We start from the raw sequence: 62,324 nt of genomic DNA, 5'->3' as shown, positions 1-62,324 counted from the left end.
TGCCAAGGTCACAGTGACCGGTGTTTTCTGTTACTCAAACTTCGAGGAGCATTGCAGCTGAGATAGCACATTATTTGCAAGTCCTTCATGGCGTCAGAGTATACGTGATGAAAATAGTTTCACAACAAACAAATAATTCTGATTGAAAATTAGTACAATGTCAACCTAAAGCCAACTCTAATGAAACCTTCTGGTGCAATATCCAGTGAAATGTCCCCCAAGAAACCTGTTGCATTAATGCATGTTTTCACAAAGTCACTTTGACAGTATGGCTTTAAGTAGTTTGCTATCGCTCATGGCAGCAGCATTGATATCTTAGCTCCGGTCTTGGTGTTGTGTTGTGTTTGCTACTCTCTAGAATTTAGTTTTCTTTGAATTTGTTTGCAATTTTCTTGGTGACTTGGCTGGATTGGAACCCCTTGACACACAAGGCCACACAAACACAAGGCCAGTTCTGGCCTTGTGTTTGACACCTCTGATCCACATCAAGCCCTGTTGCCTTGACAGCAGCAACATGATAACCTTTGGTCGGTGAACGTTTGTCCAAAAAAAAAATCCGAAAATTGTTCATCTGTAATAAAACTGACTATAATAATGAATCATTTAGTATAAGAAATGTATGTTGATCCAAGAAGCAGCAGTTTGTGCACAGTTTTATCCAGAATACCTCATGAATGTAACTGTTGTACAAATATCAAACTCAAGGTTGTGTGTTTGTACTGAATAGCAATCTTCACCCTGTTTCAATAATCTTGACCTTGTTTAAATCAAAACACACTTTAATGGTGGGGCAGCGTGTTTCGGTTGGGAGAGTGGTCGTCTCCCAATTGGAAGGTTGCAGGATCAATTCCCCTTTCTGAAGTGTCCTTGTGTAAGACACTGAACTCCAAACTGCCTGGGTGAATGCAGAGTGAGAGTGAGAGAGAGTGGTTGGTGGGAGTCGGAGGGCCCGAGGACTCAGATTGCCAGCCTTGCTTCATACGCTCAGTATGGAATGAATAATGCAACATACACCATCTATGAGTGTCCAGAAAAGCACCATATAAAACCTATGCATTATTGTGATTAATAATAATAGACTCTCATGTCTCATGCATCAATAAATCCATCTTCATCAACTTCTGGGACGTGTTGGAGCCGACCCCGGCTAACCGAGGTCATCACAGGATAGACACACACAAATAATATGACTCTGTCTTAACATATTTGCTCGGTTTACTCCTCTTCACTCATTATTTTATTTCAATTTGGCTGTTGTTGCAGGTTATTTATTTTTTTTATAATTGCATTTCATTGTCCTTATCTTATTTCTTTTTTGTTTACTCTGTTAATTCACACTAGCTTTTCTTATTTTCATTCATGACACGTTTCCTTGTCTTTTCATTCTTTTTCTTTTATTGTCAAATAATTTTGTGTACTTTGGTTTTGAAGGCACAATAGAGATGAAGCCATTATTACTATCAGAATCAGAAAAAAAAACTTTATTCATCCCCGAGGGGCAATTAGGTGGGCAAAGAGCGATACACAAAAAGGCAGGAGAGAAAAAAAAACCCACAAACAAGACGGGTGGGCGAAAGCAGGAGATTATGTGCAGTAACAGAATGAGAAGTTGCTGTTGATGTAGTAAAGGCAAGTAATGACCATATAAATGTCAGAAATTGAACGTTCTGTGCAGCAATAAATATAGAATTCAAAATATATATAAAAAAAGATGATATGTATGAATGTAGTGAAAGAAAAATAAAGTTAGTTTTCTTTTTCATTTGAACTAATCGGAAAAAACAAAACATGATGTCAAACGTGATGAAATCATATTTACACATTTAGACAGTCTCTCTCTCTCTCTCTCTCTCTCTCACACACACACACACACACACACACACACACACACACACACACACACACACACACACACACCCACACACACACACTGATTGGCCGCAGGCTGGTGCTGAAAGGTGACAGTTGCCTTCTCAGACGGCTGAGTCAGCAGATGCTGACAGTAATAGCTGCCCCCACCAGCCTGTGTTCATTTCCTCCCTCACAGACTCTCCTGATTCGCTGCACAGTGCAAGAGATCGAGCTCAGAGCAAAGGCTCGGTGAGGTGTGAACTGCCTCCTCCTCCTTCCTGCTTCCCCCTCAGTCAGGCCTTTTATCTCCATTTTCAAGTGTTCTTAATCACACTCCTGGGAATCCCAGACACACAACTGCTGAGCACATCGATACTACCTTAAAACTGACACACTCACACACACACACACACACACACACACACACACACACACACACACACACACACACACACACACACACACACACACACACACACACACACACACACACACAAGCACACGCGTAATAGGAAGTTTCCACAGGGAACTACAATGATTACATGTTTCGAGAGAAGCGCTAAAACGACAGCTCATTTTTCATACAGTCAGAAAAAAAAAAACATTTCTCATTATCGTTGCGCCACGTTTATGATTCTTTTTTTTTTTTTTTTTTTTACAAGCAGGTTTCAAACAATCCATCCAGCCTATTCATCATCTATACTGCTTTGTTCATTTCAGGGTCAATAGAAACAATCACGACTGGGTGTTGGTTACAACCTCACACACACACACACAGACAAACACACACACACACACACACACACACACACACACACACACACACACACACACACACACACACACACACACACACACACACACACAGACGGTGAATTCTGAGGACAAATGTACCTCATACAGTCCAAAGGAAACCCGGACATCCTACTTTTACAGTGTATCGAAAACAAGACCCACAGAGGCCCCGTGCTTTGGATAAAATGCCAATTTCCCACCTATTATCGATGAAATGCCACTTTGATGTTTGTTTATCGTAAATCCTCACAGTTCCTCTTTGTTTATGGTAATCTCTTACTTGTTTCCATCGCCACAGGTTCTTCGTCAGCATATTTCCTGTCATGAGCTCTTCCCTATTCCTGCTCTACCCATATTAACAGTCAAATGTCTCATGCTGGCAAAAGACATTACCCTGACCCCCATATACTTCCTGATGCGGAAGAAAATGGAGAAAAAAAAAGTTAACCGGAGTGAAATTAACTCCTGTAGAACAAGAAGCAATGTCTTTTGCCAGCATGATTTAATTTATTGTGAGTACGATAGAGGAAAAGAAATCCACTAAAGTGTCCCAGCTGCTCATAAATGCTGAGTAGATACAGAAAGAGCTACGTTCAGTGTCCTGACATGACTGCTTGGAGCTGCTGCTCGATACACATAACTGAATTTAATTGCAAAAAACAGTGCAGTTTCCTATTTGATAAATACACAACACGAGCCAAGGTTTTCCTTTTCTTTTCATGACCTCATACATACAACCTTGTCCTCTTTGTGGGTGGCATCTTGAATCACCCAAACAGAAAACGATCTATGGATGGCGGCTTTGACCCATGTTGCATATCAAAGAGTCTCCTACACACTCTTCAGAAAGCTGTGGAGGAAAAACATGACGCTCAATCAGTCTTGTTTTCACCTTTAGTCAGTGAAGTTATCGCCTTGAAGGGGATATTTAAGCCACATTGCGTAATGACAGTGTGTGATGTGCAGATACAAGAGCCAAAGCAGTACAATCTTCAGTACTCATGCCTCTATACTGCTGTCACACTTATGCTGTTTTCTGACAATAGAAACTGTTCTTCTTCTTTAATGATTAGTAAAGCCTCCACCAACACACCAACAAGCAAGCACAAAGTTATTTTTCTAAATGGCCAAATGCATTAATGCATAAATACAATACTTTGGGGGCTATTAACCAAAGATCTGGTAGACTGTAGACTGGTAGACTGAAGACTCATACTTAATGAGAGTCCTGCTTTTAACAGCAAGGAACGTAATAACAGCCTCTAGGCTCAATCCACTTTTTCAAAAAGCCGTTCTCCCATAATGTTACATTCGTTATTACCGAGATGCGAAATGTACATGGTTCTAACAGTGTCTAGGTAAAAGACTGGGAAAACATCAAGATTGCGACCTGCTGGCACAGGTGTGACATGAGTGTCTGTTTGTTATATGTGAAATAAATAAAAAGTTAAAAATGAAATGATATGAAATGAAATAAAATGTCCACAGTGCATTTTTATACATTTCTACTCCACGTGCATCCAGATGGGGAATACATTTTCAAATTAAGCAGTTTGTTGGTGTCATTAACATCTGAAACAGCTGTGAAGTGTTACTGCATCGCTATGCTGAATATTCATCAAGACGTCTTTTGTCCAAAAGTAACTTTTGTAGTTTCTGAATGTGAAGCATAAATCTCCCTCTAAAGAGTGAAACTACTTGTGACATCTCCACATCTTTAGAAATGATGACCCCCTTGAAGACAGTGCTGGAGGGAACACGCCCCCCCCCCCCCCCCCCCCCCCTCTTATAAATTGGGAATAGTTGACAAACTCAGTCAGTCCAGGGGCCACACACAGCCCAGTTTGATCTCCTGTGTGAGCCGGACCAGTAAAAATAGAAGCCTAATAACTTATATATGCATGTATGAATACACATTTTCTGAAGTCGCCAAATGCTTTTCTTTGTTTTAGTGCAAAGTAGAATGAATGCAATCCCTTTGTAACCAAAGGGTTGCGTTATTTTTTTACATTACGTCTGTTTTCTTATTTATTTTTACGTTATTTTATTTAGTATCTTTGTACAAATTTAACCAGGTTGGCTGCACCCAAAAAATTTAATTGTGCAAATTACAAAAATCCTCTATTTGCAGCCTGCATGTTTTTAGATCACTGTCCTCGCGATGCGGCAGCACGTTAATCCCACAGCAGCTCCAGAAAGATCAGTCTTCTTTCTAACTTGTACATATTGGCATTTTAGAGAAAACCACTTTGGTGATTTATAACAGCTGGACAGACGTCAGGACTTTAGGGCGCCGTGATTGTTTACGTCTCCTCATGTGGGGGGGGGGGGGGGGGGGGGGGGCAGTTAAAATTCTCCAGTGGGTCACATGACCACCTGGGGCTAAAGTGGAGGGACGAGCCAGAGGAATGCAGTATGTTACATGGTTTCGATAAGATATTGTGTTTGTCTGATGATGGTATCTGAAATCTCTCAGCAGAGTGAAGAGGAGTGAAGGTAAACTTAAAAAAAAAAGCTCCAATCTGAAGCCAGCCGAGTGATTTAATAAAATGTTTAACACTGGAATTCGCTTGGTATTGAGATTGATGATGTGCACTTTGCTCCAAATGACCACACAGCCAATAGCTGGACCTGGAAATGCACTATATGTTACTGAAAGTGACAAAAACATGACAAAGATCCAGTTTGTGTTGAACAGACAGGGTTTACTTGACTGTAGGAAAGTTTAAAGTTGACACTGTGTGCACTCTGCAAATTATCTACTGATCATTACATGATTTACATTAAACATCTGATCATATCAGGTGAAACCAGCACAACATAAAGACTAAAAGTACAAATCTGAAAATCAAGTCCAGTTCACATGAGCATATGACAGTATAGAAGTGGGAGTGACTGAGAACTGCACCACGTAGATTTCTGACGACGCTACAAGGAGAAAGAATAGAAGCTTTGAGGGAAAAAAAAACCCCTTCTTGGATATTGTGAGGCTTCAAACAGCTCGTCGGAGGAGTCCGTCAAATGTTCCGCTCTGTGTGGAAACCGTAAAGAAAGAGAAACCGGGAGGAGGCGGAGTGGCCGTCCACGTGACGCTTGGCAGGAACGTGCTGACAAATACTGTTCAAGTGCATGAAAACCGGGACAGTCTCAAAGCAGAATAGCTTATACAACAAGTACTCTCATTACATTTTCTTATTCGAAGAAAAGAATTCGCGAGTCGATAAATGCTATCGTAACGCAAACATACCACGCTCTGAAAAATGCACTTCCCCGTGTTGAACCGTTTTAAGGTAAAACGTCAGTGACGAGCGGGGAAGTACGGTGTTGCTAAAAATACAACAGGTCAGTATCAATCAACTGTGAGTCACAGGCTAGAATCAGGATGAGACGTAAAGACACGACTCGTCTTTTTCTTTTTTCTTTTTTTTTAAAAAAAGGAACCATTTATCTTCCCTGTGAGGTGAACGTGAACCAACTGTACAGTCAGATTGTGTGCTCGGAGGCAAAACTAAAACACCGACTCCTCCGTCGCAACACAATTATTACATTTTCAACAAAAGGATTACACAAAACTACACCGGGGTTTTCAGATAGGAGACGCTACATCCATGTCCAAAGTGAGGGATTCTGTGGATAGAAGAACAAACATAACCGTTACACTTTGATTGTGAGGATCCGTTTTGAGTACATTTGGTACAAATACGGACAGATGCATCTCCAGACATTCCAGTATTCCAGCTTGTCGAGATGCATCAGACTCACCCAAATGTCCCTGGGTCGCTTCGGCCTCATTGTGCATCAGGGAGTCCAGGGTACGAGGAGACATTGGGAACAAGTCACTGGTGTTTCCAGAGTTTGTACTGTGAACGAAAAAAAGAGAGAAGACGTCATGAACACGCTGCTGTAGAATCTGCTGTTATATCTTTTTTTAGTGTGACTGTGTATGAAGAGGAGGAAGAGAAAGGAGAAACTGGATGTACTGCCAGTTGTATGCAGCACTGTGCAAAAGGTTTAAGCGTAACAAAATATAGCCTATATATAAAAAAACAACCAAAAAAAACCCAGCAGGAAAGTATCTGCCTCAACCTCCAAACGCACAGCCAGCGTTTACTGAGAAATTATCTACAAGGGCTTCTGGAAGAACCAAGATCTCAAAAATCATCAAATCTGTCAGGGTGAAACAACAAAAGATCTGCGCTTAGCTCTCCAATAATGATTTAAAGTAAAACACTAAATACCAGCGATGTCCCATTGAACCAAGGTAGTATTTCTGATATCACCTATGTGGTTTAATATCAGCAGGACACTAAAGATGATGAATGAAGGGATATAAAAAAATCTAATTCGCTTAATTAGTACGGCTGGTTTTCATCAGGAGCAAACTACTGTACTTCACTGGAATATTTATTATTTCAGTAGAAACAACAGAGTTCATAAAGCAAACTGATCCGGGATGACAAACACATTTCAGTTCAGCCCAATTTAATCTCGAGTGAGTAGTACCAGTAAAACACTGCCATAATAACATTTAAATATAAGTTTTCCTTTGTCCTGGTGAAGAGTATATTTGATGAAAATGACTATATTTTTACACAAACCAAAGAATTTGCACTGAAAATGACTCCAATCTCAACATAAATCCAATTTAAATGAAACCTTCTGGTCCAAACTACAGTGAAATGTCAAAGTAACCAGTATTGGTGACACCAGCTGTGATTATACAGTAAAGTACCATTGAACATTACTACCAAACACTGATGATTTATCTCTGACTGACTTTGCAATCAGCATTAGGAAACAAAACTGAAGCCCTCCTTCGCCAGTGTACAACTTTTGCAAGGCACAATGTGGTTAATCTGTCATTAGTGGCTAGTGTGAAGACCGAAACTGTTATCTATTGTTTCATCCTTTCATTTAAAACAGTCAAAGTAAAAGAGGCACACTGAATGGATGGAAATGACAGGCACTCAATACTGTGTTAACACAGTGGATTAAATGGATCAGACTCAAAGGTTCTTCTCTGACTCAACGGAGAACATTTCGTTGTTTTTTTTTATTCTCCCCCATTTTCTCATAAAATCATGAACCGATTTGATCCCTATGTGAAATGTGGACGGATTTGCAAAAAAACAAAAACAAAAGGTATGAGGGTAAAGTAAGGCGCAGTGGCTGGGAAACAATGGCGATGGGAGTTAAAACACCAGAAACCACACCGACAAAGTGACAAGATGCACACACACAGCCCTACATGCTAGCGCCTCCCCCCCAACCCCCCTCCCCCGAGCAGCCTACCCTGGGAAGCCGTTCCCAAGCAGCTCACTGTCCGGCAAGTCCATGAACACGGAGGGACACCTAGGGAGACAGGTCAGGATCTGGCTGAGCAAATCTCTCTCTCTCTCCCCCTCTCTCTCTCTCTCTCGCTCTATGACGAACTTCCCGTATTCGACAGTAAAAGTACAACTCCGCTTATAGTCGATTCTATCGCTTTCAACATCATTGCATTCAACATATTATGAGACATTATAGTATGGCTTTGGTTTTTCTTTGCATTAATTGGACACTAAAGAGCCTCTCGGTGTGACAATGAATGTGTGTCTCTGTGTTTGTCCTGTGATGGACTGGAGACGAAGATGGGTGGATAATAAACGGTCCACCCGTGATTTTCTTTAAACTTCCGATTCAAAACTTAGACAATACACACATTTATCTCAGTTACTCTGTCGTCCCTTTGGATCAAGTTTGGAAACTCAGTTTTAAAGACAAACGTTAATACAATACATTAATTGCCATCCCAAGTTCTGAGTGAAGCCCCGGCGTGACGTCGTGCAGAGACGGCAGGCTTTCGAAAATAAGCGCTCGGCACGTATCTGCGTTAGTGGCGCTTCCTCCCGAGAGCAAAAACACTTCTGTTCTCTTTTCTTCGAACGTTCAGTGACACAAGCCAGGACCACTTTGTCTTCACACAATGAGAGACATCAGCAGCGGCTAATGTTGGGTTTTGAAAGGCAAAGGTGACTGGGTGGTAAGTCACTCTGTCAATAGGAGAATGTGGAGATACTTACGGAGTCACGCAGATGAATTTAGTCTTCAGGTACGGCTGGATCGCTGTAATGGAGGTAAAGAGTTACGCGTTATTCTCAAGTAGCAGCAAACTGAATCCGCGAACAAGAGGTCAGTGACTCACTGCTGGTCGAGTCTCCGATCTCGGGCTCTGGAGCTGCTTCTGGCCTGCAGTATTTCCCAAAGGCTTCCTCTTTTGGGATGTCAGGATAGAGGTAAACAAGAGGCGACACCAAGATGTTGGTGGCATCCATGATTTTGTAGCCCATAATGATGTCGGCAAAGGACATGCTGTTGAGCTGCTGTTTGGTGTACGGCTCCACCGACTGGATCTGGGTCTTTCCTGAAGAGCCAGGTGAAAGATTAGTGTTTGAACAAAGGTACTGAACCTTAGTAACACTCAGGATTGTTGGGAAACATGAAATCCTCACCACTGATATCCTTTTCCACCCATGTGAATGTAATGCCCCCTTCCTTGCTGCTCTCACTGAAGCGGAGCAGGAAGGTACCGGGCGGTTTTGGATTCAGAATGGCTCTCTCCCTCTCCTTACTGATAAATCCCATGATGTACCTGCAAACAAACAGTGCGGCTATTTAGAGACTCCTGACTTCGGCATGTGAAAACACTTAAGAGCAAAATGACAGGAAGCCGAGAGGTAATTCTGCCCGCTGAGCCGTAAACAAAGGACGACCTCTCACCCTTCATTCCACAGAGCGAGGATATACTTCTTCACCAGGTCAATAATGTTGTCCAGCCACACCCAGAACGAGAAGCCCTTACCGGCCATGTTTTCCTGCGTAAATACAGGACAAAATTTTTTTTAAACTTAACTCGCACAAAGAAATAACATCAAGAGTTCATAGCGGGGTATTTCTCGCTGTGAAAAGTACCTTACAAAACTTGGCCCAGGTGATCTGACATCCAGAGTAGTTGACACACGGTCCTGCACGGTTGAGCACACAGAAGATGAGCATATCAGTACAAACAAACGCTTATGCGAGGCTGAACGGTCCTGGAGATGTTTCCGATTGTCTTCGTACCAAGTAACTTCTCAGCCAGCGTGGTGAGCTGCTCAATGGTCAGGCCTCTCTTGGTGGTGGAGGAGAACTGCCAGCTCAACACTTCAGCCACCTGGTCCCATGTCCCCACTGGAGGTTTTGTGAAGAAGTTCACATTCTGGGAACAATATGAAAATGGCAGCTTTAAAAAAAAAAAAAAATAAAAAAAATGGAGAACACACACTTTCTCGAGCAGATTTTAGAGCTGCCAGTTAACTTTAAGTGGGAAGAACACGCAAACGCCACACAGAAAGACTTCTGACCGGACTGGAGTTCGGTCCCTGTCCACCAGAGGGTGCTGTCTCACCTTTGGATGGTTGGTGAGCATGTTGTACCACAGTATGGAGGCCCAGGCGTTGGGCATCTGGCAGATGTTGGAAATTACGACCACGGGCAAAGAATGAGTCTGTACAGAAGAGAGAAAGGTCAGTTACTGTCCAGATTCAGAACATTTTTCCCATTTCTTAGTAAGAGTGACATCACCCACGGTCACAAGCTCTTTCTATTTGAAATACTCCTTTTTCTAAAACCTCTTCAGGGTGTCTTCTCATTAAAGTTGAGTAACAATACTTTGGTGAAGCAACATCACACCTTTTTCACATCTACGTGTGGTTTTGTCAAACAATATTAATTAATTCTATCCTGTTCTTCTGATTCAATCATGTCCTAAACAGAAACCAACAATCAGATAAAAATGAGGTTTCACATGGTGTGGGAAACTTCCTTGCACATCATGCACATTGCTGTTCGTTACAAACCACTATGATTCATCACCAGTTAAATAAATGTAAAGCCATGGCCAGTAACCCTGTTCTCTGCTATAGAACTGGTATGAAATCAGATCTGAAATCCAAGCAGATTCATACATAAATGCACAAATATATTTCCCACTGCAAATAAACGTCAATTAATCCAGATTTATAAATGGCACTTAAACGCTTTCTTGAAGTGATGATCATAAATGACTTGAAGCACATGATCCACACAGATGTGGAGATTTATAAATGAAAAAGCAGAGTAAACCGTTTAACTAGAAATGCTAATGCTGTATATTCAACAAGAGTATTTGGGTGTGCATGAGAAACACATAGTTTATGAACTATGCATTCATTTTTGAGACATCTATAAATATATTTATTTAAAAACAGCATTGAATCATTCCGGGTGCATTTAATATTAAAGAGCAAGAGCTGACTGCGTCCACAACGTTAGGTTAAAAAGGATTTATCTTAAAACAGAAGCTCATTCAGAGGCTGTGAACTAAACAGCCTGTGGAGGAGGGAGACTCTATGAATGACTGATCTGTGTGGTCAGTTCATCTGAACAGGGCGGAGGGGGAGCGTTTGGGACTGCTTCAACTGAGAAAGTCCCAGTTTGAGACGCAAGATCAGCAGCAGCAGCAGCAGCACGGACCTCCAGATCGATCTTCAGGCCTTGGTGATAGACTTCGGTCTCAAAAGTGATGAGATGGAGTTCCTCTGTGACAATCAGAGAAGCCTGGAAAGAGACACGACTTTCCGTGAAAATGTTTCTCGCAAAAAACCAAAATCATTTGTCCGTAAAGAGAAACTACAATCAGCACACCGTTTACTATCACCGCCAAACAACACTGCCATGAGTGACGGTTTCACAATAAATGTCACAAGAACCACTTACATCACTGTTGGTCCGACCCCCGTTACCACACCTCTGCTCTCGCAGGGTCTGCAACACACAGGAAATCAGTTTCACTTTGTCAGAAAACTCCCGTCATTTCACGCCAGTTTGGGTCTTTAACTCACCAAGTGCTTGAACTCTGCTGACAGGCTGCCATTGTTGGATTCCTCCATGTTCATAACCTTCGTGTTGGTTCCAAGGATGTTGAACTTTCGTGATCTAAAACAATAAAGCAGGAAGTGAGACTTCTCTCTGAAACAGCCTGGATTCAAATATCAAAGCTCAAAGTTTTTTTTAGCGTCTCTCACCCTCGAATTGCGGCCACATCACCAGATTCCCTGAAAATTAGGGAGAAGAAATCAGTCAAAAGGTCATATCCGAATGAGCCTTCATTAAAATCATGATTTTTCAATGAATAGCACTCACTTGTCAATGCAAACTTTAATTTTCAGCTGGTAATTCAGCTCAGGAAACTTCACCAGTAACCTGGGAAAATGTGGGGAAAAAACATACAAACGATGAGAAAAAATAATAAAAATCCACCAGAGCTTTTAAGTAAGTATGTGTGTGTGTGGGGGGCGGGGGGGGGGGGGGGGGGGGGGGGACTTGTCTAAAGCTTGTGCGATACTATTGGCAATGAATGTAGTTTCAATTTCAGTTCTTCTCAAAATCTCAAAGGACAAAATTTAAGCTGGGAAAACCGATTTTTCCTGTTGCTTTGAGCCTAAATCTTACCTGACTTTATTAGTGAATTGTACTCCAGTCTTGATGACCAGAGGCCTGTCTGGGTGCATGGGCATGCAGGGCTGTCTCTCCACCACAAAGGCGCTGCAACACAAAGTGCATAATCTTTTAGAAAAAAACAAGATTAAAGTCCATTTTCTTAGTTGCTATACGCTGAAAAGTTGATCTCTCAGGCTGATGAGTCAGACGTTACCACGGTGATTCTTTCAGACTGTGATAATGATCACGAACATGCAGCAATGGGGATGAATATCGTGTTAAAATGCTGCGCACCTCTTCATGAGGTTTCTGAACAAATCCACGATTTTCTCCTCCAGAGCGGGCCTGTGCTGAATGATGGGGTCGCCTTTGTAGGAGACCTTCTGCTGAAGCTCCTCCAGCTTCTTGATCTGCTGACGAATCTGGAGCTGTGACTCGGCCAAGGATGTAATCCTGCACAGGAAATTACAAGCAGTTGAAGGCCGACATGGATGACTGATGTAAAATCAATACTTGGCCAAGGCTATAATCCCGAGCGTGGCATTACACACAGTTCAAGGCTGACGCGGAAGATTGACGTGACATCAACACAGCAACTAATTCCAGAAAAGGCGTCCAATTCTCAGAGAAAAATGCCAAGGTTACCATGTCTCCAGGCGATCGAGGCAGATGTTCGGTGGACCTCCAATACAGGCGATCTGCTGTCGTCTCTTCCAGTCTGCCAGCTCTTCATCCGTCAGGTTCTTCTGCACGTAATCCATGGCGGTCAGCAAGCCGCCCATCTCTGTCACGATTTGCTGCGAGAGAACAATTAACGGCGGACGTTGAGTATTGGAATGAGCGGGAACGAAGCGAGGTCAGTGACGGAGACTCACCCTTCTGAGCTGGTCCAGGGCACTCAGCATCTGTTCCAGCTGAGCCATCTTCTGCCTGGTGGCAGCTGCTTGACTGTTTCCGTTCAGGTCCTGAGACAACTCTGATTCACATGAGGACAGCTTAGCCAACAAGGTAGGAGTATTAAATAGTGTCATTTAAAAAAAAAAAAAAAATTAAAAAGAAGCTGGAAGACTATACCTCCTTGGCTTTTCAGTGTTTTGTAATTGAAGTCAAAGTCATCCTGCAAGTTTTCAAGCATTTTCATCTTCTGTTCCATGTCCTGCAGGAATAGAAAACACATGACACGTAATCATCAAATCTGCTGGATACGTTTTAGAAATCCCCTGCTGTATATCACCGAATCTGAGTGAAACTCACCTGCACCCGCTTCCTGATGTCTTGGAGGTTGTGCTCCAGTATTTGCTGTTTCTCTGTCACGACTGTTCCTGTTGGATGAGCTGCCTGGCCATCCTGTACGAGGCGAATGGATGCAGTCAACTCATAGCCACTGACATTGCTTTCAGACACTGTTAAAGACTTGCAGCGAGGCTGATGCGGCCTCCTACCTGTGCGGCAGAGGTCGCAGTCTGCAGCAGCCTTTGCTCCTCCCACAAGCAGCGGGCGACAATGCGAGCGATATCCATCGGCTTCTCCAGGTACTTGCTCTGCAGATGCTGTTTGATCCTGCGCAGGTTATGCTGATAGAGGACATTGTTTTCCTGCAGAAAACGGCTGTACTGCTGGTCTATTTCTCCCAGGAGGTTGTGAAACACCAGTGTGGCGTGTGATTCCGTGTTGGCGGCGAAAGCCCTTTGGAAAGACAGGGAGAAATGATCGGCATCATGAATATCATATAGATTTTCTGACCTTGAAACGCAATCCAGTGCCCTGACCTCTCCCCTTATGAGAAATGGGTGAAAATTCTGTTTTCTGAGTTGAATGCTGGTTATTTCAGAACTTCACACTGATTTAATATGACCTGTGCTTAAAAGTTTACAACAATAACAAGTAATATAATTAGAGGTTACGGCACACCCATTCAGGAAGCTTCACAGATGCAATGATTTCCAATGAAAAAGTCTTAAAAGATGTTAGCTCATTAACAACCGCAAAGAAAAAGCTCCAACTATATATATGTGTCACAATAAAAGAATATGCAGTGAATAGTAACACATCATTGATTACTCTCATGTCATTTTCCTCAAGTTCCTCACCAGTCCTGACTCTCAATCCACGGGGCGAGGAACTGCCGCAGCTCCATGGGGAAGCTGTCACTGTACAGGTGGTAGAGCTGCTCCAGATATCTGGTTTCCAGCTGCTGTAACTGGTTCCACTGGGCCATCCTGACACACACTGCCTCAAACCTACACACAAGAGATCAAGTCAGAACTTACATCACATAGGAAACAAATACATATATATATACACACACACACACACACACACGTTTTAAGTATCCCATGTCTTATGATAAAGGAAATAGCTTAATCTTTGACAGAAAGGATGACAAGCCCATGGGAGGTTTCCTATGAGGCGCAGTCACTTCCTGTTCAGTGAAACACAACGCCTCCACCAAGAAATGTAGACCAACATGAACAGCTGTCAACTCTCTGAGCAGATAAGAGTGAATGATCCTCGGTTGAGACCTTTGACTCGCAACTGAATTTGCTGGAAACCCTCCTGACTTCCATCTGTGAGAACCGACAGGTTGTGACTCAGCACAACACCGCTTTTCCCTAAAGGTTGAAGCAACTCGAGCCATTTCGGTTCATTAATTGCAAACCGCCTGCTGGCAGAGACTTCTGGTACGACTCTGATGCACAACACAGGCTTGGCTCAGTGAGCTCCCCGCAGACGCGTAAAGGCTTCACTGACAATAACCAGGCACGAAAAGACTCCCCCCAAAAAATCTGACCTGAAGCTTTGTTCATTCCCTCTGAAAAAAGAATAGAAGCATCTGTACTACCTAAACCACGGTCCTATATGGGCGACCGACTCAACAAAAACTGGACATTACATGCCAAATTTAATTTGTCTGCAGTCTTCCATGTTGACATAATTTATAACCTCAGCAGATGCTCTGAAATGTGGAACATGTGTGTCACTCAGCCTTTATTGATGTGTAATCCAATCAAGTATCAAGCATCCATGTTTCACAATGGACAGTGTAGACCCACTTATTAGACTGAGAGCTCAGGACAATGCCCCGTCTGAAAACTACATTTCCATCCCTTGTGATCATCCAAGTTTCACTTTGATTATTTCTGTGTCCCAGAAAAAAACCACAGAAATTGTGTCGAGACCATTTTTGTCGCCATCGTCATTGAGGTGAAGATTTTTTTTTTTTTTTTTTGGTGTCACACAAATGTGACAATGTTGACTTGACACGTGTTCCTCTTTCGATGACTGGTGAAAAAGATGTGTGATGTGAATTTCTGGGCATGTGAAACTGCTGATGTATCATAAAGTGCTCAGCTAAGTTTATTTCAACAATAAGATATTCTTATTCAACAATGAAAGTGTTTACATTCAAAAGCACCTCACAGTGATTGTGTATGTAAAAATGTTTCAGACTTTTTCATAGAGAACAGACAGTAATAGTCTACAGTCTCTACAATCGGTATAATATACATCCATTCTTCCATGTTTCTGTAACTTCATCCCCCCTTCTTCTGCAGGGTCTGTATAACTCATCCCCTTAAATTGAGTGGCTGGACCATCGAGGCTCATAGTGAGAGCTGCAGCACGATCAATAATTCAATACATAGGCTCAGAAATAGCACAGTGCTGTTTTGTAATAAGTGTTAGTTGATGGATACCGGTATGATTAGAATATAACACATGTACGGGTTCCTAAAGCCTAATGAAAACTACTAAAAACTGACCAGTCTGCACACATTTTAAATGATAGATGATGGTGACTTTATGAATGATGCTCACATTTCACAAATATTGATCAAGAATCCAAAGGATGACTCTGCCTGGGCAACACATCCATCATATCTTTGTCTTTGAGACTTTGTACTGATGATGGACCAGCATACTCAAAATAGCTTCAATAACCAGGTGTGTCTGTGTGCTTTCCCCAGCTGGGCTAGATTTCAGGACAATGCGACTTCAAGTAAAGTAAACTGAAACAGTTCCTTTAACAAACAAAGAGAAAAGTACTTGCCTCCTTGAAACGTTTATTCTACAGGTGACAACAAAGCTGCCATTGTGTTTGTGATTCAGTATTGTAAAAGCAATGTGTCGTTTGTAATCACCACAGCTTAATCACTAATAACAACTGCAGCATCCTTCAATATTAAAATATAGAAGATCTGGGAGCTCCAAGAAAGGTATTTTAGAGTATTTTCAATTATACAAACCTTTGATTGTTTGAAAATATTGAAAGAAAATCCCCTTGCTAAGTGAGAAACATAGGCTGCAGAGAGGATGCAAGTGTGATGGAGATGGGCGTGTCAACACACAATAACTTATATTTCACTGCATCTAAATAAGCTTTAAGTGCATTTTAAAGGTCACCAGACGTAAAGCCATGAATCCATATCAGGAATACACATCTACAAGAGCAAAGCTGTGACAACTCGGGTAATCATGAGTTTATAAAAGAGCTGTGAAGCTACAGTAATATCTTAATGAAGCTTTAATTACTTATATAACATAGTGGCAACATGGCGTTTCCCCCTGCACCATTAACTTAGTCGTAGTAACACAGTGGAGCACAAAGCTGGCGCTGCGTTATCGTACTTTATTTGCAACTTAATAATGTCAATGAGCTGATGTTTAAAAATATGTTAATAAATAAACAAAAGCAGAAGTCTAATATTCGCTTACCTCGCTCGATGGTAAAATCTTTGGAAAAGTTTTCTCCCGAGAAAGATTAGCACTCCTTTCAAACTGAACCACACTGACACTGTCGGTCAGTAACAACTTTTCTATAATTTACAACCCGAAAATAAAATATGACTTTCGGAAAATGATCGCTTCTCTTTGAAATACTTTCCAGACTCTGGTAGCTAGGCACGACCCGTCCCCTACATTGCAGTCTTTCCAGCCACACAAACGCCATTAACCACTTTACAGACACGTCCGACCACCAATAGGAATTTGCGAATCCAATTCAACCAATCAGAATGCGTGTTTTGCAAAGAAGAGGTGGGACTTACAGCGAGGGTGGTTGAGAGTGGACTGTTTACTGCTGTCGCAACTGAGCCATTCCACACTTTACTCCCTCCCCGTTGATGTAGCTCAGTGTGTGCGTGATTCAGAGGGCGGGTGAGCGTAGACACAGAACAGCCAGGCTGGAAGTCATCTGAATTACTGGCAGTGTTGACGTCATCGTCAATGTAATAACAGCAGTGTCGTCCAGACTGACTGAGGCTGTAATAATTTAACCTAAACTCACACAACAATAGATCTTATCATCTCACACACACACACACACACACACACACACACACACACACACACACACACACACACACACACACACACACACACACACACACGCACGCACGCACGCACACACACACGCACACTCACACACCATTCAGAATTCAGGACAACACAATATTTTTCAGTCAGCCTTTATTTATTATCAATCAGATAGGCGGAAAAAAGCTTTAAACACAACACAATCTGGCAAGCTTCATCAATTTCCTGTAAATTTCTAACAGATTATATGTCATATCATGGTGCAGAGGTGTAAATGAATATGTGTAGAAACTGCAGCCTCTCGGTTATGTTCTCTTTTTTAAAGTTAAAGCAAGCAACATATACATGATGGCAAAACAAATATTTATTTTCAAAGAGCTCTGGATATCTGTAAAAAAAAAGAAGAAGAAGAATGAAATCCCATACAAGGTATAGACCGATGTGGTGTTACAGGCCTGCAAATGATTTATTTCAAAGCATCTCTACTTGAGTATAAGGTGTGCACATACTTTCTCCTTATTATTACAAACACGCATATTAGCACACATCCTTTGTCCTCTGTTTGTCTCCCTGTTGTCTACCCCGCTCAGTGCTCGAAAGGAGCACTCTCTTTAATTGCATTTCTCCACCCATTGATTATTTTAATGGTGTTCCCTGCTACACAGTGGGCCTTTATGCGCCTCCACCAACTCAAGGACACCAGGCAGGTCTCCAGGGGAGGAAAACAGAATCTGTCCATCCACCTTGTTCCTGTCTGGCGATGTGCTTTCCAGCTTTACACGCTCAAAGCTGACTATGATCGACCATCACCAGTTTACGTCAGAATAATTAAAAATGCTTCTGCTCACCCTCCATAACCTTTTGTTTAACTTATCGTACGATTTATGATCAGGTGTCTCTTCAGAGGAAGTGTGCAATGTTGTAACCGGTCTGCGAAAGAATTTGAGGGCTGAATCACACTGCTGCGGTGTTCTGACATTTATTAAAGTGCTATGCCATTCATGATACCTGGCAGTTTTTCACCCACCTGCATTTAGATTGGCATTTGCCTCGCAACATATTAAGTACTCACTCATTTATCTGTCACTCTGATCTTCAGGCCATTCTTTTTCTCACTGCAATTACTTTGGAAAAATTTAATAGGGATGTGCAAATGAACAGTGATGAGCTGTGACCATGGTGACGCAGTCATTTTCACTACTCTCTGAGAGGCAATGTGCAATGTGGTGAGAACACCTTGTCCACGTGCAATGAATCTGACATGTACAGTATGTGGAAAGTCCATCGCATTACATCATTTCAGTGAATCGTGAACAATGTTGAAACAAATATCAACACATGATGCAGCTTTCACACTCATCAAGAATGGCTTGAAAAATAATGTTAAACTAAAGCCTTTATTGACAGTAAAACTCCAAAACAGATAATAATACAGTAAAGCTTCAAAAGGTATGAGGTGAAAGGTATTTTAAGGACCTTGGTTACTGTTAGTTTGTTTTAGTACAGAAAATGTACAAACACAATACTGATCGGTGTCTAATCCTTTATATATTATTGTCTCAGATATACACCATGTTGTCAAAAATTATATATATAAAAAAAGATGTATTAAGGAGTTTTGCTGATCCCATAATCATGTTTTACACTGAAATAACTATTATACTGTGAAGTATGACACAAGTTTTGAGTAGTTGGCAGCCAATAAACTCCATCATATCATCAGGGGTAAACAATTTTATTCCTCTTAACTCCTCTCCCCTGCAACTTTACTTTTTTTTTTTTTTTTTTTAATTCAACCTTGAATAAATTTTTTCAGTTTCACACATGCACACTACACGACTCAAACCATCCGTCACTCAATCAGCCTTGCTAAAATTACCCTCCTTCCATATACCCTAAAGTGTATATAATATTTATATATAGCATCCCTAGGGCAAAGACAATTTATACCTTTGTTTCCTTCAAGCCCCACAGTTATTCAAACAAAGAGCGAAGATTTGACACATATAAGTCAAGCATAACCAGTCAGCCTGTATCATATCTCAAAAGTTAGCTTTGTTTTTATTCAGTTTTTTTCTTCTTCTTAGTTGTATGCTAAATGTGAGCAAATATGAAAGTCATCCCTGTTGGGTACATTAAAAAGAAAGAAAATGAAAAACAAATAAGGTGTCATCACATCTAGAAAAAGTCCCCACGACCATTACTGTGTCCTTGTGAGTATATATATTCGTCCGTCAAGACTGTGTTTCTTCTTCATCCTTGCATCTCTTCTGTGCCAGCGCCGTGCATCTTTATCTTTATTCGCTCTGGGCCTTCTTTAGATGGTCTGGCTCCACGCTGACCAGCTGAGAGTCCTCAGTCACCTGCAACAGGCCCGGCACCTCGGGGCCATCTACACTTACCAGCTCGCCTTCCTCCACGTCCACGTGCACCCCCAGCCCATTCTCCTCTCCCTCCGCCTGCAGCTCCGCCTCGCTCACCTCCACCATCTCCGTGTTCTCCATCACCTCCTCCTCCCCTTCTCGGATCTTCTTCACGTGGAAGGTGAAGGGGGGGACGCGGTACACGGACGTCTTGGAGCGAGCGTACACTGTGTGGTCAGGGGTGAGGGATTTCTTCATCTTCTCTCTGGAGGTCTTCATCTTTGCCCGGCGCTCTTGGTTGGGCGTCATGCGGGTCCCCAGCTTGCCGATCTTCTTCTCCAGGCTGTGTTTGGTTTTCTCCAAGTTGTCGCGAGTTTTCTGCCTCGTCTTCTCCAGGTTCTCGCGGGTTTTTTGCCTGGTCTTCTCCAAGTTCTCCCTGGTCTTTACTTTAGTCTTCTCCATTTGCTCTTTGGAGAAGGCTTTCTTGAGGCTGTCTACTTGTTGTTTGGTGGAACGCTGCAGACGTTTTGTACGAGATTCTTCTACAATCTCCTCAATCTCCACCTCTTCATCTGAATTGGCTGGAACGCCCTCTTCGGGTATCTGTTGAAGGCCCTCCACTGTTTTGCCCTCTGCCACAGCCTCCGGTTTAGATGTCTTTGGTGGCTTCACTTGGTCCTGAGGGCACAAAATAGAAATTATTAGAAAACCATGAGACCACGCCGAAGGAATTTCCATTACAAATGTGACAATTGGAATAACATTGTCAGTCTGACATTTGCTACCACATTAGCAGACACAGCTCTCCACTGATGGCATTGTGTGATTCATGCAAATTGTGGCCTTTCATTCAGTATGTCGTTAAAGTTATCAGCCTGACAAAGCGAAGATAGTGGAGGAAATGTAAAGCTGCTACAATGGCCATGACAATCTACACACAGCCAAGCGCCCAGAGCAGTTCACACTATGTAGCTGGTGCATAGTGCCATCTAGTGGTGTCAGATATGTGCCAACAGAAGCAGTTGTTTAACATTTTAACAGCCAGTATAGTCATGTGTTTATAAGAACTCTTGCTGGGCTTAGAAGAAAACTGATTGTAACTGCAGGGATGTCATATTGAAACTGAAGTTGAACTGTTGCATCTAACCACATGTGCATTTCCTGTCATTGCTGTATACAAGCGTTAGGTCTTTTTTGTCCAGATCGTCCATTAAATCAAAGTAGATACGGCAGATATAAAGGTTGGGGAAGTTTATTTATCATAATGGGATTGGAGATGTTGGACTTTCACTTTATCATGTTCTTTTAACATCGTATGAGTTTCACTCTTGCTCTGACCAGTTTGCAATCAAACTGTTTCCTCTTTTCACCACACTGTTCCACATATTGAGACTGTTCAGGAGGACACGTGTGGTAGCAGATATCCGCACAGGGAGAAACAGCACTATGCCAACAATGTGAGCCTCCTTATAACAGCGTGTCTCCTATTTCCACAGGGATCGATGGTCCCACCCTGCTGTAGTGCTCAGTGCCACACCTCACTGCTTCACTGTGGATTTAATCTACACACCACCTTCATCCTCATTGTCTTTGTATGTAGACATAATGTTGTCACGTTCATCTTCTTTATGTGGAGGCCATCTCAACATGTGTAAAGGCAGTGTGAGTGCAGCCTGTGCAGAGAAACACAAGAATCACACAAACTCACATTCACACATTAACCTCAAACACAAACTTTTGGATTGTAGGAGGAAACCAAGGTTCAGATAGAAAACATATGCAGACATGCAAACTCCACATAGAAATACACTAATGGAAATAATACCATTTATTTTTAACCTTTGATATACAATATGATTACAATTGCTTTAATTGTCTTACATTTATTTTTGTGATTATTAGTGTGGGGAAATGGATAATTTCTTTCATTTATCTATACAGTCACCCCTCAAAGGTTAGGAAAATTTTATTGTTATTTTAACAATCATAACTTAAATTCAAAAGAGTTTCAAGCTCTTTTTCTTGATTTTTTTTATAAACATAATATTGGAGTAATATAAAATATGAAAATCAAGTAATACTGTTTAAATGGAAGTAATGTGAAATAGATTTTCCCATGGTAATTTTTGAAAGGTTCAAATCAGACTAAAACACATTGGGCTTTACATAATAAGCATGCATTTATCGCTTTAGTAGTCTTAACATGCTTTATGCACTAAGTAAGATCAACTCATTCACTCTCTTTTAAAAAAAAATTACATTTAAGCACTGCAGAATGAGGTTGATTTCAGTGACAAAAACAACTTTCAGCTCAGTTTTGTGTCAGTCAGTGTGTTGCCAGATGGAGACCAATTATCCTGCGCTTACAGGATGAGGTAAAACCAATACTTCAGGCGGCAGTCATTTAGCTGAGCAAAAATAACCCCTCAAATGTATCAGTCACTGACTGTTTAACCAGTAAAATAACATTTTACAAGACAAAGATTGTTTTTGCTTTTTACTAATTAGTAGTTATAATAGTATTATGAATTCAGAATAATCATAAAAAGTTGTTGAACAAGCATATTTTTCTCTACACTGTCCAGCTTCTGATAGATAAACAGCTGCAGGACATCATAAGCAGCATATCTCCCTGGGCAGTTCAGATATTGCCATACGATCCAATCATAAAACAGACATTGCCTCCATATCTGGTGCTGTATATGGCAGGACCTGGCCGACCTGCTCTGTATGTGTTTATTTCGGGCTGGCCTTTCCGTCTCTCTGGATTCCATCTACCGTTCTCTGGCTACTAGCCAGAGAACGGTACACAACCCCCCCACCCTCCGTCCCTGCCGCACGGCCCCCCACCTCCGCCCTCACACAGCAACAGATAAACACAGCGGCTGTCACCATCGCAACCACCTCCTCATGTCGTCTCTGGTGGGCAGTGAGAGTTTATCCCGATAAACAGCTGACACCTCTGAGACAATATGCTGTGTGAGTGTGGCACAATTAAGCAGAAATAAATAGAGCGGCTGCTTTTGTAAACCTCCACGCTGAGCAACGTGTTAGGAGGATTATTTCAATTAGAGATATTTTGGAATATGCGAGTGCATAACTCTCCTGAAAAATGTTCCCTTGTACAAAAAAAAAAAAAGAACACATTATGAATGGCTGTTTAAAATGCAGTTTGAGTGACCTCATATGTCCCTGGCAAAGCTTGTTGCTCCTGGAAGGGTATAAACTGAAAGAGACTATTAGTAGAGTTCTGTTTCTGGACGTTAAGGCAATTACTGTGAAAATCACAAACATAAAAATGCCATAGCTATGGAAGACACACACACACACATGGTTTTCTTTTCCACAAAGCCAAACTAAGAACACCTGAAGAGAAAGCTTCTGCAGCCAATGGAAAACTGCATTGCATAGTGGGTACAGGTGAAGTCATACAGCAACAGTGAAAATACAACGTGGTGAAAGCTTCTCATTGTATAAAGAGAAAAGGGCTTTCCATCCTTGAATAGGGAATTACTTTTATTTCATGGCAGGAGAATTGACAGAATGGCAGTTGTTCAACATTCCTATGTGTTTCTTACAACACTGAAAAGCTCATGTTACCAAGGTGAATCTTTTCCAAGGTTAGTTATTCTGTGGGAATGCTTGGGCCATTGAAATGACTGGTATATGGGTACATGCATGCCACTATAGGAGAATAGGAGTGGACTTTTAAAAAGGCCTGTCTGGCTGGTTTAATGGCTGCACAAGCCGATCAAATTATGGTTTATCGAACCTGCTCTTTGCAAACATTTCCAACACTGTTTGGAATTATTATATATAATACTGACTAAAGGTTAAAAGAGAAACACACAAAAAAACACACTATGATATAGTATGACACTTCGCTAAATATGGACAAATTCGACACAAACACAAATGAGTGTTTTAACATATATTTGAAACAAGTTGGCTAAATTGAGTTAAACATGATTTGACGTTTTACTTTTTTGTTTTGTTTTTATCCTCAAGCACTTATTATGCTTTGTAGTTGGTATGTTGTGTTGTTTTGTATTCGTCATATAGTGTGGCTCAAGTCATTAGCTATATAATAATTTACGATTTCATTAGACTTCCAAGCGATTGGGGATATTGCTTGTTGGAATGTTTCATTCAGTGTTTACTTTCTGAAAACTCCACCAGAGTGTATTGAAACTGTGGCAACACCAGTTGAACCCTGTTTAGTTTCTGCAGACTGATTACAAACCAACAGGGAGAGAGCTTCAGGACGGTTATGTTAAGTCCATTAGCGTCCCTGTATTACCTTCCCATCTCCGCCTCCTTCCCAGCAATGGAAAAGTCAGCACTATGTGTGTGTACGTGTGTGTTTACTGACAGGTGCCAGGGTTTTGGTGGCTCGGGACGAGTGCTCTACTTTGAGAAAAATGTCTCAGGCTGATGTTTCTTTGTATGACTTACACCTCATGGAAAAGTTGGCTGGAAGGAGAGAGAAGGCACCATCTCTACTTGTGGGATGGGCACCCAGCACAGGAGAGGCAATCAAAAAGTTCCAGGGAAAATCCTGGTAAACAACAACAACCCCGAGGAGGGAAACACTGGGGGAAGCATGAAGATTACAAGCGGGAGATCCGATACTTTCTGCTTTGGAAAACCGGGTATTACATCAAATATTCATCGAGAATACCAATGCGCCCTCATTGTATAAATATTACCAGAGGCCAAATGTTCTCAGTGTGACTCATCCACAGGCTGGAAGATAATGTAACCGCTGACTGTTGCCATGGACAACAGAGGAAACAGTGCCCTCATTCAGCACTATACTGGGACCACAGCCGCTTTCATTAAACCCACTGGCATCTATCAGTCTCGTCCGCCTTCTCCAGTTCTTTATGGACTCTTATGAGGTCTCCACTAATCCAGCGGGTCCATCCTTCGATGTTAGATATTTAAATACATCGCAACCGACAACAATGGCAGAAATCTGCCACAAATGACAAATCTTTACCAGCATTACAGTTTATTAATAGCCAAAGGTTCCGGGATTTCAAAGCATCGAGGCTGATAATCTTGATGCAATAACAGAGGATTCTGATCCACCTACATAGATGCAAACGCTTCGCACTTGTTGCACATAAACAGACACACACCATTCCTTTTGAGGCAGTGTGATGAAAGGCTTCTCCGGTGAGTCACAGGAGCAGCTGTCTGATCCTGTCCAGTCCTTGCAGCTGTGCACTTAGCTTTCACAATGAGTGATATCACTGACCCATGTGCCCCTTTTGGCTGGGAGAAGGCCAAGCGACAGATTGACATGAGGCAGAGTGAGAGGCTTGCGTGCAGGAGCCTCGCACAGGGCCTGAGTGGCGGATGCTTTGATCTGCACAGAGCGCTAAAATAAGGACACTAATATGCTCGGGTCATTAATATTGACGCCTCCCACACACTCTCTCCTGAACAGGGCTCAAACAATTCACAGAGGAGCAGCCAGCTGTCGGCTACCTAAAGCATATCGGGGTGACATTTGTGACCCGCATAATGCAGAGTCTGTCTCATCGCACTTTCCTGCTCCTTTTAGAAACAACCTCCTCTGATGGCACTCTGTTTAAGAGTCCGTCCAGCACGTAATGGAAACGCTAACAAGCGATCCCACTCTGTCTACTGCCGGACTGACTCAATGAGAGGGCTTCTGTGCACCACACCGCCACGGGAAGGGAGTTCCTTGGTTTTTGCTGCCACAGTGATTTGTGATTTCACACACACGGGGAAACCCTTCTTCGCACAACGCAACCTTCTTACGTCTGCGACTCCCCGGGCTGCTGGAATTCCAGCGGCGTCAGCAAAGATGGAAAATCGACTTTGCCATTTACATGTTGGTGTGAAATGGTAGCTTCACTGCTGGAATATATTATATAACGAGTGGCGTCTCTCTAGAAGCACCTTCAGTATTGACAAAGAGGCTCAGTGAGGGAGAGACTTAATGTTTCCTTTCATGCTCTTTAATAACTAAAACTCATTTAGGTATAAAACAGTTGGCTTCCTTGTTGTGGCGTTCAGTTTGAACTGAAATTTTTACCATTTGCTTGGTGGTATGATGGGTCAGATTGGACTTTTTGCAGGCTGGTTTTGGCCTACAGACATTATGTTTGACAACCCTGATCTAAACCCCCGTCTTTGCTGTACTCCATGCAGTTTATTGTAGTTGTATTGGTTTTCCTGAATAGCTCTGTGCTTAAAAAAACAACAAAACTAAAAAAAATCTAGAATAACCAAGATTTACCTTAGTTTTATACTACTTCTCTTGTTGAAGCCCCCCACCTCCTCTGCTTTTATAATAAATTCCAACCTAGTAGAAACACTATTATATTAGAACAATGGGTGGATGAATAGATGGAATGGTAAAAAGAAGTAAATTCTCCCATCTCTCGGTAAATGCTCTTTTTCCTCTTTGTGGAAAGCAGAAATTTCCACCCCACAGGATTATATGGAGTGCAGATTGAGTGAAGTTGCCAGTATGAACTCACTCCTGAGCCCCGGTTTAGGAAACTTTACCTCCTCAATTACATCATGATAGTTTAATGAGTAATGGCCATTAATATCCAGCCAAGTAACACCTGGGGGTGCAGGAAGGAAGCCAATCACCACTCGTTTCTTCTTTGTCTTGGAATAAGATTATGTTTCTGTATTCGAGTCAACTGAGGTCTTCAAGGTGGAAAAAAAACGGAGGTGGACTCTTTGTGTGAGCAAATAAATAATCTGGTTTATTTATTGGATTTGATGGTAAAAGAAGGAAAACAAATCTCCTTCTCATCTCCCATACTGACTGATGATTCAGGCATGATTTATATTATTTATAGATTAATCATCCTAAACATCTATGTGCATGCAAACTCCAATGCCAGCGTTCTGGCACGCTGTCAGCGACACCATATAATTCAAGCAGCCGTGACACGAACAGCAAACGGTGACAGTGGCAGTGGGTAACCTGACTATTCCACTGCAGAGATTCACACGCAACGTGTAAAGTTACAGGAATAACAGTTATATTAATACTGAATGTATGGATGCAGCTTTCATGCCAACTTTGACATTTCAATAGATACATTATTTCCATCGGGCTGCACAGCTGCAGGTTGTACTTAAAGTAGTTTCGAGATATCTGCTTCTAATAGTGATGTTTATGAGTTAAATACTAAACAAGCTTGATGTTACCAATTACTAACGCATGACCAGACAAACACATTAATAAGGAAGTAATAGATTAATTAATTATGTAGTGCGGCCGATTGCTAAGTTCATGCCTGTACAATGAAACAGGATAGGACACCATACCGCCGCATTGCTACGAGTGTATTTATAATCATAGGCCGCATAACGGTTTCCTTTAATACACCAACCAAGATCATCAGGCCAACTTTGTATTTAGGCTATGGCCTTGTAGTTGAAAGGTGTGTCTACAAATCTTGGAATAAACAGCATGGTGAGTATCAGCAGCTTCCACGGAGTCGTGATCTGGCATGAGGACACATTTCTGTTCGGCAGCCAAGCGACAACTACAACTGTTTGATATGGGTGGGGTGTGGGGGTGCGGGTGGTGGTGGTGGGGGGGGGGGGGTGATCGCTTTCCCTGCCATTAAATCCTGTCTGCTGGGTGTGAAGGAGCATGTTCAGTGATGAGCAGGAGCACTGCTCAGCCTCAGATTAGGAATCCGGTTATTTCAACAGGTGGAAGGTAAGTCCAAGCTGTCATCTCCAGATGTTGGACATCTGTCGGAGCTGAAAAGCTCCTTCAGACATAAACTGCTTCTTCCAACGTCTGTGAAGGAGCTCTATCATAGATCCTGAGGAATCCTCCAGCAGACTCTATGAACAACTGACAATTTTACACTTTGCTCACTTTAATCCTTCACTGTACTTTATCTGGGCCTTTGCTGTCGACTTTGCTCCTGTAACAAATAAGATTTACCCATAATAAAGGGTCTTATTTTATGTTTAGTCATCTTAACTGCTCTCAGCTCAGCTCATCCTTGTCTAAACCAAGAAAAAACAGCTCAAAAGCACAAAATCAATGTGATGGACATTCGCATTGGCCTATGAGGTGAAACGTCTGGTGTTTGAAGTCGGCATACACTAATAAAACGAGTCTCTAAACAAATCCCAAAGCTTAGCTTATATTACTTTGTCAACATGTACCTTGTAAAAATCGCAAAAGTACACAATGTAATCTAAAACACACATGGTTTAATAAGGTCATAAAGTAATTTTAGATACTTTATCCAACAAGACCACACATAAGATGGGTTAATCATAATAACTATATGAAAACCAATTTTTTGAAACTGCAATAATTATTATACATCATAGCAAGAGAAGTATGAACTAGTGCATACTTGATCTGAATAGGAAAAACAGAAACGACATGTAATATACATGAAAATGCACAATTACACTTGCCCCGTTCTCCGCATGGTTGTTCCCTTCAACAGAAAAATGCATTTTCAGAGACACTCACAATTAACCTCAACACACACCCAGCAAAAACATGTAACCTCGGACCGAAAATGCCCCCAAGCCCAGACTCAAACTGGAAATATTTACACCATGAGGCAAGAGGGCGGATCACTACACCATGGTGCGCTTTAAAATATTTTTCTTTGCTTCATAACAGCTTAAAATAAATACAGATAGCTAAATCATAAAATGAAAGACATTTCCAAAGAATGCTTGAGAGCTAAAATATGGATTGATCTGGTTTGAGTTTTCTCTTTTCATGAACAAAAATGTGGGCTTGGCTCAGAATTGTTCAAAGAAGAGAAAGAATTCATCAATCTGTCCATATTTGATCAAAAGAAAACAGCCCTCTGGCTCCATGATGCTGAAACAAGGGGAAAACTTGAACGTAATTGTGTGATATTTTGGGAAACCAAAATATTTTGTGTTCTGTAGGAGAGCCGGGTGAGAGGATCAACGTTTATAGTGATATCGGCATGGAAAATGTTTGGCGTAGAAATAACAGTTGCTTCCAAGAAACGTCATGTAATTGTCCAGTATCCAGTGTTTTTGATTTCAATTGATTTTTAGACCTTGAATTAAAAAAAGTTTGATCAATGGTCTCCCTAATAAGTTTGACACCAAAACTTGTGTCTGTGTGTGTGTGTGTGTGTGTGTGTGTGTGTGTGTGTGTGTGTGTGTGTGTGTGTGTATTTATCAATCATTGACTAAAACAGAACTTTTTATTAACAGGTCTGATGGCTGAGGTCTGATGGATCCTGACATAGAAGCTGCCAGATATCTTTCACAGCATGACAGAAGGGCGCAGAGGAGGGACTGGAGGAGGAAGGCACGCTGTTATTCACTGATAGTGAATGAGCCGTGCTCTTCGCTGTGGATTACATGTCACAGGAGGAGTAAATTGATCTAAGTTGATCGTGGGAGCAATAAGGGAGAGAATCTGAGAAGAAGGCAGGAGAAGGAGAGGGCTCGCTGGCAGGAGGGGCCGTGACATGCCAGCACAGTGATTCACAGGACTAACTTGGTCCTACGGCTTGAAAGCTTGCTTTTTGGTGGAGTGGGTGGCAAATCTGTGCAAAGTGCTTCATCGCTCGTCTGTTTTATGATGAGGCTGACATCCAAGCTATGCATGGAAACAAAGCGCGCTGAAGAGGCCAAGAACTTTGGCTGGGCGTGTGGAGTAAGTGGAAATGGTTCATTGCCGAGTCTGGGCAGTCTTAAAGGCTAATAGAGAAACGTGGGCTGTGGCTGCCTGGTGGCTGAGATTTGAGCTCTCAAGGGTCGGTATGGCTGGTGTGGAACAAGAAGACTGTAACTGAGAAGGCTTACATCCTCCTGATAGGGTTGACCACATGGCTGCCGCTGCTGTCCTTGAGCTGCAGCCAAAACACACCCTGATTGCAGACACACAGCAGTGCTGTCTCACTCACTGGCGGACCCTGAAGTATCACGTTGCACAAACTCGATTAATCCAATATAATTAAACGGATAATGTGCATCACGAAACGCGTACATTTGACGCCCCATTTCTGAACAGCTGAGCCGCGACTGTTGAAAAGAAGATTATTAAATGTGGGAATTCACAAGATGATGGATTGGAACGACAAATCCTTCAGGCCACAAAAATGTCTGCATCACCTTTGGTTTCTGTCATTTTGGAGCTGAAGTGTGGTGAAGTAGTGAGTGGTAATGCCTAACAGGGCATGTCTGGGGTTTGGGGGCAGCAATTCTGTGCGGAGTTTGTATGTTCTCCCTGTTGTGGAGTTTCTTCAGCTATGTCGGGCAGGTTTTCTTCAAGAGACCAAAGTCATGGGTGAAATGTCATAACCCTAACCCTAAACCCATTGTAAAGAATGTAATGGAAGAGAAAATGAACGGAAGCCCCTGACTGGGTCCAAAGAAACACAAAGACTTCTGAGACTCTTTTAACGAAAATTCAGTAGGAGATGCTTCCTCAGACAGACTCCCTGCTGTTGCCTGTGTGAGTAGCAGCAGAATGCACATTAAACCTTTGTCAGGACAAACAGCTGGACTCAACCAAATAAACCAAAAACCTACTGGAAAAGTTCAGATCTTTATCAAATGCACCCATTAAATATTCACAGGACTGCCAGGAAAAATAAGTAAATGGTTTTAATTAGTGGTTGAATCTCCTTTGGCGGCAATAAACTCGACAAAAAGCTTCCAGATCATCAGACTTTCACAACAAATCTCTTCTGCCAAAGCCAAATGTTGTAGGAGCCAAATGTGCCAACGAGGTGGCGCTGGGTATTTAAAAGGGAAGGTTTCCTATCATGAAGGCTGACCAGGAGGGGCATACAGGGTTTGACCGCCATCAAACTCAGTCAGCGCTCTGACCGCTATCATACCGCTGCGATTGGAAGGGTTTTGTGGACGCACTTGGAAAGGACAGTCGTTGTACTTGTTTTATTGACAAAATAAAGAATTGCTTGTGGCACAAAGAACTGGTACATGAACACCATGCAGCGACTGGAGTGGCATGCACTCTTCACTTCTTATTACATACGCAGTACAGACCAATTCAGTCTTTTTTTTCCATCCATCCATCCATCCATCCATCCATCCATCCATCCATCCATCCACAGCTGGGCTTGATCCATTTGAGGATGAGCATTAGACTAAAATCTTTCTCTCCACTTTCTGATTGTACCAGTTTCTGAAAAACCAATTAGAGGCGAGATTTCTTATGGGCACACACAACTGTTTAATGACCTGAATGTCATATCAAACGACAAAACATGAAATCAGTCTGAATACAATTTCAAACAGTTTCGTGTGATTACTTCACAAGTAACAAAAGTTGATTCAGAAAGAGCAATGATGTGATGTGCAATAGAGTCAGAGAGGAAACATGCAGGGAGAGTGTGAATCACTGATCACTTATGGGCCACCAAGCTTCGATGACAGGCTAATTGCCCCCCCACCCCCTCAAAGCTGCTTTAAGGGTGCTTACAGTCATGGAAATGTTATTCTAAACTCCTCCAGGAGGCTCCAGATAATGACACAACAGTGGTTAAATGTGAACACATTGAGGCTGAGCTTCACTGCCGAGACGTGATTACAGTGAAGCTACGGTAGCAGCATTAACTTGAATCTAATTCCTTTCATATTGAGGTGTGTGAAATACTGACATGTGATATCAAGCAGTCTCATGGGCTTTCTACTGTACCTATATTAAGCTGTTACTTCAGCACAGGGGTTTTCAAAGTGTGGGAGGATCCCCCACTATGCTTCATCCATTTTACATCACCCCTCAAAATCTCACACTCTTTCATATCATGGAAGCATTTTGGCTGAATGCTGAACACCTTCATGATGGGAGCTAAAACTAATGAGCGCAGCTATTCTTGTGTCAGTTAGAAAATATTTGATAAGTACTTATAACGACTGTGCAACTGGCATCACCGTCACACTTACACTTTTGCACTAAAGTTGTTGTTGTTGTTTTTTTTTATAAGTCTCTATTGCATTACAGTAAATTAACTTCTTATAAATGTGTTTTCACAGAACAGTTATTTGTTTTTCCCTCCATTTAGTTGATGCAATTACAATTTTTTCGGACACTGTGCCCCCCCCCTCAAAGAAACTTACAAACTGTCACCAGTCGTGGCACATTAAAGACACATTCGACTGCAGTTGTCAGTTCATGCAAACACTTCCTGATAAGCAACGCACATTTGGTAAACATGTCCGGCCCCACCCTGCTGCTGCCAGTGGATCTTGCACGCTATCATCATGGCAGGTTTAATTATAAAGCATCCCTGTCAAAGTCTGTCTGGCCTACAAATCTGGGAAGCATGCGGTTATTCTCAGCGAGCGCAGACGGAACGACACCGGGGAGAAAACTGGGGCCGGTAACCGGCTGAAGCCGGTGTCGCCTCAAACAAAGCAGCGTACGAGGCCTTACAGTGTGTTGGCTTGTCTTACTCAGACTCAAGCTCCAGCGAAAGGCAATATCATGTGAGGAATTGCAACACATGCATACACAGACACACGCCATTTTTTTATTGACTCCACAGACCTCCACCTCTACACGCCGCGCCGTAACCCTCATCTTATTGGTCGTCATGCTCCACTCACTCTAACACATTAACACACACACGCACACACACACACACAGATAGTGGTGGAAAGGGTTGAAACCTGACTGGGAGCCAGTGTTGACTTCTGCCACCAATACCTGACCAGCCTGTCCATCTGTCAATTCAACTGAACACTGCGCTGCCATCCCATCCCCCAGCAATAAATAGACCTGTGGGAGCGCTAAAAAAAAAAAAAAGAAGCCTCCTGCAACATAGTGGCTGCACTCACACAACTGCTCTGAGATTAAACTGCTTTATACAGAGAAGAACAAAAAATACAGTATTACCATCAGGAAACAAAGCAGATTTAACTACATCGCAAAAAATAGAGATTGAAATAATAATAATAATAATTTAAAAAAAAAAATTAGAGTGACCTCTGTCAGCTGCAAGCACAGGTAAGAGGAGTATGTGAAACTATCAGCACAGACTAAACTCTGGAAGAAAAATCATGCAGGATCACGCACAGCAGGAGGCACCTGCTTTACAGAGTAATTTATTGAGGCCCAGCCTCTATGATTGGATTTCTGCTGAATGCCAATAGTGTAACCTGCGCCCACAGTGTGCATCCCAGAGGAGAGATGTGAAAGGTTTGTGTCTGCCAGTCCAGATTCTGAAGTAAGCTCGAGTCACGCGAGGCTTGCACACCCCCAGATTCACTCTCATTAATGCTTTTAAAACTCAAAGTCCCCCCCCCCCCTCGAGTGCATTACTGTAATTCAGCATTCAGTTTCTTTTTGGAGGATGAACTCATACAGGGTGGAAATGTTTTACGCACAAAAACAAAGTGAAGCCGAGCTTCTGCCGTAGCTGCAGGATATAGCAGCGCGTCCTGCTAAAAAAAGACTTGCTGAGGCAGTGGGACTGATCTCTGCTCCACTCCCACACTTTTGCATTCTAATTCATTTGTGTCTTTGCTCCCTCTTTGCTTCTTTTCATTCTACAGCAGCTGTACTTTTGCGGCTGGTGCTTAAAGAAATCCCAGCAATGCACCCGAAATGAAATAAAGCGAGCTTATTTCAGTACTCGCAGCAGTAGTAAAGTGTTGATTTGTGCATTATGAATGTGTGAATGTGAAGAGTCTCCCACTACTGGGAAGTTGTCATAATACAGACTGAGATATTCATCTTACGGGGCAGCAGCCATCTGCCCTCTGAGCACTCTGAGGCGGGGCGGTGCGTCTGCCTCGAGTAGCTCCTCATACCTGCGTTTATAGGCTTTATATTTTAATTTTTGCCACCCAAAGCCTGGATATAGTTTCACTGGGTAATCACGAGGTCATGTGTGTTGGGAGAGGTCATTTACCTGGTCTTGCTTTTATCCATGAAAGACACTTTTTTTTTTTTTTTTTAACCTCATTCCACCTCGAACCCAGCAGCCTTTTCTAAACAGAGGAGAGCAGTGTTTGATTCTCGGTAAACATCACAGCTTCGCTTCAGTTTAAGGAAAGAGTGATGCAGACGTTCATGTCATGGAAACCTTTGGCTTCCATCCTGCGCACTGAATCGCTATTACCCTCCTTTCTCATTTTCACTAACAAGGGTCAAGTCATGCCGCCGTGTGACTCCACCCTCCCAGTGAGATGATGTATGGCGGAGCGCTGATGGCCTTTCAAGTGAATTTCACACTTCCTCCCAAGTTTCCCTTGTGATGTGGGAAATGCATCGCCTTTCTCTTGACTAATATGTGCTGAATGGAGTCACATTTTACATTAACAGCCAAATCTAAAACCATTACTCAAGTCATTGTTGTGTTTTTTTTTGTGTTTTTTTGTGTGTGTGATGAGCCCGTTCAGACGTGTGCAGAGGGACGACAGAAGGCAAACGATCTCTCGTGTTACGTCACCTGGTAGATGAGGACTTTGAAGTTGCGCCTCTTGAGCAGCTCGTTCTCGTTGTTCTCCAGCTTCTTGATCTGGCCCGCCTGCTTCTCCAGGTTGCTGCGTACCGTCTTGACGTTCACGCTCACCTTGCGCACCTTCTCCAGCATCTTGTTGACGGTGTTGGTGGTGCCGACGTGGTTCTTGGACAGCTTGGCCAGCTCCCCTTGGATGGTTGACACGGACTTCTCCATGGCCTCCTGCCGGGCCTCCAGACCGTTCTGCGTCTGCTGGATCTTATCGACCACCCCGATTATCTTGTCGAGCAGAGACAGGACCATGACCCCATTCATCTGAGCTTCGCTCTTCTCCCCAGAGCTGGTGGCCAGGACCAGGCCTGCCCCCACGACGGAGTCGTCGTCGTCGTCGTCGTCGTCCACCGCCGGCTCTGTGGCGGCGCTGACCAGAGCCACCTCGTCATCATCATAAGACACTTCTGCAAGACCTGCATGCTCCTTCATCACACTCGTGTCCGCCATGGCTGTCATATCTCCAAACACTAAGCACTTTGCACGCTCTCGACAGATAAAAAAAAATACACCGCGAGAGGATCCCGTACGCACAGATGTCACTCTCTAAACCCTTTCGTTTCTCGACTTTCTAAACCACTTGTTTGCCTCTTCTCGCTCTGCTCTCCACTTGAAAGCTCTCCTAAGCCTCGGTCTCTCACAGTCAGCCCTCTCTGTGTCTCTCTGCCTCTGCTCTGGGATGCCAGCCAACCAAGGGGAGTTGGGCCTCTCACAGCTGAAGCATGTGTGCCCTGACTCAAATGCCTCTGCTCCCTGTGAAACCAGCCAGTCCAACTTCTCCCCTTCTTACACCCAGCCCTCCACCCACGGCTCCCCCTGCCACTGCAGCCCCACCCCGTTCTGTCCTCAAGCACAGGGCAGAATAACTCCAGACTCCACCTCTCGGGGTGACCTGACACTCCTCCCTGACAGAGTGAGGTGAGGACCACAAGACGCCGGATCATGAAAAAACTTTGCTACAACCCAGACCAATATGACGACATTCACAGCCTCTGAAACAAGAGCTTCTTTCTGCAGGCAGATGCCATGCCTGCAAATATTTTCTTTAAATGTATGTGCTGTATGTGAAGCTATATTACATTCTTTTTTAATGTTTCTTTTTTAACTAATTAAACTTGACTGAACTATTTGACTTCAGATATGATAGAGGCTATTAATCTGTGTTAATTCAATAAAACGTAATAAATATCAAGTACAAGTCCAAACAATGATTTTCTTTAACTCAAAATTAACCTTGAAACAGCAATATCTCGAATATATTTTGCTATATTGTTTAAATTCTCATCGGTTTTATTTAATGACATTGCAGTTCCCCTTTATGGCCACCAGAGGTCAGTCAGTACCATCCAAATGGCATTTCCTTCTTGCGATAGAGTGACGAAGTGACTAAATGAAACCTCTACATTTTTCAAATTTAAATGTAATATTAATTTCAAAAACTGCTTCTATTAATTCATGCTTTTGAGGTCGGTTATTAACCGTATGCGTCCCTGTTCAACACATTTAGAAGGCAGCGTGTTATGTTGTATTAACAAAAGAAAATGTTGTTAATCCTGGTGGTAAAATAAACTTTAATAATTAAATATTTATTCCGGCAGCATTGTAAAAGCCAGTCTATGTATGCATACATAGGTGTCTGGGTTAAATGCCTAAGAAGACGCCTGTCTAATTGACGAAACAAAATCTCAATACAATATGCATCAATGCATATTATTTTAAGAAAATCAAGTTTTTGTTGTTGAACGATTTCAATTATAATCAAACAGTTTTTTTTGTCAAGTCAAAACCTTTGCTTCACTTACCAACCAATGCTGATAAAATGATGGACTTTTTAAACCTGCAAGATTAACAAAGTATGCAAAAATAGACGACAGGCTTCATCTGAAGTTTGATGTTAAGTATTCAGAAAACTGGTTGTTTTTTTAAATACAAAAATGGACTAAAAAATATATGAGGATTTTCACCTTGGGCGCCTACTATTGGTCACATCTAGTACTTACACCAGCTTGATTTAACACATATTTAGCGTCCACATGGATGATGTCGTTACTTCATACCTCAAGATAAGAGTGCAGGGTCGAAATGCTGGTTTTATTTAATTTCCTGGGACGATTTATATTTCAGATAGTCTTTCAAATGACTGTAAGTTTGTAGTAAACCCACTGCATCACTTTAAAGTATTTTACATTAACTTCTGTCAGAGTCTCACTAATGTTTACCATAATATACTAAAATGAATAAACATGAAAACAATGGATGAAATGAAATGGCCACAAACTTCTGTTCGTGACAAGAACATAAACAATATTAAAGATTAAATAAATGTTGTTTTAATGTATCCATAGGTATAGTTTACTCTTCTGATCAATATGCACCAGGCAATAGATTTTTTTCTTTACACTTTTGCTTTAAATCATCAAATATTTATGAAAGAAAAAAGAACATGTATGCATTTGTTAATTAATCTGTTAATTAATTAATTAGATCAAAAATTAATCAAGAAAAATCTCTCAAGACAAATCAAAATAAGAAAATTGTTTTTATCTAGGTAGCATTGTGTGAAAGCTTTCAGTGAATAAGATCTGCGCTGTTTTTTAAGAATAGAATAGAATAGAATAGAAATACTTGATCAAGTCTCGAGGGAAATTCCATGCAGTGTTGCTCCACGCAGAATTGAACACACCGAATATATACAATTGAAAGTAAAAATAATAATAATAATAATGATACAAATACAATTCCAATAAGTTATTTATATGTGTGTGTGTGTGTGTGTGTGTGTGTGTGTGTGTGTGTGTGTGTGTGTGTGTGTGTACACACACATACACAGGGTGAGCAGTTATATAATGGCAACTCTTGTAAGTATAGAAGAATGAAATTAACAGAAAGACACAACACAAATGATTTACATAGAGAAACTATTTTCTAAATCGGTACAATGACTGTCAAGGTCCAAAAACAATGTATAGTTTCATTTTACAGTATTACATGATTATCTCGGAATTATAGTTGAGGTTCCTTGATGTAAAAAGCTTGCTTTTATTTTGTTTTCAATAGCAAGGTGTGTTGATTTGGGAAAACAAGGATTATAATTTTTAAACGAACGCAATGTTAAATATTAAGTATAAAACCTTATTTTAAAGACGAATACAATTCTGAACTCTGCAATTTAATTTAATGAGACATATGTGTAATTGGACTGTTTCGCCACTGGGGCGCTATTCTACCCGTCAAGGTAGAAAACAACTTAACAAACGATTCCTGTTGTAACTTTCGAAATAAACGTTTCCACGGAGGTGTGCCGCATCAGATTCCAGTCGCTCGGGGCAGTTGTGTTTTATTGTGGAAGATCGTAGCCGGGACGCTTCCGCTGGGGAAGGTCGCTGCTGGGCTGAGTTCTGAAGCCTCGTAGCGACAAACTGAAGAAAACCAAGAAGAGAGCAACACAAACTCCACACAAACGGTAAGAAAATAAGCTTTAACTGAGCTTTTAACTGGTTATCAGATTTAATTGAGCCATAAATATCTTACGCCTCTGGTGGTGATGATGTTAACGTGAGCTAAGCTGGCTAAATATTTCTCAACAGGTGTGCTAATATAGTTAGCATCTTTTTTTAAAGCCCCTGTTAAACTTCAAACTTAGTTTAAAATGTTTTTTAACGTAATTTACGGTGCAAAGATTTGTAGAAATGTTCATATTAATCCTGCGAGAGCTCGTGTCGTGTTGTTACTTTAACGTTAAATCTAAGTTAAGTGACCATCGCCGTCAGTTATTGTGAATATTCAGTCTTGGTCGGATTAAATCTCAAGTTACTTTTTAGAAAGAGGATTTGAAGTTAGTTTCGGTGGCTGGATTTCGAGATCTGTCGGTTACATGTTGGTTCCTCAGCCGCTTCCCGGTCGCTGTGTGACTTGTTGGGCTTTGACAGGTGAAGCCTCAGGTGTTCGGAGGGAGCAGCTAAACATCACGTCCTCTTCCGTTAAAACACACGGAGATCAGTGTGTGCGTTGTTTTTTCTTCCAGTTTTCATGTTGAAATGTACTTACTATAAAGTGTTACTTGTGTCAGTGGAGCCGATCCAACGCTGTTAAAGCTTACTAGAGCCGCAGGTCACATGCTTCAGCAGTATAATCCACAGATAAGCCCCGTGTGGTGCTTTTTTTTTTTTTTATAGTAGTAGGCTGTGCTGCTCAGTTAACACGTATTCACAATAAAATCATAATAGTAACACAAACAAAAAAAACACCTTCTATTTTGGCCTCTTGCATTAAATATTGCACCTGCTATTTCCCAGTGCTCTGTATGAATAATCTGAGCCTACAGATTATTTAATGTTGTGACTGTTTCACCTTTACTACATTCCTGCGCCGATCATGGGATCAGCATGAGACCTTGCATATTCATTTCTTTTCTTTGTTTTTGTCACATGTCGGGCTCTGGCATTCATGTGTTGAAGTGGCACAGACTTGATAAAAGCCTCACTCATTAGTGATCTTTCCTATAAGCGTCTCAGGTCCTTCACGCTGTGCTAAAGTTGTGTGTATTTACAACAGGGGGAGTGGGATTGTCAAGCTTTTTGTAACTGAGATCATAAGCGGTGAATGATTATGACTATTCATATATGTGAATAGGCAAAGTGATTTCCCAATATTAATTCCAGGTCATCTCAATAAAGTCGGTGAACACATCTCTTTCCTGACTCACAAGAATGTTTGACCATCACTAATGAACAATGTCACTGCTGGATTCTTCTTTTTTTTTTATAGCTTGCGATCGGTTTGAGGGCACCGACTGTTCACATCCGCCAACATGGGGGAACTCTTCAGGAGCGAAGAGATGACTCTAGCTCAGCTCTTCCTCCAGTCCGAGGCTGCTTACTGTTGTGTCAGCGAGCTGGGGGAGATCGGGATGGTGCAGTTTCGTGACGTGAGTCCATTTTGTCTTATGTAGATTTTTAAATTTCAAAAGTACCACAAGAGAGCCTGTCGGTGAAGCATCAATAATTACGTACGGGTGGTGGTGGTGGTGGTGGTGGTGGCGAATGCCCCTGCATCAGTAACACTGCTGAGAAAGTTGCATGCCTGGAGCATCATGTGCTCGCAGCTGACTCCTCATTCCACACATGAGAAAGTTCATTCCTGAGAAATCCTGAGGGGAGCTTTGTGCTTGTATGGAATAGAAAGGTTGTGTCTTCTCGTCCAGACACGTGGCAGATTTTCACACAATTTACAGACAATAAACAACTATTTCATCGATTTTCTTTTTTTGTTTTTCTTTTCGCAGCTCAATCCCGACGTTAATGTTTTCCAGCGAAAGTTTGTCAATGAAGTGCGACGATGCGAAGAGATGGACCGTAAACTGAGTACGTTTCTTTACCATGACACCGGCCATGCATGGAAATCAGCAATGTTGTCCTTCTTTCGCTACACTCAAGAGTTCACACACTCGGGGAACATATTGCAGCAATTACCGAGTGAAATGGTTTTCCAACTGAAACCGGAACTGGTTTACAATGTTTCAGAAATGTTGTGATTATACACTTTGTGACTCCATCTTTTAAAATTGTTTGCATTTAACCACAAAGCATTACATTTTACTTAAAAAAAACAAACAAAGAAAACCAGTTCTCGTTCTTCTTTTAAATGTTGGTCCTGTTCTGCAAATATGTTTAAAAACTGAAGTGATTTCAGAATGATATTTAATTTCTATATTTTTGTCTTTTCTACGAAAAACCTTTCCAGTGGAAGGGGGTCTTCTAGCTTTGATTGACATTTTCCTTACTGAAAGAAAACGGCTTGTCTCCCTCACAGGGTTTGTGGAAAAAGAAATAAAGAAGGCCAACATCCAGATAATCGACACAGGAGAGAACCCGGAGGTTCCCTTTCCCAGGGACATGATTGACATGGAGGTGAGTGCGGCGTCTCTAATGTGAGCAGCGAGCCGTGTCCCACCCTGCTCACCGCTCCGTCTGCTCCGTCCCAGGCCACCTTTGAAAAGCTGGAGAACGAGCTGAAGGAAATAAACACGAACCAAGAGGCCCTGAAGAAGAACTTCCTGGAGCTGACGGAGCTCAAGCACATCCTGCGGCGCACGCAACAATTTTTTGATGAGGTCAGCGCCACGGCGGCCTTACACAACAATGTCTGCAGGATATAATCTGAGGGAACACTTTTATCATTGTCATCGACTGTGGCTGTTAAAAACTAAAACCAATCCGACAGAGCTATGTAAAGATAAATCATGGTGGCAATTTAAAAGGTATGAAGGCAGTATAGAAAGAAAGATGAGGATTAATTTGTAGGTGTGAGGAAGGAGGCCTTGTTCCGAACTGAGACAGTGACATGAATGGAGAATCGTTGTGATGAGTGTTGTACTTCCACACAGTTATCACTCCGTCATTGGGTAGTCGGAGCCACCTTTGGCCAGCATTACTTCTGCTTCACTGCCTTCACAAACAAAGCTCAGTGTTCAGTCCTCTTCACTGGTTTGCTATGAGTCTTAATTGAGGTGAATCATTGAGCCAAATGGAGTGTCTAGCTGCTCAGATATTAACCAGGGAGCATTGCTGTCTGTGGGTTGTTGTTTTTTTTTTTTTTATATATATATTTTTTAAATGTCATCAGTTTTTCTCATTCTGCATTCATTTGTCAAACTGTGATGCAGATGGAGGATCCCAGTTTACTGGAGGAGTCGTCCATTCCTCTGGACCCTAACGAGCCCACCAGAGTGGCTCCGCTCAGGCTGGGGTGAGTCTTGTTGTTGTTGTTGTCCCCCCCACCCCCTATAAATCCAGAGGATTTAAGGATTTTCTTCCTTGCTGTGAACTTCGACCATCTGCGTGTGAGTCTGGAGTGTCACAACCAGTCAATCACCTTCTACCAGGTCACGCTACTCGGCTCAATCGAGCGACTGTGGTCGAACACATTCACAAATCTAGCAACGCTCTTCTCTGATAAGGAGGAAGAGAGGAAACACGAACTACACCCAGATAGTGCCGGGTGGAGTGAAGTCCACCTCCCCTTCATAGCAATTAAAGCTGCGGCATCATTCTCTCAAATCTGAGACCGTGAGTCTCGCGTGATTAAATGTAAAATGACACCATGCACATGCTTTGCCTCAGGTGAAGCAGGCTGAATGCTGGATTGTCTGCATTTACTCAATGAAAGATCTTTTCAACACTCGTTGGGATTCACTGAAAATAAAAAGCGCGTGTTTGGCGTTTGCTCGAAGCTTGTTTTTTCTGTGAAAGAACTAAACGTCTTTCTGTAAATTGTGGCAACAGTTGGAAATGTTGAATAAGATTACAGTAATCTCAGAATGTCATTTTTCCCATTTTGCTTTCATCAGAAACCCCAACCACTTTTTTTGTTGTCGTTTTAGTCTGTTCTAAACGGCAATAAATTGCTTGTGCTGCAGATTTGTGGCTGGAGTCATTGGTCGGGAGCGTATCCCAACCTTCGAGAGGATGCTGTGGAGAGTTTGCAGAGGAAACGTGTTCCTCCGACAGGCAGAGATCGAGGATCCTCTGGAGGACCCAGCGACGGTCAGTATGGCTCCTGTACAAACCTCTGCATCCTGTCTGGTCAAGCTAACCTTACTTTGTTCTTTAAATCTAAATGGCTCCACAGGGCGGCCAGGTCCACAAGTCAGTCTTCATCATATTCTTCCAGGGAGACCAGCTGAAGAATCGAGTGAAGAAAATCTGCGAGGGGTGAGAGAAGTGATGACATTCGATCACTTTGTGAAATCCCCAATGACTGACTGATGTGTGACTGTGTCCCCAGATTCAGAGCTACTTTGTACCCGTGTCCCGAAACCCCCCAGGAGAGGAAGGAGATGCTGGCTGGAGTGAACGCTCGCATCGACGACCTGCAAATGGTAAACAGAGCTGATGCATATATGACTTGTTCAGTAGTTCTCTCTTCTTTCTTAGTTTTTTTCCCTTTCCATTTCCCCTTTGCCAGCAAAAATGTTTTCCTATAGACACTGAGTCAAAGACACTTGTAGAAAGCAGCAGCGAAGACAAAAATTGGTTCTACCACCAGCATTTTTTTTCTAACCCTTCCAATGATTTCCGATTGTGGTTGTGAAATGAATCCTGTTGTTCTCTTGGTTCCTGCTGTAAAGTTTCCTCCTAAGCGCTTTATTGCCACTACAAGAATTTGATCTGCCAGTATGCGAGGTGTTCAAACATGTAAAAGTATTAGCAAAATTCAAAGATAAAAAGTCATTTAAAAACATGGGCAATGGGAACATGATTCGCCGAGCTTGGCTCATGTGTTCGCAGATCACCTAGATTTATTGGATGTGATCTGGGGACAAACATCAACTCTGCTCAGTGAACGTGTTGATCCTACAGGTTCAAAGGCTTTAAAATGTTTTTTTGGTTTGCAGTGAGGGTGACGCCACCAATCTGTGTGTGGAATGCGAGCGGGACATAGGAAAGCTGCAGCACTGACACATCGGAGACGTTCAAAGTTACCGTTGAAGCGTTTCTGTGTCTGCGAGTGCAGAACTTCTTGTTATCCTTATATGTGGGCGTTTTATTCAACTATCTTCTGCATCTGTGCACCGTCGGCTCTCTCTGCTCCGTGTAACACCCTGCTACGGTTGTTGCTGGTTGTTTATGAGAACTTGAATGACACCGATGTGAGAGAAAGACGGGCTATTTGAAAAGCTGCGCACCTCGTCTGGGCGTTGCCGCGGTAACTGATGGGACATCACAGACTGTTCAGTGTCCTGCTGTTTGCTCATGATGATGTTCACCTTTAACTGTGACTCATATGGCAGCAAGCGGAGTTTTATGTGTGCAAACGCTTAATTGGTGCCAAAAAAATAATGTGTGGAGTGATTCACTGCTGCTGGTATTATGTTAGATATAACGAACCTTCTTTTTAATGTTTTTATGTCTTTGTTCTCCTTGTGTTTGCTCTTGCCAGCTGTTTGAAGCAATTTGATTCGTTGCTGAAATGTACAATATATAATAACGTTACCTTGGCAGAAGCTCATTTCCTCTCCTTTGAGTCTGTTAGATGTTTGTTCAACACAGCAACTTCCACTCCTCTACAATAGCAGTGCCGCCTGTTCTTCCATTCTTGTTTTGTCTCGTCCTGTCTTTAACATTCAAATAGTTGCAGCTTTCCATTTACACCAAAATAGTGTTTATTAGATTTTTCTCTCTCATAAAGTGTGTAGGTACTCGTACACTTTTCCTTTGTCCATGAATTGCTTTTGTTTTTAAAACACTGCGTTGGATCGAAGGTGACCCATTTGTGCTGGTGTTCCTGCTCTCAGGTGCTGAACCAGACGGAGGATCACAGGCAGCGGGTCCTGCAAGCCGCTGCCAAGACCGTCAGAGTGTGGTTCATCAAGGTGAGGAAGATGAAGGCCATCTACCACACGCTCAACCTCTGCAACATCGACGTCACCCAGAAGTGTCTGATCGCCGAGGTGTGGTGTCCCGTCTCCGACCTGGACGCCATCCAGTTCGCCCTGCGTCGGGGGACGGTGAGTAGACGTGGGCTCGGCGACGGATTGGCGCGGATCGGCCGAGTCACTTCCGACACGTTCGGAGGCGCGGGGAAACAAAAGGCGTCTCATTTTCTGCCCCGCAGGAGAAGAGCGGCTCCACCGTGCCTTCCATTCTGAACAGAATGCAAACCAAACAGACCCCGCCCACCTACAACAAGACTAACAAGTTCACCTCAGGCTTCCAAAACATTGTGGACGCTTATGGAATCGGCAACTACCGTGAGATTAACCCAGGTACTTGTGCGCTACCGCGTCTGTCACTCCCTACCTGAAGCAGTTTTTTTTTTTTCTTTTCTTTTCTGTTTGAACAAATGGTTTGTTTGTCCAAACCTTCGTCTGCCTCTCCATTCATCATTCCCTGTCATGTCAAGTGTCACTCCTGTTGTTTCATACGCCGCACCAACCACCCCCTCCTTGTCTCCAGCTCCATACACCATCGTCACCTTCCCCTTCCTCTTTGCCGTCATGTTTGGCGACTTGGGCCACGGGACGCTCATGACGTGTGCTGCTCTGTACCTGGTGTTGAGGGAGAGCAGGCTGATGGCCCAGAAGAGTGACAATGAGGTACGGGTCCCTTCATGGCCATCCCATCAGTCCCACAGCAACATCCCCCGGTTCCTTTACGCTCCAGCGATGGCACACGTGTGAATAAATCATCCGAAAATACTTCAAGAAGTAACACATTATGGAGGAATAGGCCATCTAGATAGATCAGTTCATGAGAATTGTGTGCCAACCAGTCCCTGCCGCCTCACAGTTTAAGATTGATGAGAGAAAGCAATTCCACACCTGAATAGTGGACAGATGTGGCAACGTTTTAAAAGTTAAATGAAGTCTGCAGCTTGAAGTATGGCGAAGCCCCGTGATGTTGACGAGCGACGTGTTTTTTTAGTATGTGTGTATTTCACCAAACTCCCATTCGTTTTGAATTGAAATGTTCCGTAATTGTTTGTGATTTTTGCATATAATGTAACGTAAAGCCTGTTTAAAAGGCGAGTCCTTGACTTTTTCTTGCTGAGACTTCAACACGCATTTTTCTTGAGATGTGAATGTCTTGTTGTTTTTCCCATGTGGCAGATGTTCAGCATGTTGTTTGCGGGCCGTTACATCATCCTCCTGATGGGAGTCTTCTCCATGTACACGGGCATCATTTACAACGACTGCTTCTCCAAGTCCCTCAACGTGTTCGGCTCCGGGTGGAGCGTCAGGCCCATGTTCATGCCTCAGAGAGGAGGCAACTGGACGTAAGGCCTTTGCGTGTTAATAAAACCTAGTATTTTCCACTGAATACCGTTAAACCGCTTTTAAACCTTCACGCTGCTGTAATTCAAGTCACGAATGTGTCGTCCTCCTGCAGCGAAGACACTCTCACTGGAAACCGGATTTTGCAGTTGGACCCCGTAGTAGACGGAGTCTTCAACGGGCCGTACCCCATCGGCATCGATCCAGTAATTCTCTGTCGTCTTCTACCTTTCCACATTTCTTCAAAAATATTTGCCTTTAGTAATTGATTGTAACTTGTCCTATTTATCTTTTAGATTTGGAACATTGCTCTTAACAAGCTGACGTTCCTGAACTCCTTTAAAATGAAGATGTCTGTGATCCTGGGCGTCATCCACATGCTGTTTGGAGTCTCTCTGAGTCTCTTCAACCATTTGTGAGTCTTGCATCCAGACACATTGTATTCTTTTGAATTTCAGACTTGACACATTAATGAGCACTCAATGTTTGTGTGTGTTTACTGTGTTTGTTTTTTTACAGGTATTTCCAGAAGCCGATTAATATTTACTTGGGCTTCATCCCAGAGATTCTCTTCATGGCCAGCCTGTTCGGCTACCTCGCCATCCTGATCTTCTATAAGTGGGTCGCCTATGACGCACGGACCTCCAAGGACGCGCCCAGCCTCCTCATCGCCTTCATCAACATGTTCCTCTTCAGCTACAGTGACCCCACCAACAAGCCTCTCTACAGAGGACAAGTCAGACTCATTCTTTCATCCAGCCTTTCCCCTGTGATGATCGCTGCAGGCTCACTCTCCTTCTATTCTCCCTCTTGTATTTGTAGATGGGCCTGCAGATATTCTTGGTGCTGATCGCCCTGGCGTGCGTCCCCTGTATGTTAGTAGTGAAAACCTTGATTCTGAGAAGGCAGTATTTGTGGCGGAAACACTTGGTAAGACGAGGAATACCAAGCGGTTCGACGACATTGTGGAACAAGTCAACATCCAGTCAGTGACTTTCTTCCTTCCTTCCTCCGGGGCAGGGCACGCAGAGCTTTGGTGGAATCCGGGTGGGCAACGGGCCCACCGAGGACGAGGCTGAGATCATCCAGCATGACCAGCTCGCCCAGCAGAGCGACGAGGAGCCCGAGGTAACCGGACCGCGTTCCCCATCCAGCATCGACGCCTCAGCCTTCAGTTCGTGCCAAGTCTTTGTGACGGCACAGGAGCAGCAGGGTTGTGATGGAAGTTATAGGATCTTTTCACAACTTGAATAATTCAGTCGCTCCGCCGGCGTGGGAAACGCAAACCGGTATCTCGGGTTTCCACTTCTTCAGTGACGATGGAAAACCTCAATCTGTGGGCAGGAGACGTGCAAAAGCCCTTTACAGGCTCTTTGTTTTCAAATGTTAATCATTTTCCTGGTCGTTTTGATTGTGTAGTTTATGAAATGTCTTATTTGGTTCTGACCAACAACTCCTGGGTCATATTAAGGTTGTAGATCAGTTTCGGGACGACATCCAGATTTATTGGTCTGATTAAAACAAACTCCACTGCAGTTGCTCCTTTACATCCTTATATGGACCCGCTGTCAGAGCAGCAAACAAGCAAACCAGATTCTTCCAAAGCAGCTCTCTGCTCCCAGATAAACCTGCGTGCAGTTTGGTGGGAGTGAGAGCACAGCATGACCCAAAGAGCTCGAAAACATCCAAACAGATGACCTCAGCACTTCACCTGTATCCTTGCATTGCACTGTGGAGGATTACCTGGAGTTCAGTTGCAGGATTCAGCTTGAGTTTTGTTCTCATTCTCACATGATCACCGTGAGGGCAAAGTGTAAGAGACTGAAATGCACTTATCTCGCTACCTTTTTTTTTTTTCCCATCTTTTATCTGGGGAAGCCCACAACAACAACAACAACAACAACTGTCTGAAAGGATAATCCTGTCTAATCTCAATCAAAGTAGAAGAAGTCATGAGTTATTATTTATTGACCTGAAATAATCTGAAACTGAAAATGTGCAGTGTGTTTTGATTTCCTTGAAGTTGTGTTGGCTTCATCCAACTGTTTGGTTGTTTTTTTTCTCATCTCTCTGCTGTTGACTGACTTCTCACTGTCCACATGTGTGTCTGTGTTGTCAATAATCAAGCGTTCCCTTTTGTCAACTGCTTTCAAGGCCTGTGAAGAGGAAGAGGTAGGACAGGAGCTCACGCTGCACTTCCACCCCCTTCACCCCCCTCTCTCCTTCCCTCCGACATGCATTTCCAGCTTTTCTCCCTTTACGAACCTCTGTCCTTAGCTGTGTGTGTGTGTGGGTGTGTGCGAGTGTGTGTTAGTGGGTGTGTGGTCTTGTTGACGGTGGCTTGCAGGGATTCATCAGCATTGGGTTCTACTGTGGCGGTTCTTCCTCGCGGTCTCGGCGGTGTGCATGAGGGATCAGCAGGGCTGCTGAGTCTTTGGGTTTCACAGGGTGCTTAAAGACGAAGACGCCCGTAATAATTGACGGGGAAACCGCTGCAAATGGCTTTTCTGTCCCACACCAGAATGATCACGCACACACAATGAAGCAGACCTCTCTTTTATGACCCGCTTCGGTGAGCGCCCTTCTCACGCTGCCCCGCACTTCTGGGTTCTCCACAGTTTAACTTTGCGGACGTCGCAGTCCACCAGGCGATTCACACCATCGAGTACTGCCTGGGCTGCATCTCCAACACGGCGTCCTACCTGAGGCTCTGGGCCCTCAGCCTGGCTCATGCCCGTACGTTCACTTCCAGCACACGCGTACGTCCAAAAGTCACACAAACTGAAGCGCTAATGTGAAATGAGCCTGTGTTTGTTTGTTTGTTTGTCCTTTTGCCTCAGAGCTTTCGGAGGTGCTGTGGACCATGGTGATGCACATCGGCCTTTCCAGCCGCAGCCTGGCAGGATTCTTCCTTCTCTCCATTTTCTTTGGCTCCTTTGCCGTGCTCACAGTCGCCATTCTCCTTATAATGGAAGGCCTGTCGGCGTTCCTGCATGCACTGCGACTGCACTGGTGAGTTCAGAACAAACTAGAATTCCTCAAGGGTTTTTTTTTTCTTGAACACAAACATCGGTTGAAATCCATAGAACTACTGCTCCACCTGCTGGCTGAAAATATTCACTCTTCAAGTGGACCTTCAGCAGTTGTACAGATATGCAGCAGATAGATTTGTAAAGAAGACTGTTAATGTCAATATCAGTGTCTGAGTGACTCAACTTCTGCTTCAGCAGAGCGGTCGAATTTATTTAACAGCTGATTTTTGAGAAGTTACAGACATAACAAACTTCCTGCCATTTTCTTTTTCTTTTTTTTTTATGACTCAAATGACAAAGGCATTGTATTTAAGATCCGAGTGACAGATTTACAAGCTGCTTTAAATAGACGAACCGATGAGAACTCGGTCACGTAACACATTTCTTATGTAACTTCAATACAAAGGTGTATAAAGGTATTCACCGGTGAATTTGTGCTCTAAATACAATCTGACAACTAGAATATATGAAGCTCTTGTTAGCATCGTGCTTGTTTTTTAATCCTTTGTGTGTGTGTGTGTGTGTGTGCGTGCAGAACATAACCATTCCCGCAGGAGTCTTTTGTTCTCCGCTCATAAATGTCTTTGGTTTACTGAATGTCGTCCTGTTTCATAATCCACTGGCAGGAATTCCTCTCCGTAATTGTCCTTCGTACGCAGCGCTGGGTGAGCGTGCTCTGGCCAACCGGTGACGGAGACGTTCAATTGTAGTTTTATAGTTTCTAACTATTCAGTCCTTGCCGTTCAAAACAAATTCACTGCACTATTGAGTATGAAAGCGGCAATATTTGATGCATCGTGTGGCTCGAAGGGTTCGGCCCTCAGTCTAGACTCACAGGCTCACAAAAGAATCCGACACAGCCAAATCCACTTGTAAAAAAATAAATAAATAAAATAATGGAAATATTTACAGCTTTTCGAAAGAGCACACAAACCTGGTGACGAACGATCAAAATGTTTGACGCTTGGATCAGAACATGTAAGAATTAGTTTGAGAGACACTGAACTTTCTTTAAACATGCTTGTGTGGTTTTGCTACTATAAGAAGTGTTTTCATTCACAGAGGTACTTTAAATAATGTGCTTGTATGTTATTGAAATACAGTAAATGATCGAATGTGGAGAAACACAGAGTGCAAAAAAAGAACACTGGGCCCTTTCAGAAATTGTTTTGCAAGACAAAGGGGGAAAAAAACAAGCATATTTTTGTTGGAATGCATTAAACCAGACATGCTGTACTCTGCAGATCATTTCAAATACGGTACAACTCCTTATTTGTGTTGCAGAGTGGTTCTACAAACATTGCCTAAACTAATATTGTATTAAATGTCTTTCCCCCGCTGCTGTGGAGCGACAGATATTAGAGGCTCCTCACTTTAAAGGTCATCCAGCCGTCACTTAGCGTGGACGTTTTAAAAATAGTCTCCGATCATTGAGCAGTAGGGAAACAGAAGAAGGCTGCAGACCCCCCGGTCCGAGCCCCGGGTGTACACATTAAGGGGGGGGGGTCTGCAGACTGGAATGAAGAGCAGGGGTCACCAGACTGCTCCGCTCAGCAGGATCGTCAATGGAAGCGTTGCGACGCCATCGCGGCCGTCGGTTAATTGATTTCCTGTTTCTCTCGCAGGGTGGAGTTTCAAAACAAGTTTTACTGCGGTCAGGGCTTCAAGTTCCTCCCCTTCACCTTCGAGAGCATCCTGGACGGCAGATTCGAGGAATGAGTGCTGTGGTGTTGATTTGGGATCTCTGTGCGATGCTCTGCTAACCTTCCTGTTGTCGATAAAACTCTGAGCGACGCCTCCGACTCCCGTCTGTCTCGTCTCTGGTTGTTTCACTCTTCAAATCAGGAGCGTTTACTCAAAATTCATTCCCTGACTTAATCTGTTGTGTCTTGTCTTAGTGAAGTCTTTATTTTATCTGTGTTTTTTTTTTAATTATTTAGTTTGATATTATTTATACAGGTTTTTTCCTTCATGGAGTGTGTTTTTCATTCGGGGGAGCGTTGCACTGTGAATCATTGTAAACACTCAGATTTGGTCCCATGTAGAGAGTGGCGGAGGCTTTTCCTTCTGCCTTGTATGTTTTCTTTCTTTTCCCCTGTCGCTGTAAATTGGCTCGGTTTAATTTGCTACATGTCGCGATCGCAGCAGCTTAAAAACACACAAAATCCCCATTTTTCATAAAGCTCACTGATCTCAATCAGAGCGCTGGAGCTCCAAAGGGAACCCCCCCCCCCCCCCCCCCCCCAAAAGATCCTCTTTGTATTTACTGTTCTGGTCTTGTTGTAAGGAATCTGTCCGTGTATGTGCAGTGAATGTTCTATGAAAATCCAGCACACTGAAATTAACCGTCGGTCACAGTCAAACGTTTGATTTCCAACATTTATGCTGCTTTAATTTATGTTAAAACGTCACTTATACCGCCACATCTGGAAGAACGGCATCCTTGTTTCGTCACACTAATGTGAATCTCTCTCCTAATAAAGTGGAATGAGCTGGTTTAAACTGTCTTTTTGAGGTTTTTTTCTTGAAGATACCCTCATTTTAATGTATTATAGCATTTTCATTCTACAAATTATGAAAAGCGGGGTCTAAAAGAGCTCACTACATATAGATTATCTACAGTTTGAGGTTTTTTTTAGAGTTTAAACTCTAGCCAATTTTCGTAAATAATGTTTGAAGTCCCCACATTAATCAACTTTTGTCATTCAAATTCTATACACGAGGCTTGATTTTATTGCATAAAATAATTTTGCATTGAATAAAAAGTTAGATTTTTGAAAACACTTGGTGGTGCTATCGAGCTGCAGTGATCTTAAAGCTTTGTGTTCCTCCTCACTGTTCAAGGAAACATCCAAACCATCTTTTTACAAGTCAAAAATGTGCACTTTCTTCTAAAACTCAATGGGGAAAACCCAAGAAGTGCCCTCTTGCACATGTTTAAAGATATAAAGTTAAGTGATAGAGGAAGAATTGTCGTTATTTTAAACAGACGACGGTGTCGGCTGAGTTGGATTGATCTCATAAAGGTGTTTTAAACAGTTACAACAAACATTAGAATTAATACTGTGTATGGGAAAAAACCTGAGAGGGCATAATTTTAACAAAAATTACTTCTTGGTGTGATATAACGCATGTTAGCTCAAGCTCTTCACACTTCATACACCCTGATCTGGCACCTTGTTTAAACTGCTGATCTTGCAGGAAACTTCAGCTTTATCAACACATTATTAAAGCTATCCAATGCACCCGTTTGACGTCAAGAGAGAAAAACACTGAAGTGTTGGTGTCAAAGTTGGTACAAAGTTGAAAACAAATGACTAATTTATTGCATTAGTATTTCACAACATAACTTTTAATCTAATTTCAGTGAGCGTGGGCCGAATCTGATTACTTTCTGTTGGCTGGCCTGGAATACCAGCGCTGTTTGTACTTTGTAACGTTATTATCTAATACACAGTAAAATCTAAAAGTAGGGCATGTCATCAGTGCCTTTGCAACGTGGGAGGCCTGACTAAGAAAACTTTCAGCCTCTGAGGGAATGAAGAACACCATGTTCACTATTCACTTCTGCATTACAACAGCCCAGAGTCATAATGGGGCTCTTTATTTATCTTAGCTTTTTTTTTTCTTTTTTCTCTTCAACAGCTCATTTAATGTGATATTTCCCAGTAAGTCGAGTCTGACACCAGGGTGAGAGTGAACTTGCGTAAGAGCCCCAGAAAATCCCGCCATGTTTACACTTGAAAAATCCCAACAAGACCGCACTTATTATTTTGCTCCTTTATCGAAACTTTAAGAACCTGGCAGAAATCCGTCTGCAGGAACGTTGTGTTTCTTTCAGAGTTCAGAATGCTTTTATTTGGGTTTTTTTTTTCCCTTGCAGGATAACAAAGATGCTTTCACAGCTGCCTCAGTGTCTCTTCAATTCAGGCCCAGAAAACCAGGGGCTTCATCTATATATTATTTAGATATTATCAAGACTAAAGAACTTGCTTTACAAAATATGTTTTAGAATCACGTCCCAGTGGAGTAGTGGTGAGCACTCCTTCCTCAGAGTGAAAATGTCTGGGGTTCTTTTTGTGTGGAGTTTGCATGTTCTCCTTCTCTGTTTCTGAGCACGATGGTTCCCAGAAGTCCCAAAGCATCCATTTGTGGTTAATAAGTGGCTCCAAATTGACATTTAAAAAGAATGAATCAGAATTAAAAATCAGCTGCTATCCTTTCACACAGAGCATGTCTTTGTGCCGTAACATTTTTTTTTCCCCCAACAAAAATTAGACGAGTAACTATTCATCCTTCATGTCCTATAATCATATAATTTACAAAGGGAATTACTCAACTGGAGTAGAATCGACTAGGAAGACATGATATCTGAACAGCATGTGAGAATAAACATTCATTTCAGGCATGAAAATCAAAACTCAAAGAGTGTTGCATGTGATCCGACGGTTTTACTCTTTTATTAACCACAGGCCAAAATGATAATAATAATAAAAACATACTGCTCGATGATGAAAAACATAACTTCGAAAACGATCATTAGTTTTCAAAGATTTTCACATTTATTTTTCAGATGCACATAATTTCCTGACACATAATGTGACACAAGGGGTCACATTGTGCAAAATTCACTTTCTAAATGTTTTCCAACAGTAAGATGTTGGAAAATCCTGAACCTTTATTGCAAAGGTCTTCCTGAACATCCTCATTCATTCTCACTCGATAGAAGGGTCCAATTATTGTCTGTTGATTCTGTCATGAAACTGTAAGCTTTTGTGAAGAGAACAAACTGATCAGGAGCAGGATGAGAGACATCTGTGAAAAAACTCTCAGAAACGTCACTAATTGTAACTTATTGGACGAACTGAAAGCAGGATGGAGGTTAAATCTGTTTAATCAGATATAACCGATAAGCCTCGTCACTATGAAAGCTTGTATCTTTGCACAGCGCTGAGAGTTTATGACCAGGTCTGCAGATAAACATCATTCTTCAAAGAGTTTTTCCTGACCTGTCTGACCCCCTGCTATTGTTTCCAGATGATTTTTTTTCCCCACAGACTGATTTTGGCAGATTAGATCAGGAAGCTTGAGACAATATGAAAATCTGACAGCAGCCAGACACATACAATGAAATTCGAACTCACACGAAAGTTGCATAACATAAGAAAATCAAAGAACGGTGGAAATACAAGAAAGAGACAAGCACATAAAGCAAAGTGACGGCTGATATTTGCATGAAATGATTATTTCAAGCTGCAGGAAAACCCCTGAAAATATTCCTTGAGGCGGGTTCGGTCACAATGAAATGTCACACAGTTTAAGAAAAGACATGTTTGGGCCTTTTCTTCAGATTGAAATAGTGGATTCCACCCACAGCAGCTCCAGGAGTGTCAGCTCGCTCTGACACCGCAAAGCAAACAAATTTTCCTGGAAGAACCTGCAATTAAACACAAAGCTGCTGCATTACAAATACATTTATCCAATCACCAAACCTTGAGGGTCCACCCACACCTGCTACACACACACACACACACACACACACACACACACACACACACACACACACACTCCCAATGTTGATTACAGTGTTAGGGTTTCACATTGGTTGCTGCCAATGTAAATAAAAGCAGAGGTACTTAGGAAGGTAGCTATTTGATAGAGTAACTTAACTTCTTTGCAATATTTTCACGTCTTGTCTTAATAAACAGCTGTACTCATGTGACTTGAGCTTGTTGAAAGTCCAATGGCGACATTACAATCAGGTATTGTCTTAACGTGTCTTCATTGCGTTTTACTGACGAAGGGAAATCCTACATTCATACAGAGAGATTAAATGCGCAAAACACTTTCTTAATGAAGCGGGTGGAAAGTTTGTCTTTTTTTTTTCTTTTTTTTTTTTTTACTGTGGGATGGAAGTTTGGATAAGCTGTGTGCAAAATATGCAGCAGTTCATTTGCACATCAGTGAAGCGATTCAAGTCGTTGGTGTGTCAACTTAATCCTGAACATGTTCAACGGGGGTCTCAAACCTAAGGCCCGTGGGCCAAAACCGACCTGCAAGAGGCTCCAATCCGGCCAAACCACCAAGCAAACTGTTCACATTTCAAAGGGAGAGTTTGTTAAAATATTCATAATGCAACAGTTACTTTGGACATTTTAGTCTATTTTGAACCAGAAGGTTTCTTTAAACACCTCAGATAAAGTGACATTTATTATTGAGCGTTTTCTGTTTCGGATCCCGAGGCGGGACTATAATGTGACAGAGATTTACAAATCATTCATTTTTAAAATGTCGGTTTGTTTTTTTTATTTTTTTAAACTATGCCCCCTCACTAATCCATTTTGAGTTTGTGTGTTTGTGTGCTTTGACTGACCCCCTGAACTGGGACTGTAGTAAACATGGAGAGCGCTGTGGGGAGAAAATCACAGGCCCAAAAGCATCCAGACCACGAGAATCTGTTCCCTGAGTCCTGGAATCGCTCCCTGGCTTCAAGCAACGCAGCGGACAGAGTTCACTGCCTGAACCGTGTGTGTGTGTGTGTGTGTGTGTGTGTGTGTGTTAAAATACAGTTTAAACAGGAGTGAGTGGGCAAGGACGCGGGCAGCCGGTTCTGTGAATCCAAACATCAGAAGCAGCTGTATTTTTGTTTCTTTTCTTGATCATACCCACACTGAATCTAGACCTTTTTTGGGGGTTTTAACTAAAAGCACTGTCTCTTATTTTTGTTGGGCTTCTTCTCCAGCGTCCAAGTTGAAAAGTTCTGTTTGAGGTGACCGTGCTTATTGTGTGGCTTTTCCAGTGTGTGTGTGTGTGTGTGTGTGTGTGTGTGTGTGTGTGTGTGTGTGTGTGTGTGTGTGTGTGTGTGTGTGTGTGTGTGTGTGTGTGTGTGTGTGTGTGTGCGTGTGTGCGTGTGTGTGTGTGCGTGCGTGCGTGCCAGTCACGGCCCCACGTTGGGAACGCATCCACCGCAGACGGGAGTTGCGCTTGCAGCAGCATCAGGTCGTGCCGCTCTTTGTGGAGAATGCTTTTGTTGTTCTTGCAGTCGTTTCCAGGGACAGAATAAATAGCTCCACTTAACCAAAGGCATTCGTCTCCCTCACGGCTGCGAACGCTGCACCATGAGAAACATATTACCAGCAGTTACGAGTGTTTTGCCTCCCGCTGGAAAACTCTCTGTTTGTCTTTTGTAAGCATTTTCGAGACATGTGAGAGAAATGCGCTCCATGGTTTGTCCGGGTCATCGTCTCCGAGCTTTGTTTCTGATACCGAATCTCACCAGGGTGAAGTCAGGTGATTATTTGTTGGCCTGGCCTTCGAGCTACTGATCGTCATTGTTGTTCACAGTCGATGGTATTTGGGGCTATTGTAGGTTTTTCCATGGCGTGTTGTTTCCGCAGAGAAATCTGGGTTAATGGTTGTGAACTGATATTGTTAATGTTTATAGCGTATTGTTTTCTGCACTTGTATGTGTGTGTGTGTGTGTGTGTGGTTTCATTACAATAAAAACAAACAACAGCACCCACTCCTGGCCCTATATGAAAACTACATAATTTTCAGAGTTTCATAGTTACCTTACACTATAATGTTCGCCTATTCTCTTTAACATATATATAATTCACAAATCTTATTTTTATTCTATTCTAAATTTGTTATTACTTTATATTTTATCTTTCTAAGTTGTCGTGTCCGTTATTTGCTTTTATACACTGCCTTCTCTATTTGCACTTTTAACTACCATCCGGGGACAAATAAAGCCTTTTGAATCTTGGAATCCCTCCTTTTAAAAACCTGCTAAAAAAAAAAGATGCAGGATCCAGTATTTTGGATGGTCAAACCCCTGAAGTCGACTGCACCATTTCATTATTGACCCAACAAACCTCGCTCTACCGGACTGTCACACCTTATAACATGTCCAAAAAAACTGAATGATTTCCCTTGAAGGGACGTGTTAAGCCCACAGGATGTGACTCTGCATCAGTAATGAATACACACATGTATTGCATGCACACACACACACACACACACACACACACACACACACACACACACACACACACACACACACACACACACACACGCACGCGGGATCTCAAGTGCACCTTCTTTGCAATGGCGGCCTAATCAGGAACATAAGCGTAAAGGAATTTCCACATTATGTAAGGTGCGAGGGGAACTACTTCTGAGAAAAGTGGAGCATTGAAAAAGATCTGGAGATCTGGAGATTGAGAGAGACAAGGAGAAGGAAAACACAGCAGTTAGCGGAGACGGGGAGAGCCAGCCAGAGGGACAGGTCGGGGAGACGGGGAGACGGGAACGCTATATGAGGACTCGGGAACCATCCTTATACGTCTCACTGGTGACAGAAACAGGCCACTCATGGGGGGGTGGGGTTAAGGGGCCGGCCTGATAAATCAGCTTTGAAGTGAAATATATGGGTGAAGCCGATGCTCCAGATAGAATTTGAGCTGAACTGTGGGTGTTCCTGCAGTAGGACATCATATACATGATACTGCCCCACTTATGGAGCTGGTTAGCATACAAAGACTCAGGCACTTGTGTAACTGCTGTTAAAGAGTAGCACACAAGGTACACAATGACACAAAAAAAAAGCACATGTACCAAATACTACTTAACATTGTGTAGATAATAATGTCCACAGGATGCACTCTACATTTTGCTCCATTGGGTCCAGAGGAAACACTTACAATACATATTGGGTTGCTTACAGGCTTCTTCAGAGCTTTAGGGGTCACATATGGCCTAATTTCTTGTGAGCAGGCCAAATCTGTTTAAACAGCTCTATGAAAACTCAAAAGTTTCCTCTCACGAGTAGATCTAGACAGTGTTCATGTTTGATGTTCTAAATAAATGACAAATAAGCCGAAATAGCAAAAATAAATAAATAAATAAAATGCAGTATGAAAGTCTGCCACGTTGTTTATCTTCAGAAGTTGGTATCACTGGTTGATTCTGAGAAATGAATCTCCGCCGCCAATGGTTTTGACACTAATGATATAAGATAGCTACTTTTTATTTTTGCCATCTGCTGCTCAGTTCTTCATCAACATATTGTTGGTCCAACGGCGTTGCGGCCATCTTTGGCATGTTCGACATCCCTGATGTAACTTAATCGGGATTGAATAACTTCAGTGTATTTTCTACTTTCCGTTTCAGTTTTTTGTTACTTTTTTGCATCCAAAACCAGACAATCTGACTCAACGGTGGAGAAAATAAGTCTTTGCTTGGAGTCACGATGGCCTTTTGGCCGAGTGTTCCGCCACTGTCAGTTGCACACAGACGGGAGCGCCTTCATCAAGTATATCACCCGGCTTGTCAAGACTTTCGGTTATGCAACAGATTGTTTTGACTTCTACAGTGAAGTGTAGCCTTTCCAGCTTCCCAAGAGGCTTAGATTTTGAAATCCTCCTTCTGAATTTGCAAAAGCTCGAGGGATCAAAGAGTGACGGCTGGAGGCACTGACAGATTTGTCTTGAGGATGTGCAGCTGGTTGGCACGAAGCGAGGCCTCTGCGAAACGTCCCACATCCAAAAAGTCTCCGGTGTTTGTTACTTAAATGTAATCTCTGACTGTTGTCACACAGATGTAAGAGAGACAAATGGATTATGGAAAGTAATGGGACTCGTAGCAAAGTTCAGAAGCAATATTTACTACCTTCTAACCCCAAAAAGCCTCTTAAATGACACTTTCATCTCACTTCAAAGTCGTTTGAGAGCTGGTTGTCTGGAAAATTCCGCGTGCCTCTTTGTGTTGGTTTGAAATTGAAGTTGCTCGGCGTAAACCGTCTTCACATCTGTCCTAAATCATCCTCTAATGGGTCACCTCACATATCAAAGTGGCACGAACCGATCCTGAGAGTCTTTTCGAGGAGAGTCCACTTCATCAACCGCTTCAGTGTTTACGTGCACGCACGCTCTGCTGTATGGAAACAATACCGCCTCCCACTGAGAAAAGAAATCCCATAAGGAAGATGGGAGGGAGGAGAGGCATAAAGGACAAGGCCTGAAAAAAAAAAATAGAAGAAGAAGGAGGTTAGATTCGAACATTTCTGGCATTCCTCAGCTCCATGCAGCAGCCGGATTTTCTTTAAGGGAAGCAGTCAATCGAGCCAAGAGCCACCAGATCAGGACCCTGCAGGGAGCCCGGCTCTCCCCCTGATTGGCTGCAGCCGGGCCGAGCTGGCGTGGTGCCGACCGCAAGAGGAAGAGCACATTAAAGCAAGAATTCAGGATATTATCAGGAGAGGATATTGTTTAACCTGACACGAGTAAATAAGCACAGCACCGAGTGCAAGAGAGAGAAACAAACTTTACAACACTGGAAAGTATTACTCCGTGTTCCTCTTCACAGGATGCTGGCATTTCCTGTTCAGAGAGGCTGCTGGGTATTTATGGAAGACTGGACGCTTTTCTCTATGATACTCCGCTTCTGTAAATAGACACGCTGAGAGGAAAATCTGATGTTTAACAAACATTCTGTTCTAAACATGGGTAATTTGTTTAGGTCGGAGATCTGGGTTTCCACTTCTTTCCACTCACAGGTGCACGGTCAAAACGAGAAAGGGGGCGCCGATGGTGGGCCACATACTGGAGCAGCGGTTAACACTCCTGAGTCAGAGTGAGGATGTCCCTGGTTGGAGTCCTCATAATGCTGCGTGTTCTACTCAACGTGGCAGCTCTTTGCAGCGAGACCGAGACACGCACACGGCAGACTTGATGGGGGCAGGAGGCACAAATCAGGTCTTTCCAGTTCTACAGCTAAAGATCCTGCAAGAAGGTACAGAAAGAACTCAGGCTTACAAGAAAAACACACACAATGGTGGTGACACGTGCACTGAAGTATGTATAGTGACAATGCAAGTCCTCCGCGAATTAGAGAAACATTCCCAGTGGTCTACACCTATAGCAGCCAAATTAGAGAATGCTCAAGGGTGTGTCAGGCAGCCATAACTCTAAGCTTCATTAAACAGGAAGGTTTTAATTCTGATTTGAACAATAGAGACGTTGTGTGAGGGTGTGAATGTAAATCTATAGCATTTACTATCAAAAAGGAATTCAGGAAGCAGGATAATTATTCAATTTGATTATTACCTTCGCCAGCGAAAGTTGGGCCAAGAATATTGGAGGAGTTGGATTAAATAAGCTTTACTACTTCCAACATCTTTTCAGAAATGTTGAATTAGACATGTTAGATGTCTCACGTGTGTCCATGTATGCAGGTCAAGATAGCCGTGTGTATATATTTGAATATAGATTACTTTGTGTATATGGATTTACAAAGGGTTCATCTATCATTTCTGTATCTTTGTTTTGACATGCCTAGAATGAATTAAATGTCTGGAATGAATTAAATAGACTAATTATTTCAACAACACAAAGCTAACCCGTCCCACGGTTCAATCCCAGCTCACCTTCCACATTAGTAGGTGAACAAGCCAAACGCTTGGGAAATTCTACTTTCCATTCTTTTAGAAAGTAATGCAAGAGCGACTAAACCCTGGAACTGCTTTTAACCCCCCCCCCCTATATAATACAACTTCTTTTCACATGCGATGGTGAGAAAACGACATGGGAGAAACTGAATCTCTTTATGTGTCGAACATTGCAGCAGAAGCTGCTCCAATCAGCAATAAATAATAATAAAAAAAAAACACACCAATTAGTTTGATAGAAAAATGCACATGTATTTTTCCGAGTTACATTTTGCAATGCATGCCATCAACATTTATTCATTTTTACATAACGTCCAAAGAGGACAAGTGCAAAACCATCCTGAAATTCAAGAGCAGAAAACAGAAAACAGAAAAGTTAACGTACAAAATGAGAAATAATATTATGATGTTACAATTTCAATAAAAAAAAAATAAAACAAAAAAAACATGAATTATCCTTGCAGATTAATTTTAATACTAAGTCACAATATACATTTCAGTACTTTTGAGAAACTTTCAATTTCTCTGCTCCCGAGCTTCTGAAGGCAAACGTCTCATCTTCATACACATCTCAGCCTTCAGTTGACCATGTGTAAGGTAATCAATACATATTAAAATAAAACTGCTTCTTTCAGCCCCTCTGATTCTCCCTTCCTAAGACTTGTTTTATTTTCTACATATTTAAAGAGCATGAAATCTAACGGCAACCTTGGAGTTATCTTAAAAAAAAAAAAAAAAAGAACAAAAAAGTGCAAAAGGCAACCAAAAAAAAAATGAACAAAGTTTACAATGTGATAATAGAAGACGTGAGGTTGCAAAAGTGGCACTTAATGACCAAAAAGATGATGTGACACAACGCTGGGTGATGAGGAGTATTTACAGTACAATGTGTGACATCCGATTGTGCTCCAGGAGCCTTTGGTTTCTTACTAAACACACAAAGTCTAACAACAAAATAAAAAGTGCTCAAGATTGTCCTTAAAAATAAGAATGCTACCATTTCTGTCCTAATCAGGCATTTATGTGGTTGTGATGATTGAATAGGGCTTAAGTGGTCTGGACATAAATAAAACATAAAAAAAAAGCATACTGCAGGCTCCGTGGTTTTATTTCTTTAGGTTGACGTGTCGAAACCTTTTTTTTTTTTTCTTGCTATAAACTCATCACAGAAGGTATTTCTCAGTCAGCTGAAGTTAAACTGGAGTTTTCTTCTCCTCTGCAACCTGCTCGAAAGGCTAGTCTGGGTAAAAAGCAACCAGTGTGTGAGTGCAGGGGCGATCGACCACAGTGTTACGCAGACCTCGGGCCTGTTCTGTCACACGTTTTAAGGCAGCAACACGACAAAGACCTCGTGTCCTCCGAAACCCCCCCTCCCTCTCGGAGGTGCCGAGCCACACAGCGCCGCTCACAGACATCACAGCAGTAAAAGCAGCCTGGCATACAGTAGCCTCAAGGTTTGACGTCAGCTCAGATAAAGACCAAAGAAACTGCGAGGCCCGCTGGCGTTTCAGCGTCTTAAGGCGAGTCTCTGAACCGGACGTCAGCAGATGACCTCCTGCTGGATTTCGGGCCGCGTCGGGAACGGCGGCTCGCCGAAGGAGAAGGCGTCGCGGCCCGCCTTCAGCTCGCCCTGTCCCGGGCACATGAGGTACGACCCGATCAGGTCCAGGTCGGGGGAGGGAGCCGGGCTCTCCGGCTCCGACTCCGACTGGCTGGTCTCGGGCTCGTCCAGCGAGGACTCCGACCTGGTGTGGAGGTGCGGGTGGGAGTGAGGGTGGGAGTTCAGCCAGGGGTGATTGAGGCATTCCTCCGCCGTGGCTCTCTTCCTGTAGACACAAACACAATAAAACTGTGGATGAGCGGAAATTCCCAGAGAGTTTACACAAGCGATGCATCTTCCAATACAATCAATCTGCTCCCTCAGAAGTCGGCCATATTGATTTCAACACCAGGTTCAAGGAAACCACAAAAACAGCACTTTTTGTTCTCAATATTTTCCCCTGCATTGCTCAGTGATTACTGAATCACTGAGGAATCTTCCACCGTGTCCAGCGCTACCACTAATCTCCATTACAAGTTTTGAATGTCATTCTTTAACCAAATTGTCTTTTTGTGGCTCTCAATCTGAATTTGTCTTAAAGTTCAATACATTAAATAGATTGCTGCAGAATTTCAACAAAACAAAAACAAAAAAAATCCCCTGATTTTACTTTTTTGGAATCAGATAAGCTTTGAATCAGTCTGTCAAAGATAGTCTCACAAAAAGTCCCTCCTTTTGATTGAGGACAGCTTATAGTCACTGTTCGCAAGAAAAGGAAATGACTTCTTGCTTGAGTGATGCAAATCGCATTACCACACACACTCACGTAGACGTGTGCGGATGTACTTCCTCGCCAGCGTCAACCTGACTCACATCCTTCGTACGTAGAATCTTTCCGGCTGTCGCCATAATCGTGAATTCTGATCAAGTCAATCTCACCTTGGGTTTTTCACCAGCAAGGTCTTGATGAAGTCAACAGCCAGCGAGGAGATGTCTTCAAAGGCGTCCTGCGAGTAGTCCACGTTGACCTGGGAGATGTTGAGAAAAGTCTCCTGCTTGTCGTCACCCAGAAAGGGCGACTCGCCCGTCAGCATGACGTAGGTGAGGACCCCGATGCTCCTGATATGGCGAGAGAAAGGACAGAATGAGACGTTAGATACAAGTCTGAGGAAAGCATCATCTTGTGGTCAGGG

The 62,324-nt window shown here is 42.6% G+C and overlaps 4 protein-coding genes across 6 annotated transcripts in view; 1 reads left to right on the top strand and 3 right to left on the bottom strand.

The window, feature by feature from the left end:
* Positions 1-5,330: 5,330 nt before the first annotated feature.
* stat3 (signal transducer and activator of transcription 3 (acute-phase response factor)) lies at positions 5,331-17,070 on the bottom strand. Of its 2 annotated transcripts, XM_080511562.1 has the most exons (24): positions 16,858-17,070; positions 14,235-14,384; positions 13,587-13,830; positions 13,399-13,491; positions 13,219-13,300; positions 13,020-13,120; positions 12,790-12,941; positions 12,439-12,597; positions 12,157-12,249; positions 11,848-11,907; positions 11,730-11,759; positions 11,547-11,640; positions 11,422-11,469; positions 11,179-11,262; positions 10,073-10,171; positions 9,748-9,883; positions 9,598-9,650; positions 9,406-9,500; positions 9,138-9,277; positions 8,831-9,049; positions 8,709-8,751; positions 7,939-7,998; positions 6,409-6,506; positions 5,331-6,273 (listed from the first exon to the last, which is right to left on the bottom strand). In XM_080511562.1, exons 2-24 carry the CDS (start codon positions 14,360-14,362, stop codon positions 6,233-6,235), a joined length of 2,352 nt encoding a protein of 783 aa, XP_080367688.1. In that variant the 5' UTR covers positions 14,363-14,384; positions 16,858-17,070; the 3' UTR covers positions 5,331-6,232. The 2 variants fall into 2 exon arrangements, with proteins under 2 accessions (XP_080367688.1, XP_080367689.1); XM_080511563.1 differs by lacking the exon at positions 7,939-7,998.
* A 1,765-nt stretch (positions 17,071-18,835) lies between these two features.
* Positions 18,836-35,150, bottom strand: cavin1a (caveolae associated protein 1a). The gene is made up of 2 exons (XM_080511645.1): positions 34,274-35,150; positions 18,836-20,498 (listed from the first exon to the last, which is right to left on the bottom strand). Exons 1-2 carry the CDS (start codon positions 34,793-34,795, stop codon positions 19,755-19,757), a joined length of 1,266 nt encoding a protein of 421 aa, XP_080367771.1. The 5' UTR covers positions 34,796-35,150; the 3' UTR covers positions 18,836-19,754.
* A 2,548-nt stretch (positions 35,151-37,698) lies between these two features.
* atp6v0a1a (ATPase H+ transporting V0 subunit a1a) lies at positions 37,699-50,632 on the top strand. 2 transcript variants are annotated; one of them, XM_080510991.1, is made up of 22 exons: positions 37,699-37,799; positions 39,104-39,263; positions 39,621-39,699; positions 40,148-40,245; positions 40,320-40,448; positions 41,001-41,083; positions 41,754-41,880; positions 41,966-42,048; positions 42,122-42,215; positions 43,632-43,844; positions 43,952-44,102; positions 44,293-44,432; positions 44,946-45,112; positions 45,226-45,316; positions 45,407-45,525; positions 45,630-45,846; positions 45,933-46,040; positions 46,131-46,238; positions 47,238-47,282; positions 47,729-47,846; positions 47,951-48,122; positions 49,768-50,632. In XM_080510991.1, exons 2-22 carry the CDS (start codon positions 39,147-39,149, stop codon positions 49,859-49,861), a joined length of 2,553 nt encoding a protein of 850 aa, XP_080367117.1. In that variant the 5' UTR covers positions 37,699-37,799; positions 39,104-39,146; the 3' UTR covers positions 49,862-50,632. The 2 variants fall into 2 exon arrangements, with proteins under 2 accessions (XP_080367117.1, XP_080367118.1); XM_080510992.1 differs by lacking the exon at positions 47,238-47,282.
* Positions 50,633-59,828: 9,196 nt separating this feature from the next.
* Positions 59,829-62,324, bottom strand: part of stk17al (serine/threonine kinase 17a like) — a 10,827-nt gene continuing 8,331 nt past the window's right edge. Inside the window, exons 6-7 of the mRNA XM_080511712.1 lie at positions 62,071-62,250; positions 59,829-61,417 (exon numbers count right to left, since the gene is read on the bottom strand). Of these exons, the coding sequence (XP_080367838.1) occupies positions 61,132-61,417; positions 62,071-62,250 (466 nt within the window). The 3' untranslated portion in view covers positions 59,829-61,131. The remainder of the gene's footprint in view (positions 61,418-62,070; positions 62,251-62,324) is intronic.

The sequence above is a fragment of the Blennius ocellaris genome (assembly GCF_963422515.1).
Source record: "Blennius ocellaris genome assembly, chromosome: 16".
Lineage (NCBI taxonomy): Eukaryota > Metazoa > Chordata > Actinopteri > Blenniiformes > Blenniidae > Blennius > Blennius ocellaris.
The sequence above is the reverse complement of the archived record's forward strand: the minus strand, read 5'-3'. Positions and strand labels throughout refer to the sequence as shown.

Excerpts from the sequence above, each read along its gene's own strand:
- stat3 (XM_080511562.1), bottom strand. The coding sequence starts at position 14,362 with ATGGCCCAGTGGAACCAGTTACAGCAGCTGGAAACCAGATATCTGGAG. Across the intron at positions 13,831-14,234 it reads TGGATTGAGAGTCAGGACTG|GGCTTTCGCCGCCAACACGG; the intron begins GTGAGGAACTTG and ends GTCTTTCCAAAG. Across the intron at positions 11,470-11,546 it reads CAGCAGAGTTCAAGCACTTG|ACCCTGCGAGAGCAGAGGTG; the intron begins GTGAGTTAAAGA and ends TGTGTGTTGCAG.
- cavin1a (XM_080511645.1), bottom strand. The coding sequence starts at position 34,795 with ATGACAGCCATGGCGGACACGAGTGTGATGAAGGAGCATGCAGGTCTT. Across the intron at positions 20,499-34,273 it reads TCAAAGTCCTCATCTACCAG|GACCAAGTGAAGCCACCAAA; the intron begins GTGACGTAACAC and ends TTGTGCCCTCAG.
- atp6v0a1a (XM_080510991.1), top strand. The coding sequence starts at position 39,147 with ATGGGGGAACTCTTCAGGAGCGAAGAGATGACTCTAGCTCAGCTCTTC. Across the intron at positions 44,103-44,292 it reads CTACCGTGAGATTAACCCAG|CTCCATACACCATCGTCACC; the intron begins GTACTTGTGCGC and ends CCTTGTCTCCAG. Across the intron at positions 44,433-44,945 it reads CCCAGAAGAGTGACAATGAG|ATGTTCAGCATGTTGTTTGC; the intron begins GTACGGGTCCCT and ends CCCATGTGGCAG.